Source organism: Aricia agestis, chromosome 2 (genome assembly GCF_905147365.1).
Source record: "Aricia agestis chromosome 2, ilAriAges1.1, whole genome shotgun sequence".
NCBI lineage: Eukaryota > Metazoa > Arthropoda > Insecta > Lepidoptera > Lycaenidae > Aricia > Aricia agestis.
The window spans coordinates 19,924,686-19,982,904 of record NC_056407.1 but is presented as its reverse complement, the minus strand read 5'-3'; the positions used below and the strand labels follow the sequence as shown (position 1 = coordinate 19,982,904).

The window sequence follows — 58,219 nt, the reverse complement described above, 5'->3', positions numbered from 1 at the left end:
CTTCGTGCGCGAGTCCAACTCGCACTTGGCCGATTATTTTGGTTCCTTTCGAACTGTCATGGAACGTCAGCCTGATACCGCTGAAGACCACCTAAATATTATTGCAAATTTGAAAATGTGTACCTAGGACCTAGGTACACATTTTTGACAAGTATTGTAGAACATGTTTTTTGACAGAGTTACTTTTTAACCCCCGACAAAAAAGAGGGGTGTTATAAGTTTGACGTGTCTGTCTGTCTATCTGTCTGTGGCATCGTAGCATCCAAACGGGTGGACCGATTTTGATCTAGTTTTTTTTTGTTTGAAAGCTGACTTAATTGAGAGTGTTCTTAGCTATAGTTCATCATCATCAGCCTGCTCTGTGCTGAAAAATCGCGGTTCATCTGGTTCGTGAAGGGCCGATTAGCAACTTGCAGTGGTTTGGTGGGCTTTATTACATTCTAGTTCGTGATATTTATGAATATTTACACATTAATGGAAAGTTGACCTGTGAGTGCTGCAGAATCACCTGGTAATCAATAGGATACCCAACTCCTCAACAACTTAGAGCAATGGTTTCGTGTTTGGGCTCATTTTAATTGCGACAACTAGTAACACGTAGATAACCAATAAATTTTTGCATACTGTTGCTGCAGCATCACCTTTTTTTTTTTTTTTTTTGTCGGGAAATGCTATTACGCATCCCCGGTAGCGTTGGGGAAGGACCACCGGGGTATGTGGGACTTGCTACGGCCGAAGAGATGGTAAATGGCCGCAGCCGTACCCACTAAAACCCGACCGTGTTCCTACTTCCGCGCAGGACGGAGACGCGAGGGCCTATTACAGCTGCAGCATCACCTGGATTCTATAGAAGCCGAGCTCCATATGAACCCAAAGTGGAGCTTTCATGTTTGGACTCTTATTAACGGCCTCATCGAAAAGGACATTCCTAGATGGTATTGGGATATAATATGAAGATGTTGATAGAAATTATTCTGCACTATAACCAACACAAGTTTAAAAAGCATGAAATAAAATTAAATTAAGTAATTTAAAAATATACCAGATACCAGTACTGTTGTCGTATATATTGCATTTTATTTTAAGTAACGTTGCCGAAATTCTTTTTAAATAATCGCTTTCTAATAAAGAATTTTACGCAATCGAGAAAAATCCCAGGACTGCAAGCAAATTACACTAGAGGACACGAAATCACTGCTTTATTATTTCTAAGTTAAGAAATAGGTCACGAGCAATTTTCCAAAGCTCTCCTAAAGCTGGGAAAATATAAAATTACATTATAAGGAACTTCGTTCCAAAAAAGAGCGTGACTGCTAAGATTAAAGTGAATGTTTAATGTCTTGTGTCGTCAGGCACGGTCCGAAGGGGGGTCACAGGGGACATGACCCCCCCCAAAATCTAAGGTAAAATTGAAAAATCTTAAAATCTAGCTAAATAATAAAAGGAAATTTATAGCTATCCCCTAACCACTTTGTCCGACCTTAGACAGCTGCTATGAACCCAGAACCGACCGAGGGCGCAGATAAAAAAAATAGTATAGGGACTACTGAGTGACCCCCTCCCCCAAATTTCAGGCTGGCGACCGCGCCTGTAATGTCGTCCACTACTACGTTCGTGTTTTCAGAGCTACTGAGAGCATCAGGCATCTTTTATAACTTGTACTAGCTGTTGCCCGCGACTTCGTCCGCGTGGACTTCAGTTTATAGCGCGCGATGTCAACAAAATTGGTGTCAAAAGCTTTTATAAAAAAACCCTGGTACCCCTTAAATCAATACAGCTGTGCAGTGTGCACACAATAAGTATTTCATTTTTTTATATTAAACTTTATATTTTATGTCAAATTTTAAAGCTTATTTAGCCCTCCAATTACACAACTTTACCCATAAACTATTTATCATTGATAGATTTAAGGTTACGTCACTGCACAGATAAAGTACTGTGTTATTTAATATCGTGGAATAGATATAACAATCGAAAATAATTGAAACTTAAATGTAAGATGATACCACGTCTTATAGAAAGACTTTTGAGCAAGCGTCAGCGCGATGTAGAAGACGCACGGCGCCATATATTATGAATTGTTGGAACTAACTTAATTTGAACAAATTTACGCATTTTCACCCCCTTACAACCCTTTTTTCCAGTAAAAAAGTAACCTATGTCCTTTCTCAGGCTTTAGACTATCTATATACAAAATTTCATTACAATCGGTTCGGAAATTTGGCGTTGGCGTGAAAGCGAGACTGACAGACATACAGACAGACAGAGATACTTTTGGCGTTTGGCGTGAAAGCGAGACTGACAGACAGACAGACAGAGATACTTTCGCATTTATAATATTAGTATAGATTATGTGCACACTGCACAGCTGTTTTTGGGTATTTTGATTAATTAAGGGCCGCGCTACACCGGAATGGCAGCGGTGAGGCGAGCACTTTCAGCGCTGCTATTCCGGTGTAGCGCGGCCCTAAGAGGGGTACCACTTACCAGGGGTTTAAAAAGTTTTTAAATTTGACACAAATTTTGTTGACACCGCGCGCTATAAACTAAAGTCCACGCAGACGAAGTCGCGGGCAACAGCTAGTTATGAATAAAAACAATATTATATAGTAAAGTACGGTAGGTATGATTAGTTCTGTTACAATAATAAATTAAAAAATAAAACGCCATCTGTTTTCATATATTAGAATTAAAATGTTGATTGCATTGATATATTTTCTGGATGGAATATAGGCCAACACGGTACACTCGAACTCCTTTATTTTAGAGCGCCCTCTGTTGTCAACTTGTCACATATATTAGAAATGCAGTAGGAGTTCTATAAGATAAGATAGATTGATTATTATTATACCAAGTGATTATATTATTAAACATAATATTCTAACGTATTAAAAACTATAAACAAAAACATACTAACTAATAAGTATGATTAGTTCTATGTTACAATAAAGTAAAAAATAAAACGCCATCTGTTGAATCGTATTAGAACTAAAATGTTCATTTCATCGATATATTTCTGGATTTTTTATAATATTATACATAAATTAATACATTTAAGATTTTTGAAATATTATTTTAATACACATCCAAGACCCAGGAACATTGAAAACTTTTTGTTCCGCCTGCGGGACTCGAACCCAGGACCCCCGGGATGAGCGCTGCCCACGCGCAATGCGAATTAATTTTCATCGATATTTTTATGGAAATAAGATATTTTCCCACATCAAAATGTAGCCTATGTCCTTTCTCAGACTCTAGAATAACTGTGTACAAAATTTCTTTGCAATCGGTTCAGTAGTTTTGGCGTGAAAGCGAGACAGACAGACAGACAGATAGACAGACAGACAGACAGACAGAGATACATTCGCATTTATAATATTAGTATGGATTACCGTTAGGTAGACAATAGATATTAATTATTATTCGTTTCATTCTAAAAATAAAAGCTGTAAAAGTCTTTTAAACTTTAAAGAAATATATTTTACAAATTATAATTATTATTGCTTAATTATAATTGGAAGTCAGATTTTTGTTATACTTAAATACCTTTGATACGCATTTCAAAGTTTTGGAAGACATAGAGTCATATGGTTAAGATACGATTATATTATGACTAAAGGGTTTACACGAAACTAATGAAAAATAAAATATAAAAAACGTAGGTATTACAATTTATTTATTTATGTATTTACAATCCGTCGTTGTGAGCATGCCGAGTGTCGTTATAAGCGTAAACATCAGTATCCCGAGCCCCTTGGCCCGTTGGGACCGCCACTGGGGTAGCCGTCATCACCACCGAAGCCACTGCCCCTGTTCCCTCCTCGTGGTCCTCCTCGACCGGACTGGGGACCGCCGCGCGGGTACCCCTGGTCTCCACCGTCGAAGCCGCCCGAGCCAAAACCGCCATCTTGGCCAAAGCCTCGCCCGCCACCTCTGCCGCCTGGACCGCCGGATGGGTAGCCCTGACCGTCGCCTCCCTGACCCGGGAACCCGGAGCCCTGGTTGAACCCGGGCTGCTGGAACCTGCCGCTGGGTCCGCCGCTGGGTCCGCCGCTGGGGTAGCCGTCGGCACCGGCTCCGGCGAACGCCTCGGCGTCAGCGTTGGCCCCAGCACCGGGGAAGCCGCGGTTCCTGCCACCGCCTGATCCTCCTGAAATTTTGTATTAATCTATACTAATATTATAAATGCGAAAGTATCTCTGTCTGTCTGTCTGTCTGTCTGTCTGTCTGTCTGTCTGTCTCGCTTTCACGCCAAAACTACTGAACCGATTGCAATGAAATTTTGTACACAGTTATTCTAGAGTCTGAGAAAGGACATAGGCTACATTTTGATGTGGGAAAATATCTTATTTCCATGAAAATATCGATGAAAATTTATTCGCATTGCGCAGGCCAGCGCTCATCCCGGGGGTCCTGGGTTCGAGTCCCGCAGGCGGAACAAGTTTTCAATGTTCCTGGGTCTTGGATGTGTATTAAAATAATATTTCAAAAATCTTAAATATATTTTATGTATAATATTATAAAAAATCCAGAAATATATCGATGCAATTTAGTTCTAATACGATTCAACAGATGGCGTTTTATTTTATTTTAGTTCTAATACGATTCAACAGATGGCGTTTTTTTTTTTTACTTAAATATATTTTATGTATCTATACTTCTATACTAATCCATACTAATATTATAAATGCGAAAGTATCTCTGTCTGTCTGTCTGTCTGTCTGTCTCACTTTCACGCCAAAAACTAATATTATAAATGCGAAAGTATCTCTGTCTGTCTGTCTGTCTGTCTGTCTGTCTCGCTTTCACGCCAAAACTACTGAACCGATTGCAATGAAATTTTGTACACAGTTATTCTAGAGTCTGAGAAAGGACATAGGCTACATTTTGATGTGGGAAAATATCTTATTTCCATGAAAATATCGATGAAAATTACTTCGCATTGCGCGTGGCCAGCGCTCATCCCGGGGGTCCTGGGTTCGAGTCCCGCAGGCGGAACAAAAAGTTTTCAATGTTCCTGGGTCTTGGATGTGTATTAAAATAATATTTCAAAAATCTTAAATATATTTTATGTATAATATTATAAAAAATCCAGAAATATATCGACGCGATGCAATGAACATTTTAGTTCTAATACGATTCAACAGATGGCGCTTTTTTTTACTTCGTTGGAACATAGAACTAATCATACTTATTAGTTATTATGTTTTTGTTTATAGTTTTTAATACGTTAGAATATTATGTTTAATAATATTATCACTTGCTATAATAATCAATCTATCTTATCTTATAGAACTCCTACTGCATTTCTAAGGAGTTCGAGTGTGTTGTGTTGGCCTATATTCCATCCAGAAAATATATCAATGCAAACAACATTTTAATTCTAATATATGAAAACAGATGGCGCTTTATTTTTTACTTCATTATAACAGAACTAATCATACCTACTTTATTATATATTATTGTTTTTATTCATAACTAGCTGTTGCCCGCGACTTCGTCCGCGTGGACTTTAGTTTATAGCGCGCGGTGTCAACACAATTTGTGTCAAATTTAAAAACTTTTTAAAACCCTGGTAAGTGTTACCCCTCTTAGGGCCGCGCTACACCGGAATGGCAGCGCTGAAAGTGCTCGCCTCGCCGCTGCCATTCCGGTGTAGCGCGGCCCTTAATTAATCAAAATACCCAAAAACAGCTGTGCAGTGTGCACATAATCTGTACTAATATTATGAATGCGAAAGTATCTCTGTCTGTCTGTCTGTCTGTCAGTCTCGCTTTCACGCCAAACGCCAAAACTACCGAACCGATTGTAATGAAATTTTGTATACTGATAGTCTAAAGCCTGAGAAAGGACATAGGCTACTTTTTTACTGGAAAAAAGGGTTGTAAGGGTCGTAAATTTGTTCAAAAAATTCATAATAGATGGCGCCGTGCGTCTTCTACATCGCGCTGACGCTTGCTCAAAAGTCTTTCTATAAGAGGTGGTATCATCTTACATTTAAGTCTCGATTTTTTTCGATTGTTATATCTATTCTACGGTATTAAATAACTCAGTACTTTATCTGTGCAGGCAGTGACGTAACCTTAAGACCAAATTTCACCAACGACTGTTAAAGTTAATGCTCGAATTAGTATCACGTTAGCTGTTTTGTTTTTCATATGAATGAAAGAGAAGACAGGATATTTTAACAAGCTGTTAACACTAACAGACGTTGGTGAAATTGGGGCTAAACCTATCAATGATAAATAGTTTATGGGTAAAGTTGTGTAATTGGGGGGCTAAATAAGCTTTAAAATTTGGCATAATATATAAAGTTTAACATACAAAAATGAAGTACTTATTGTTTGCACACTGCACAGCTGTATTGATTTAAGGCGTACCAGGGTTTTTTTATAAAAGCTTTTGACACCAATTTTGTTGACATCGCGCGCTATAAACTGAAGTCCACGCGGACGAAGTCGCGGGCAACAGCTAGTTATCTATAATATAAAAATGAGTCGCTGAATGTGTTGCTAGGCGCAAAACTAGAGAACAGTTGGACCGATTTCGCTAATTCTTTTTTTTAAATATTCCTTGAAGTATGAGAATGGTTCTTACGGAGAGAAAAATTCTAAAAAAAAAATCCTGAAAAAGTCTAAAAACAGCACTTTTCTATACTCCCATACAAAAGATTTGTGATAATACTTAAAAGTCGAAAATATATAAAAATGGATTTTCAATTATGTTAGTAACGCTAAAACTCGAAAACGGCTGAACGGCTTGGGCTAATTTTAGTCTTAAAATATTCGTAGAAGTCCAGGGAAGGTTTTAAAGTGACAAGAAGTTCACCGGGATAGCTAGTGTGTTATAAATACTTGCTTAAGTTAGTAGAAGTAAAGATGTTTATATGCTACCGACAAAAACACACGAGCAAACTCATGCCAATTTTTGTTAAAAAACTTTCCAGAGTAAGTTAAAATCATAGAGGTTTTTCCAAACTAGAAAGAATTATTATTATTTGATATTCATTGTCAGCTGATATCCTTCTAATTTAGAACTGTTTGTCCAGAAGCCTGATGAGTATTGACTCTGACTGACCAAATAGAATTGAAGAAAATATAACAATCAGGCTATTTATGTAAATTACTTCAAAAACCAATAAGTTTTGGGCATTAATACTGTGGTAAAATATTCTACCCATTTATATTTTAAGTAAATTGGACTGCGAAGTTCATTAAGATCAATCGTTTCATTACCAGAAGTTAAAGGAAAAAGTTTATGCTGGAATTGTAATAACTAATAATATTACAGAATTTATTTTTGTTTGCTACGAGTAAACTTCACTTACTTTCGATCAATAGTTACTATTACCATCGTTTGATATAAATGTTAAAAGAAACCCAAATAAAATATTGAAACACTATGTGAACGTATGAAGTGAGATTTTTTTTTATTCAGAAGTTTATAATTACCACGTCCTCCGAAACCGTTGCCAGAGCCCGAACCGCCAGCGCCTCCTGAAAATAATTAGAATAGATGTAAAATCGATGATGAACGAAACAGTTTCACCTACCTTTCCTATATTTACACTTCGGCCAACCAAAACTTTAGAATTATAATAATCAGGCCAACGATTGCACTTTAAACGTGCGCGGTCATAAAGCGCGGTAACTCGTGTAACAAACCCTCGTAGCGGATCTGTGGCTTGTAGCCATCTCGGTCGGCCTCGTACTCAACGACCTGCGTCCTGCCGTCGGGCAAGAGCACGTTATACTCCCCCGTGGCCACGTCGCCGTCCCGCTGCTCCGAGTGACCGAAATGCGTGCCGGCCTCGTCGTCGTCTACTTGGTAACTAAACTCGTATTTGGCCGGTTCCTGTAAACAGGATGAGCCAGTTAGATGAAGTTATTGTGATGCAAAACCGGAACCAGAACCAGACAATTTCTACATTTTAAGTAGGTTGAAGTTACTCACGTTAGATTCTCCTACCCCTGATCCACGATAATTTGAATCTCCACTATTTGGATCATTACCGAAGTCAGGGGTGCCGTAAGACGACGATGGTCTTCGGGAACCTTGGTTCGATCCACCGCGCCCCGGTCCACGTGAGGAACCGAAATCGTCGGACGGAGTTCCGTAGGACGAATCTGGCTGCGAAGATCCGCGCCCGCCGAAGGGACTGTTGCCGCCGCGTCCGCCGCCCTGCTGGTTGGGCGTGCCGTAGGATGTCGATAAGGGACCGCGGCCGGAGTCGAATCCGTCCTGCTGTCCGAAGCCACCTTCGTTCGGGGTTCCGTACTGTGAGCTAGGCGAGCCCAGGCCCTGATTGCCTCCCAGGCCTTGACTTCCGCCCCGGCCCCGCTGAGATCCGCCTCGTCCCGAACCGCGCCCCGGTGGACCGTACTCTGAGGACAGAGCCCCTGAGGGACCTAACCCTTGGCCGAAGCCTTCTCCGGGTTGATTGCCAAGGCCCGAGCCTCCCGGCCCGAAACCACCACCACCACCGGCGTTGGGAGATCCATACTGATCCGAGGGTCTACCGCGTCCGCCGGAGCCCGAGGGAGGTAGGTAGCTGCTGACCGGCGGTTCACAGTTGATCGCGGTCCACACGATGGCCGTCAAACAGATCACGAGCTGGAAGAAAGTCACTTTAAAATTTCATTTCTCTGAACGAACGTATCGTCCTTGACAAATCCCACTCACTAAATTCATCGTAGGGGTCGGTGCATACAATCGGACGTATGTTATGTTTATGTAAAGCAGTAGCTTGGAGTCCCGGACTGGGAATAAATCGTCGTCGTCTGCGGGCGGTATATATACCCGGGTGGACCTCGGCGCGTGATGCCAATACAAGAGGACGGTCACGCGTCTCGCATCGTGAAAGCTTCGTGGTCTCGTGCATTAGATTTAAAGACGTACGTATTGAGTTCATAATGTTTCTTCACCGCGTTCGGTGAATCCTTGATACAATTGTCACAATCAATCCTCTTGATCTAGTTGTCAAAATCGAGTGAAGGTCCTGCTGCAAAATAATTACCGAGTATCGTGCCGAAAGCCCTACAAGTAACGGGTACCAAAATTGATAATGAGATCCTTTTCATTAACGGCCGTTCTCAATATTTGATCTATCTCTGGTTTTGCCCTACTAGAGATAGGAATAGCTCACAATTGAAATAAAATATATGTCTCTAATGTCAATTGTGAGCTATTCCTATCTCTTACTAGAGATAGGCATAGCTCACATTACATACACACATCACATCTAACCTAACCTAACCAGAGATAGATCAAATATTGGGAACAGGCCTAATACAACTTTAAGAGGAAAGTAACACCGAAAACCTCTTGAGACTTAATAAGTTAATATAGTTTTAATAAGAATCATTAAAACCGGCCAATTGCGAGTGGAACTCGCATACATTAATGATGTATGCGATATATTGATAATATAATAAAGAATGTAATGTTTGGTCGTGAAATACGAGGTAGAATCTCCAAATATGAATCGAGGTCACGCAGGAATCTCAAACAATATAACGCTCTCAACTTTTGATATATGTCGAGTTACTTGTTACTCCCACTTCCCTCACTCCCTCACTTCCCCACGGTTGAGTTTGAGGATGATTTCGGATACTTTTTAACTTTTATTACTTTTCGAAGCCGCACATTTTGTTTTTTTATTAATATATATTGAGTAGGACTGTTTAGTTAAGAGAGTTAAAGTTTGTTGACTAATAAGATTATAAGACACATAATATGTCACAGACACATAAAATATTACTAAAGTAATTATGTAATTGATACCTTTTTATTTAAGACTTATCATTATCAACCTAGATTTGATACATATATTTTGAAGCCTGCTCTAATTTAGGACTTACGTATACACAAATACGAACCTTAGATTCTTGGAATACTGTTTATATTGTAGTGTTTAAGCTTCTGAAGATGGGCAAATGTTCGTATAAAATGTATCGTGTGACGTGTCAGATTTTCGTGATGCGCAGCTCGTGAGTGTTGCAAGTTCGTTAGCTGCAGGCTGCAGCATGACTGGCCCAGTCTCCTCACTTATTAATTACATACATCATCAGAACCTTATTAGCTCGATCTGGATTTCATCAGTTTTGACGATTTGGTAAGCGTTATTATAGCTAAGTCTTTTCTTCCTAGGAAAGTGAGGAGTCCCATTTTATAATAACTAGCTATTTGACCGAGCTTTGCTCGATATTCGATAAAACACGAATAAAACGACATTTTCTAAAAATGATTCCTAGCTAGACCGATTTATCGCCCCCGAAACCCCCTATACTGAAACTAAACTTATGAAAATCGTTGGAGCCGATTCCGAAATTCCAATTATATATACATATATAATTATTATATACTTACAGGAATTGCTTGTTTAAAGATATAAGATAACTAGCTGTTGCCCGCGACTTCGTCCGCGTGAACTTTAGGTTATAGTTGTTCCCGTACATCGATTGAGTCGTTTACGCGCAAATCGAAAAGTATATTATGTGGGAAGTGGCAACCGCACATCTTTTCGGGACAAAAAACATTCCTTGTCCCAGATTAAAATTAGTATCTCCAACCTCCATGACAAATTTCATCAAAATAGATTAAATAGTTTAGGTGAGAATCATAAAAGTTTATTGTTCAGTAACCGTACATTTTTCCGGGATAAAATGTATCCTATGTTCTTTTTCGGGACTCAAAGTATCGTTATACCAAATTTCCTACACATAAAAAAAAACCTTCACGTCTAGGTCTACTTCTTATCTGTGCCAATAACAACAGAAAAATTGCTCCAGTAGTTCGTGAGATAAGTCTTAGCGTCATAAAATATAGCCTATAGCCTTTCTGGATAAATGGGCTATCTAACACTGAAATAAATTATCAAATCGGACCAGTAGTTCCTGAGATTAGCGCGTTCAAATAAGCCCTTTCAAATAATTTCCCCCGTTTTTTCCACATTTTTCTCTATTTCCTCGCTCCTATTAGTCTTAGCGTCATAAAATATAGCCTATAGCCTTTTTGGATAAATGGGCTATCTAACACTGAAATAAATTATCAAATCGGACCAGTAGTTCCTGAGATTAGCGCGTTCAAATAAGCCCTTTCAAATTATTTCCCCCGTTTTTTCCACATATTCCTCTATTTCTTCGCTCTTATTAGTCTTAGCGTAATAAAATGTAACCTATAGCCTTTTCGATAACTTTGCTATCTAACAATGAAAAAATTTTCAAATCGGACCAGTAGTTCCTGGGATTAGCGTATTCAAATAAGCCCTTTCAAATAATTTTCCACGTTTTTTCCACATTTTCGCCCTATTTCTTTGCTCCTTTTAGATTTAGCGTAATAAAATATAGCCTATAGGCTTTCTCAATAACTGAGCTATCTAAAAAAAATTTTCAAATCGGACCAGTAGTTTCTAAGATAAACGCGTTCAAATAAGCCCTTTCAAATAATTTCCCCCCCGTTTTTCCACATTTTTCTCTATTTCTCTCAAAAATTTTTTTTTTAAATAAAAGTCGTAGCGGGATCTACAATCGATAAGCCAAAAATATTTTTTTTTACAATTTTCATATTCTGTCTGTTTGTACTTATGTCCAGGCTAAACTCAAAAAGTACTGCATGGATTTACTGCAAATTTTGCATGAATATTACTAAGGGTCAACATATACCTAAGTAGGCTACATATTATCACGCTATCACCTACTTTTGGTGCTGTGGAGCCTTCATACAGACGACGTCGCGGGCACCAGTTAGTAGTATTTATAAGCTAGATATTATAGCGCCTAGAAGAATAGTATTGCATTCTAATAATTATGAATGAATATTTTGTGATGGTAATTTTGACAGGCGGATAATAATATCGGCTTCCTATTTTGTTTATTTTATTTCTGAGTTGTTTTCTTTATCTAAAGCAAAACAAACGCAAATTATTATTATCACTCAAATCTTAATTAAGGTGCAGAAACTTCCTGTAATACAAGTCCTTCAGGTACATAGCACAGTGCCAGACTGACGTGGTGTGAAGCGTGCATAGAAACTTCCTAAGGAAAGTTAAAGTAATTTTTATTCTAGATTGTATTTAAGATAACGTAAATCATTTTTAGCCTATATGTTTCGCTAGGCTTCGCCCGCGTAATTTAGGAATTTCACGGACCATATATTTTTCTGTAAAAAAAATAACCTATGTCCCGTCACGTGATCTATTTTTCATGTGTGCCAAATAACATAAAAATTGCTCCAGTACTTCTTAAGATAATAAGCAATTTCATATAATTTTCCCCGTTTTTTCCACATTTTCTTCCGTTTCTTCGCTTCCAATTGATAGCCTTCCTCGGTAAATGGGCTATCTAACACTGAAATAATTTTTCAAATCCGACCAGTAGTTCCTGAGACTAGCGTGTCAAACAAACAAACAAACTCTTCAGCTTTATAATATTAAGTATAGATAATAATAATAATATAAGTAATATAAGTAAATAAAGCAATTTTGCTATTTGGTATGGAGATACTTTGAGTCCCTGGAAAGGATAAAGGACACTTTTCATCCCGGAAAAATGTACGGTTTCCGCACGAAAAACAAATTATGGTACGACGGAGTTACGGGCGTCATTTATATTATCTTATCAAGCATTTTTATTACTCAATCCCACCAAAAAACATTTCTTGTAAAATGTTGCCGAAACGATCACGTCATAAGGTTTACCCTGTGAAAAAAATATGAGATCTTATGAGTTTTGTAGAGTTAAGCTTCTGATTTACATGGCCTAACTCTTCTAACCAGCGATACCGTCGCGGAGGTGATGCGAATATTTAGTTTCTGATCTGAAGTTAGCAACGAAATAGCCGAGCCATAAAAGTTTACCGATATGCAGAATTTGTTTAAGTTATGGTCAGTAGATTTAGGCCGTGTAGAATGTAAATTCAAATGCTTGGATCTACATGAGATCTCATATCTTTTTCACCGGGTAAACCTGATGTGGTCGTCTTAGCAACATTTTACATTTTACAAGAAATGTTTTTGGTGGCATTTCAGTTCTTTTTGTAAGTTCATTCTTATAAGTACTTATTTAAAGGTTTTTTAGTTACTGTCTACAGTCCCGTGTAAACTTTTATGTCCTAATTCATAAAATTGGCGAAAGTCTCATATAAACCTCCAGCCCCCAATTTTAGGGGATGGAGGGCGAAAATTATAAGTTTTAAATGATTTTTTTTTAAATTGTATACTAAACTTAGATTACATACTTACCAAATTTCAGCATTCTAGCACTTCAGGAAGTAGCCAAACATTTTGATGATTTACAGTGTGACTGTATGAGTGAGTCATTGACGAAATCGGTTCATTTTAGATATCAATAAAATCTAAAGTATTAGGAATTTAATTTAGACTTTGTATGGTTAATGAGTCTATTATTGGCATCATATCCTGAGAATATTAACTCTCTGGTACATCGGAAACCAACTCTATGAAGGTTAAAAAAACGACGAAATACTTCGAGGAAAGTTAGGTAGACCCTTGCGCTTTGCTTGGCTCGTCTCGGCGGGTGAACTGCCGTGCACCCAGACTTCTTTTTTGTCTTTTTTGCAACAGTAACAGTTGCACTACTATTTATATCAAATCTGATAACACCTGAGCTACATTTATGAAAAGCAAAAGAGACACGAGAATATTTAAAAATATTTTATTACTTTCGTTTTACAGTTTTCTTAATTAACTTGAAAATATACTAATTTGAAATTTTTATACAACTAACTGGTAACAATAAGGATAATCACATGGTACCTTTTGGGTCTACGAAGGGCGAATGTATACAGGACATTATTTACAAAGCAAATGGTCAATTCAGCTATGTAAATCTTACAGTAATAACCACAGCCCACAGGTGACCACAGATGACGTTGGGATCGCATCGAACAAATTGATAGGCAGACAAGACAACCTACAATCCTATTTTTAAATTTCACAAAAACAATTAACATTATAATATCACAGCTTAAATATTCGAACATAACAAATAAGTTCTAATTTTGTTTTAAATCACTTGGAAAGTTTTCTACATCACTTTAAATAATTATATTGTTTTCCTAAATTATTAAACAATTATTACATCAATGTAAAAACAATTACTACTTACAATATTTTTTTCGATTTAGATACAATCACTTGAGTTTGACTCTTCAAAAGACCTAAACAATCGTAATGGACATATTACATTTATCACAATAAGCTTAAATGCAACTTAAATGTCTTAATTAACATTCATTACACACTTATAAACAAAAATACTGAAGATTCGCTAAAACTTATTTACTACCGCCTCGTGGTTAGTTCAGTCATCAGTGCCCTATAATTTTGACGATGACGTTTAATTACTATAGGCCAAAAGGTTCTTAGAACAACATTAAAATTTGTCATAATTGGTGCTAATTTACACAATACAATAGCAAGTAACAGTATCACTGAATTCTGGATCCAGTGGCTGCAGGAAAACTTATAATCCAATCCAGCTTCCAGTATAACTGTCCTCAATGTAAATCAACACGTCCCAATTTCAAAATTTAGTCTGCACGTCTTGTAAGTTAATGTTCTCCTTCTTCTTTTTCCCACGGAAGGCACGCTCTATTTCTGCCAGCGACTTGCCCTTGGTTTCGGGTACCATGGTCAGTACGAACACGAAGGCGACAGCACAGAAGCATGCGTACATCCAGAACGTTCCAGCGGACGTCAACAAATGCTGGAATTATATAACAATTGCTTGAACAAATAGTCAATAAAAATAAGCTTTTTTGTGTGTACAATGTGATGTCAACAAGGAAAATCAACCGGAAGCCATTTCAAATGATTACAAAAGGACGATCCTATCTATACCTGTTAAATTGACATTTACAATATCACTATCACCCATCGAGATCGGCAAAGGGTATTTTGTCTATGTGTTATGGATTACTCTAGCACTCTACCTGCAGGTGTCGTATTTTACAATCTACAAATTCCTATCTAGACTTCTAGAAGAGTAGAACCTTTTTAACTGACTTCAAAAAAAAGAGGTTATTAATTCGACCCGTATGTATATAAACATTAATTATACTCCGTAATGTCTGGATAATTTTTGAGAGCCTACTAACCTCCAGGGAGTGGTACGACTTGATGACGGTGAACATAGACAGCAGGTTGACAGCGCTGGCCATGGCCGACAGCTGCGAGCGGTAGTGTGTGGGGAACAGCTCGCCCAGCAGCAGGAACGGCAGCCCGCCGAAGCCGAGGGAGAAGCCCAGCATGAACACCACCAGACTCGCGATGGGCAGGTATCTGGAAGTATAAGTTGGACATGAAAATTAATAGAAGCGTCAAGTACTGTAATCAATGTAAATCAGCACGTTCCAATTTTAAAATTTAGTCTGCACGTCTTGTAAGTTGATGTTCTCATTCTTCTTCTTCCCGCGGAAGGTGTGCCCTATTTCTGCCAGCGACTTGCCCTAGGTAGGTAGTAACCACCACACACACGTACATAGTACCACAGTAATGGTAGTCTATGGAGGGTAGCCAAAATGATTGAGTAGAAGTCATCTATATCACAGAGTATATATAATATAGACTGATAACTCTGTCGTTTTGAGCCTATAGTCAGTATTTCCATTTCTCTTTTCTATTCTGAGACATCAATAGGGATAATTTCTACGGAGATCATGATCCTGCTGGTAGAATATATTACAGCTCTCCATCAACAGAAATGTACGGTTCCCGTTGGCGTTTGTTGAATACGAAGTCGCGGTATTAAACTGCTTTTGATGAGTTTACATTTTTATGTAAATGTAAATGTAATCTTTACCGTTATTAGCACCTAGGTATAAACGACTTGTACAAATAACTACCAATTACCGACTAATGATAGTTCATAGCAGCTTCCGTTAGAAGTAAACCACAAACCGTACAGGTACACATAGCTTCCTTGCAATCCAAAAAATAAGTAACCGAAGATTAACTAAAAACTGGCTTTGGTACCGACCATCAGGCATTCAATACACAGTATTAGATTATCAGCTCTATCCATACTAATAAATAATATTATAAATGCGAAAGTGTGTCTTTCTGTCTGTCTGTTACCTCTTCACGCTTAATCCGCAGAACCGATTTTGCTGAAATTTGGCATCAAGATACTTTCAGCCCCGGGAATAGACCATTCCAGCGCGCCTTGTAACTTATCTACTTCATCACCGGCTAATATTATATCTGGCTACACATAAAATGCACAGAATATTTTAAAGTTCAAATCTGTTATCCGGCCCTAAAGCCTCCATTTATGCAAAAAACGGCAATTTTTGGAACGAAGTTCCTTATCGCGCGTTGCGAAAGGGGTCTAGATGAAAAAGTTGTAATGACATGACACAAAAGTGTCGATATATTACAACTAGAGCGAAAATGCTATAGTTGTAAACCGTGCGGTAGCGCGTGTTTGTCTCTCTGTCTCTCTCTCTCTGTCTCTTTTTTTAGGGTTCCGTAGCCAAATGGCAAAAATCGGAACCCTTATAGATTCGTCATGTCTGTCTGTCTGTCTGTCTGTCCGTCCGTATGTCACAGCCACACCTCCGAAACTATAAGAGCTATACTATTGAAAATTGGTAAGTAGATGTAGTCTGTAAACCGCATTAAGATTTTGATACAAAAATGGAAAAATTATTAAAAATTTTAGGGGTCCCCATAGGTACAATTGAAACAAAAAAAATTTTTTTCATCTAACCTATACGTGTGGGGTATTTATGGATAGGTCTATAAAAATTATATTGAGGTTTCTCATGTCATTTTTTTCTAACCTGAATAGTTTGCGAGAGAGACTCTTCCAAAGTGGTAAAATGTGTGTCCCTCCCCCTCTAACTTCTAAAGTAGGGGCATGATAAGTCTGAAAATATTATATGATGTACACAATATAAAAACTACCAACGAAAATTGGTTTAAACGATATCTAGCTAGTAGTTTTTTTTTATACGTCATAAATGGTAAACCATTACTGCTGCGGAACCCTTCATGAGCGAGTCCAACTCGCACTTGGCCGCTTTTTTATAACTTCGTTCCATCCGGGTGTCCCTTGACACCTCACAAGTTTTTTTTATTATTAGTTTTTGTGTTCATCTACTTACGTCTTCAATTATTTTCCCACATCTCCAGAATTCTAGCGCTCATTAGCCTTACCCCAATAGCGACTCGTGCTCGAATTCGAAGTAGAAGGCCGCGCCCATCGACAGCATGGACAGGCACATGGTGGCGCCCGACAGCAGTAGCAGCGGCCGGCGACCGGACCGGTCCACCAGCATGGTGCTGACGCCGTTGCTCAGGAGTTGGACTACACCCACCACTACGGTGGCGGTCATGGCGTCGAGGGTGCTGCCTGTGGAGTAAGGTTGCGATTTCAGGTACATAGTATTAACATTAGAAGTATGTAGAGCAGGAGTTTCTAACTTTTTCTTCATCTAGGACTACTTTTATATTTTTCTTCTTTATGAAAGGAACCACGAAGGAACTAAAAACTCAATTGGAAGTTACATTAAAATAAACTTTGGTATTTTAGAATTAATGCATGATTTCTGAGATTTCATCGTATTTTAAAGGTCAGTTATCCTAGGACTGATATTGTTACTCAGAACTATTATTTAAAATCATTCGCAGACGATATTTTGGCGCCTGCGGACCACTAACCCACGCACCACTGCTTGGGAACCAGTGATGCAGAGCAAAACATCCTCGCACTATGTTTGGCAGTGTATGCTATGTCATTTAGAAGTGAATTTGCAAAATTATCGCATGAACAAAGGGTTGTCGAGAAGTTGTTTACAGGTATTTAAGGACCCAGTTAAAGAAACTACTGTGAGTTTCTTACGCCTGTTCTTCTCGCCAGGTTAGTTCCCGAACAGGTAGGTTCTCAGGTAGACATTCTGAAAATATTTCATTCATATTTACTCAGAAATAAAAAAAAAAAAATATTTATTATTTACTAGCAAGTAGCATCATCACTTCGTCTTTGTAAAAGTTTGGAGTCTACAAACTAGATAAAAGCTGAGCTTTATGAGGGCTCGCGTAGTCACACCTTGACTGACTGCAGTTGTCTGAAGATAAGGCACGGTCTACATAATATAAAAAAACGTTGACTGACTGATGATAACATATCTACAGTCTATCAAGAAAGTGAAGAAATTAAAAAGTGGCAACATCGTAGTGTCCATGTCATCCCTTTCAAATCAATCTAAGAAAAAAGGGATGACACTACGATGTTGCCACTTTTTAATTTCTTCACTTTTTTGACAGACTATGCACAATATAAATAAAAATTAATATATTAAAGCACAAATCAATAGGCGTGATAGTTTTTCTGTGAAGTGTACCACAAAATGTAAAGGTTTTGGGATTATAATTTATTTTATTCTGGGTTAAGCTAATGTAAGCTCTTATATTTGTGTTATGTTATTAGATTATACTACACACTTACGTTGAGAACACACAAAGAATTAAGTAGCCTCACAATGTAATCAGAAAAGCATACTACAGCTAGCTAAGCTGTCTACGTACATTCAACTTTTCCGCCGCGTTGGAGGGCTCGCATGAGCGGCTAATTAGGTAAGCTTAACGCAGCACTTGATGTGAGACAAACGGCAGGCCCAGCCACGGCACAGCCTACATACTTCACAGTTATATTAATTCCTTAGTCTTGTATAGTAGCCCTTATGTGGTTACCTCAATGGTGCCACCAAAGGTAAAATAAGTATGAAAACACGTGTGGCTTAGCATTGACGTCATACCAACTTTGACCTGTTTTATTATGCTTATTTAACGACCATTTATTAATACCGTTGTGAGTTTCCAATATAGGTATTAAGTATTAGGTAATATTGATAAAAATATATAATGATAAAATTTTAATAAATACGAGTATGTAAATATGAATATAAACAGTCTGGCTAATGTAAATAGCAACGCTAATTTCTAGATAAACTTGATAAAATATTTCATAACCCAACATAATATTTTGTCGAAGTTACAACTTACAGGTAACAGAGTACTTGCTAGTATCTTCGCAATATGGGACTGCATATCTTCTATTATAATATTATATCTTGAACATTTAAGAAAGGCAAGGTTTTATATGGAACAATAAATGAAATCAAGAGTCTCTTAATAAGAAAATTTAGTAACGCATTTACATGGCTTCAATACGCGATGAAGCGTAATTTTTGCTATATTAAAGACAGCAGTAACATAAGGGGGGCGAGGCTGGGCGACCGTCCAGGGTGCCGGATAAAAAGGGGCACCAGGAGAAAACAAAAAGGGGTGCCGTAGGCTCTCCCTTTTTAAGCTCTATCTTACCCTGGGCACCGAAGAAATCTCGCTCAAGGCGCTGGTAGAGCTAAAACTGGCTCTGAATATAGAAATACTTACCAGCGTCCAGCACTCTGGAACATCTCGACGGTGAAGCAGAACAGCAGCGCGAAGCCCACCACCAGTGACCAGCGGCCGCATCACCGCCGACGGGAAGGACACGGCGCGTACGGTGCTGATAAATGTGCGATCAGGTTGTAGCATTGTTATTGCTATAATATAGATTTACCAGCACTCTGGAAGATCTCGACGGTGAAGAAGATAACGGCGTCGATGCCGCTGAACTGCTGGAAGAACAGCAGCGCGAAGCCCACCACCAGCGGCCGCATCACCGCCGACGAGAAGAACACCTCGCGTGTGAACAGACTCTTGGGCTCCTCTGTCTTCTCACTTTTTCTGTAAAAAAATCGACATTTTCGTTAAATTAACACTTCTATGTCTGATCACCACCCTCCTTACTCTTAAAGGGATGGCATATGTATAGGTGGCAGTCACATCTGTGATGTGCCCTTACATGCATAGTTGCTTGCCACGCGCACAAAATTACTTGTGTTTACATTAACTATGTATTAGCACTCCCAATCTCAACCACTCACTCGTCATCATCTCTCTCGACGCGCACGGCGTGCTCGGAGAGATGTAACCACGTGACCTCGGCCTCGCTATCCAGGCCGCGGCTGGCCAGCCACACCGGCGACTCCGGCAGCGGGAACAGGATCACGAATAGCGCTCCTACGAGATAAAATTGTGATTGCTCATTACGATGATGATTACATCCATACTAATATTATAAATGCGAATGTTTGTCTGTCTCTCTGTCTGTCTGTCTGTTACCTCTTCACGCCTAAACCAATGAACCGTTTTTGTTGCCGCCTGACCGCTGAAATTTGGTTTGGGAATACTTTGAGTCCCGGATACTAGAAAAATGTACGGTTCCCGCACGATAAATTTTGGCGCAACGGATTTGCGGACGTCATCTAGTTTGAATTATAAAATGGAAAGTTCGTCTGTCTGTGTATCTGTAAATTCATCCAGCTTAAACCAATTAACCTCATGAAATTAGCTTTATATTAAGTATACAGGGCGTAACAAAACTAACTGATAATACTTAGGCTGCGTACTGCGTACATGTTCCTCGTAGAGAGTTCACTGTGAAAGTAGCAGCGCTGAAAGACCAAAAATTTGTTCACCTTTGTATTGGAAAACTCGTGACGCTCGGGCCCTTGCCCATACAAGAGTGAAAAGAAAATTTGGTCTTTCAGCGCTGCTACTTTTCCAGTGAACTTTCTACAAGGAACACGTACACACGCTAAAGTATTATCGCTTAGTTTTGTTACACACTGTTACATATTCTTTCATATTGTTTTACTATGTACCGCAACTCGCATACAACGTAGCAGATTTTTTTAGTAAGCACTAGTAAAAAAATCTGTTATAAACATGAACTTAATAATAATGATCTATTACTGATACAGTTAAACGTAGAAAATATATATTTTATTATAGCTATTAATTGTATACAGGTACAGCTTATTCACATAGAAAATACCATCTGTTTATTTAGGGAATAGTGATATTTGCACATTTGCACAATCTGCAATGGGGATTGTCCATTTTTTTTTAATTTTGCTCATTACAAAAACATTTCGAGGAATAAGGTCAGGGATCATTTTTCTGTACATAAAGGAAAAAAATACCCATTAGTTACTTATATTTTTGAACAAATACGTTTAACCTTTGTTTGACCTTCAATGGCGTTAAATTAGCAATAAATTCGACCTACGTTACGTTTCCAACTTTTGGTGAGCTTCTGGTATCAGCTTACACATAATGAGAACTTGCATTTGACGAACCAGCCATTATAAATAAGATTGAAAGGAAATTTAAAACATATGCAGAGGTCGATTGGCGGCCGATGATGACGTCAGAGCGAAACTTTAAAAATTTATTGAGAAAAAACTAGCCAATGAATTTCAAAATTATTTAATTTATATTCTTAAAATACTCTATTTTAACGAAAAAAAATATAAAAAGTACATATGATTTTTTTTGGACAATGCCCATTAGCATGTCTAACTTTCACGTTATGGATAACGAGAGATGTAATCCTCGCCTTTGTAACCCGAACGACGACCCGAACGTAACTTCGAGGGGGTGGGCTTGGGAGGCAATTCTGCATTTGATATTATGGAACATCAGTGACAAAAGCTAGTGTTGCGAACTAATCATCAACTAATCAGTTGCGAACTAATATGATTGTAAAGGCGAAAGTTTGTGAGTGTCTGTCTTTGTTACTTCTTGACGCTCAAACCGATGAATAATTTTTTCTGAAATTTGGTATGGAGATACTTAGAGTCCCGGGAAAAGACATAGGATACTTATTGTCCCGGAAAAATTACATTGAATTGACATAATCCGACCAAAAGACGTAAAAATGTCTGGAAACTGAAATGAATCAAATTCTTCGATGGTACATACCGCAGAAGGACGCGGAGAGGAAGGCGAGGTATCTCCAGTAGAGCCAGCTGCCGGCGACGTACGAGATGAGGATGCCGAGAGACATGGACAACGTCGGCAGCGACCCCAGCCGCCCGCGGATCTCGGGGTCGCAGCACTCGCTCACCTGTAACAGACCGTAGCTGAAGACAGTATACAGATTACAGTGACACTAGTTTGGATCTTATTACCGAAAGATGCAATTAAGGGTGAAGCCAAACGAGCGTAATTTTGTGAATCGTGAGTATTTTGCGATTCTTCGGTTGGCAGAAACTCTGCTGCATTCAGTTTCATAGAAAATTTCTACTTCATTCACACGAGCGTAATTTACGCGACCGAAATTCTGCGACTCACGACTCACAAAATAACGATCGTTTGGCCTCACCCTAAATATTATTTAAATATAAAATCTTTACCGTGGTTACTGCTTAATAAATAAAGAATGTGAACAAAGCGACAAAATGATACATAAATAATTTATTTATCTAGCAACTATAAACGGAACTGTGGCACATATATAATATTAAAGAGAACATAACAATTTAAGAATAAGAATAAGAAAAAAAATATTTTGCACATCACACAACACAATATAAATTACAAAGGACGAAAGGACCAGGATACAGTACAATACTTAATTACATTATATTGTGTGATCTCACAAAAATGGACCCCAGAGCAGCATTTGTTATTGGTGCGTTCCCTTTTCTTAATTTAAAAGATTATACACAGATCAACTTACATAGACCTGAACGGGCGCCAGCACGAAGCCCACACAAAGCCCAGTCATGAAACGTCCTATCAGCACCACGGGGAAGTTGGGCGCGAAGCCCAGCACCAGCCACGCCGCTCCCCACAGCGGCGCCGCCAGCTGCAGCGCCCGCCGCCGCCCAGCTCGCTGCATCAGTGGACCAGAGCACATGCTGCCGAGGAAAGCGCCCAGGGGAGGGATCGCACCTGAACAACAACAATGATAATATTATAGTTAAGCCCTGTTCAGGATAGTCTTATTTATAATAGGACATAGTACAACAATGATACAATTATAACCTCATGAGGTTAATTCTATGACATCTAATGTGATGCCACCGAGCACATACTGCCAAGGAACGCGCCCGGAGAAGAGATGGCACCGGGGCAGAATGTTATAGATATGACCTTGAAAGGGCTAAAGGGAGAGAACAGGAGCGGCATCCTTACTGCAAGTATTTAAGGGCGAGAAAGCACCTAAGTACCAGCGAATAGAATACCTAATAAGCTGATCTTCTTTGAGTCTTGCTGGTTTACGGGCTCTGTGCGCCAGAGCACATGCTGCCGAGAAACGCGCCCAGGGGTGGGATGGCACCTAGACAGAATGGTACAGTTGTCCAGGCTACGGTTAGAGAATAGGAATGGCTTATGGCACCTTTACATAATTTTATTGCATTCATAAGGTTATTGTGTCATCCACTGCTCAAGATCGAGAAAGCACAAAATTGAAATACACAGACCTATAAATTTTTATAATTTTTAAATGTATATTTATTATTATTATATTTTGGCCCAACAGTGGAAGTCCATTTCTGATATATTTTATTGTTACATACCTCATACATACAACACATACATACATAATAATATAATAATAATAATATCTATGGACGCTTCACACCGCGTCAGTCTGGCCCCGTGGTAAGTACCTGATGGACTTGTGTTACAGGTACCAGACAACGGAAATATATATTTAATACTTTTATATTATATGATAATAATATATATAATATGTACTTAAATACCTATAGCTTATTCACACGTAAACGGTTCAATTGTTGGGGCCTCGTAAACCGGTATAATTGTACAGGAAAATGACTATGCTCGCTTTTGTCATTTTACAAAAGATATGCTAATATGCCGAAATGTGCAATTCATCACATTTACTACAACGTCAACATCTTAAAACTGCTATTAAGTTTTGTCCTGATTCCTTGTTATTAATATTATGCATGTCCTGGCTTACCTTGACTGCTTTTAAAGGTTTCGTACAGATTACGAAATATTTTGATATTCCTTATATAAAATCTTAGTGTCGGTAAATATGTTTATTTTAAAAGGCAAAGCTGATTGACCAAAAGATCAACACACGGTCCAAACTATTTACGCTAGAAACTTGAAATTCTGCCGTCAAATTACGTAGCTAACTAGCTAGTAGCTATTTATTAATAATATCAGTGCTACAAGTTCTTCTTATGATGTAGGAATCTGCTAAGATAAGGTTTTTTTTTAATTTGACCTTCACGGGAGTAAAAGAGGGGATCAAATATTCCAGGCGTTAAAGTTGCGGGCAAAAGCTAGTATATTTTTATTTAGAGCCCGCAGAATATTACAACTTAAATACTAATTGATATATTCGTCGACATAATAAATAAAATCCGAGACTAAGCTACCTCTTATGAATATTATGTAACTCAAGGTCACATTTTGAAAGGTGATTCCACAGTGTGTTTTGAGTCAGCTGTAAAGGAACCGGTTCCATCCGGTATTTGACAAAAAATAGTAGTTCAAACTTTCCGACACACCTACCAAGGTAGAAAATACCTATGGCATTACTGTGCACCTACTCAATTGAAATGTTAAGTAACAACTGTATCAACAGATAACATAGCAATAATATAATAGAGTATACTGTATTTAATTCGTGTTGTTAAAAACGCAACAAGTTTACAAAACAGTAATTAACTGAAAGGGGACAGTTGCTTAAAATCCTTCCCATTGTATTTCCGCGTCGGACAATAGCCAGCAGCCAGCAGATAATGAGAGCAGTTTTCGTAAACTTCCTCTTGTGAATTCATGATCAATAAAAAACCTTAGGCCGTTATTGTACACCTCTGTAGTCAGAATCTATCTATAATCTAGCTTGATATTATTAGGAGGAAGATTTGTTTGTTTGTAAGGTTCACATCCAATACTGGATCCATAATTGTCATAAAATTCGCTTGGATAGTCGGCCATATTGGATTTAGAGTGATGTCACATACCATATCGTGCATTGTCATCCAAATTAAACGCGTATGCAAAATTTCAGCTCAATCGGTTAAATATATCTACCTATTCAAAATTGAGTTCCAAAATTCAACCGCAACATACATACACACGTCATACAGAGCAAGTTAAATATTAACAAAAAATTAAAACCGACTTCCAGGGTAAAAACAATAATAATTTATAATGAACAAAAAAGTATTAAATAATAATTCTTTCTCTTTGAAGTGCCTTAGGCATAATTCTCCTAAATCTCAACTATTTCTGTACACAATCTTCATTATTTTGAAGACTGTACCAGCTTAATACTGAGTTCTATGACAAAATATTTTAAATATTTAAAACTGGTACCGACTTCAAAATAATGAAGATATTGTGTACAGAAATAGTTGAAGTTTAGGAGAATTATGCCTAGGGAACTTTAAAGAGTAAGGATTATTATTTAATACTTTTTTGTTCATTATAAATTATAATTGTTTTTACCCTGGAAGTCGGTTTTAATTTTTTGTTAAAAATAATCAACTTGTCAACTTGTTGTCAACAGACTTCAATCATAAATAAAAGAGTATAATTCGTATGTATAGGTTTGTCACTCAAAAATATGTCATTTCTCATGTGTGTGTGTTGTAGTGTGTGTAATGTTTTATTTGTTAAAAAAATGTATGATAGAAGCATAATTTCAAAATAATATTAGTTCGATGCACTCCTTCACCATATAAACTATAACTGTGCAAAATTTCATTCACCTAGGTTTCCCTATTTTTCGTAAAAAGGGTTACAAAGTTTTTCGTTCACGTATTAATATTATGATGATAATAGTATTACAGGAAGTAAGGATGGCGGTTCACTGTGACGACTGACGGTGATGGTGAACAAACAGCCTTATCGGTCGCGTGGCAACCGACTTGTGTGACCCGGCGCAGTGACAACAGTGGCAAAGTGAGGTCGTCCATTGTGGCATTTGTCACTGTTACAGAGGTCAAGGTTAACCGACTCCCGTAATGGCGGATCATCAGGCTTTACGTCACATAATGGTCACATATGAAAGAAACTAGCGCGACTGATTGGTACGTGAATCACTTCGAAGTCATATAATACTAGACGTTCCGCGCGGCTTTGCCCGCGTAAATTAGATATTTCACAGACAAATTATTCCACAAAAAATAGTCTATGATCCTTCGCGTAGTCTACTTCTTATCTGTGCCAAATAATAGAATGAATGCTCCAGTAGTTCGTGAGATAAGCTATTTCAAATATTTAATCACTAGCGCTAGGTCTTAAAGCCCTAGGTCCAAGACACTAAGCACTATCACTGTCCTAGGTCGTAGCCAAGCCGTAGGTTTTACTGGTATCACTCTTGATCACTTGTTTTCACTCCGAAGTCGCCTTGAAGATCGCTCAAACTGAACTGATTGACTGGCCCGGCTCCCTGCGACTATTTATATGGGCCGAGGTGAGTCCTAGACTGTCCCAGAGAGTTCCTGACTCGCGTAAACATGGGTTGAACGTTTCTAGAAAATACGCGCATGTAATCGTACACCTAACGCCATCTAGAATCGAGTAGGCGATTTATGTTGTCTGTGTTCCCCGGGTGATTCCACTGGTTGACGCTAGATGGCACTATCTGTCCGTGACACTATTTTCTGAAAAATTACTTACAGCTAGAATTGTATTTTTTTTCACCTTACTCCAATTTTATAACTTCAAAGTAATTTATGTATTGATCAGTTCACTGGCAATTCTGCCAAAGAATTAAAAAACCTTCGTGACCCGGAGGGCGTCATGTAGTTTATGGTATGTAAATAAAATCGCGTAAATTAATATTATCATTGGTGATAGCTTGGTCAATGGTCATTGAGAAATGACCCCGAAAACGACAAAGACAAGAGAGTACAACACACTGGGTGCAGAGTGACGCGATAGCCTCCAGCAGGATAATTTTAATTAATTGATTACTATTATTTATCGTTTAGTACAATAATTATTATTGAGGACAATTTGCCTTTGCAACTATCTCGCTTATAGATACGCCATAATATTATTACTCATTAAAAAGTAAAGAAAATATTAGGTGATATAATCACACATTCAGTTTTATTTTAGCCTCATATTCTTCACCATATTCCATTAAAAGTAATAATTTGTTATATTTGCATTAAATATTTTATTATATTACTGCAATGATATCATATTATAATATCATTACATAATTGATATTTTGTGGGCTGTGGCTAGAGCCTATTAGCAAGTCAGAGACTTTAAGACCTAAGAAGACAATAATTACTACTTAACTAATAATAAGCATGCGTTACGACAAGTTTGTAAAACCATGAAACTTTTTGTAGTTTATTTGCAAATATAGAACGTAGAATGAAATAGATAACTAATAAGATTACCCTCAAACTGGGTTACGACTTACGAGTAGCCCAGTTTGAGATTCTGAGAGGTTAGAAATTTTTTCGGAGTGTTTTTTTGCCTTTAAAGTTTAAAAACCTACATTGGACTTAAGTCAGAACTACTAGTAATTTTATACTACCGTCCTAAATTGAGTAATTTTCAACAAACGTGACGTAGCTGGCATTGTGTGCATTTTATGAGTAATGTAATTCCCCGCCAGTTGATTATTATATAATTAATTTTAACATAATATATAAATAGAGAGTGTAATACAAGTAATATTCTATTATTTTAATCAAATCCTGCAACAAATTGTTTAATCGTAATTTAAAAAAGAAGTCTATGGTGTAAAATTTTAAATGATTCTATAAAATTCAAAGGACAATGCCCAAAAAAAATCCATAGTCGATTAAAATAATTTATGTACAGCAAAGTAGAGCATAAATAGTAGATTGAAAATATGCAATTCATTTTTTTCTAAACTATGGTTTAGAAAAAACCGAAACCGATAATTTAAAAAAATAAATCTGAGATACACAGTGTGGTATCTACTTCGAATCAACTAGTTATTTCCTTTGTTTTTGTGATCTTTCACGTGAAAGCGATGTTGATAGACAATAATGTACTTACAATTAAATAGAAAAAAATCGGCCAAGTGCGAGTCGGACTCGCGCACGAAGGGTTCCATACCGTTAAAGAGCGAAAGTAGGGAAAAATTGTTTTTTGTATGGGAGCCCCCCTTTATTATTTATTTTAATTTAATTTTGCGATTAAATATTAAAGTACACACATAATTGAGGATTTCGTAAAAAAACATATATGTCTACATAATATAGCCATTATAGATTAGGAGCCAAAAAGGGCAAAAAATCACGTTTGTTGTATGAGAGCCTCCCTTGAATCTTAATTTTATGTAGTTTTTAGTATCTGTTGTTACAGCGGCATCAGATATACACAATCTGTGAAGATTTCAGAAGGCTAGCTATAGCGGTTCTTGAGTAAGAGCCTGGAGACAGACAGACGGACAGACATCGAAGTCTCAGTAATAGTGTCCCGTTTTTACCCTTTGGGTACGGAAACCTAAAAAAGTATGTCAAATAAACTAAATCACAAGTGGCTTCACTCTACATCCACTATCGATTGTATCACGGGGAGTGCTCTAAGAAATTGTTCGGAATCATACCACCTGCAACTTTTCGCCATGCTCCACGCGAAAAATACACCATCCTCATCACTTTGATGAGTGGCAGTCTTCCACCGTGCGTTTTTTGCGTAACTTTCTGCTGCGCACTGTACAACTCTGAAATAAACTGTCACTATATTTTCAATACGACCTGCAAACCTTCAAAGGCCGGCAACGTACTTGCAGCTCTTCTAATGTTGCGAGTGTCCATGGGCGACAGTATAGTTGCTTTCCATCAGGTGACCCGTTTGCTCGTTTGCCCCCTTATTTTATAAAAAAACGATCATATAACCGATATCGTGTACTTAATAATCCTAAAAAAACAGTACATATTGTATACAGATTATTTTCTATACCAAACTAACATTCTATACTGTCAGATATAAAAGTGATAAATATTTAAACATTAAATCTACATTAAATTCATTAATACATAATTACAACAATGTACATCTGTATTAAAAATGTTTTTACTGCGTACTAATCGCCACACTATCGTTTGTAGCATCGCGTCGTCCTGAATATCATATAGATTCCTAAAAGAAAAGTCAATTAGTTACGATCGTTTTTAAAGTACTCGGTGATTGTTTAATCCAAAAATGACATTGTATTTGGGATACAGTATAAGTAGTCTACTATGCCACATATAAATGGTTTCAATCGATTACGGGTTTTTGGTCCATACATTTTTGGGCATTCCCCTTACAATTCGGAACACTCACCGATCCATGACTTCTGCTCGCTGTGCTGTATGAGGTGAGGGTCGTGCGCCTGTATAGAGGGCAGAGCTGACGCGGAGTAGCCCCGCACCAGACCGATGATCAGGAACGCCAGGGACGCCCCGAATGTCAGGTATAGCTGGAATTGAGGATCACGTTAGTGGGTTCCAGGGGTTAAGCAGTCGGAACAATATATTTTAATGGAGAGTATTCATGGCTTCGTCTTCTTTTTTTTTTTTTTGAAATAAGGGGGCAAACGAGCAAACAGGTCACCTGATGGAAAGCAACTTCCGTCGCCCAAGGACACTCGCAGCATCAGAAGAGCTGCAGGTGCTTTGCCGGCCTTTTAAGAGGGAATAGGGTAATAGGGGAGGGTAGGGATGGGAATTGAATAGGGGAGGGTAGGGAAGGGAATAGGGTAGGGGATTGGGCCTCCGGTAAACTCACTCACTCGGCGAAACACAGCGCTAGCGCTGTTTCACGCCGGTTTTCTGAGAGAACGTGGTATTTCTCCGGTCAAGCCGGCCCATTCGTGCCGAAGCATGGCTCTCCCACGTATATCTTCGAATAAAAGCTAGAATGCTTTCCGCACTCAGGTTCTTTGTGCATTAGAGTTGAAATTCTGTATAGGAATCAAAGGCGCGCATCGCAAGGGAAAAGAGAAGTAGGAGACGATCAATGATCATGCAAGATGACACCTAACTAGGTTCAGAGCATAATCCGCCAAGTATCTAAAAGAATATAAAAAATATGCTCTCCAAATCAACTCTACATAATATAATCTAATAGGTGTCAAAATTTTCTTTTATAAAGTTTTTTTGAGTTTGACTTTGCAACCACAGAATCTTAGGTAAAGCGCATCCTTTTGTTGACTGTACACTGTACAGATGAATTCATGACGTTAAAGGATCGAGGTAAGAACTAGAACAATTGGACTGGGTGTCGCGAAATTACTTCCTCAATCTAGATATATTTAGCTTTAGGATCCAGACTCTAGACTTCTAGAACGGCTGCAAAGTTTGGAGACATTTTGTCTGTTCATTTGTCGCTAATGAAAAATCAAAGCGCAGGGAAGTGCGCAGGCTTAGTTCCAGCAGGCCGCACGCATGCCGTGCACTATTTACACGAACCGTTTCGACGCTTTTTTTAACCCCCCTGTATCTCAGTGCCTATTGCGAGTGCAAAGATAAAATTATACCTTCGTAATTGTATACTAGTACTCAAGCAGTATACCCAATTTCATAGATATAGGTTCATGAAATATGTCCCTGTAAAATAGCTAATTTTGGCACTCACTCACTCACTCACTGACCTCTAGGCCACATCCAATAATTGTCCTAGCATTATGAAAATTGGCACACAGGTCATGTGTTATATGTGGATTAACAAAAAAAGAAAGAGAAATAATAGAGAATAAGAAATTTAAGAAATCGGTCAAGCGTGAGTCGGCTCATCTACAAACTTGAGATAAAGCTAGAACCTCCATTCCTCTTACTAAACCAAACCCTGTAAGCTACGAGTACGAATGCAGAAGTGGCCCAAAGATATTATCTATACTTACTTAATATTATAAAGAGGAAGAGTTTGTTTGTTTGAACGCGCTAATCTCAGGAACTACTGGTCCAATTTGAAAAATTCTTTCAGTGTTAGATAGCCCATTTATCGAGGAAGGCTATATTTTATCACGCTAAAACTAATAGGAGCTAAGAAATAGAAGAAATTGTGGAAAAAACGGGGGGAATTATTTGAAAGGGCTTATCTCACGAACTACAGAAGCAATTTTTCTATTATTTGGCACAGATAAGAAGTAGAGCACTTGAAGTATCATAGGCTATTTTCTGTGGACTAATTTGTCTGTAAAACATCTAATTTACGCGGGCAAAGCCGCGCGGAATGTCTAGTTATTTTTATAAGATTGCACGAAGGTGTTAGAGAGTAGACATTTCAGTGAAAACCAGTTACTCCAATGGACCACCCCAGGACTCTCGCAATTTCAAAGAAGTGTCACTTTTGATTCCTCTGGTGTTATGCATGTCCACTGTCCAGCATAGCGTTTCGCTTACAGCACCAGCGCCAATTTTCGTTGATTTTCTGTACAGCCGATCGATTCGTGAAGAAACAAGGCTCTTTCACGTAATAACAACATGACCGTATCTTACTACACCACCAACTTTGTTTGGGCACTGGCCTTTAAAACTGGGCCGCCAATATTGTATAGATGTATCAAAGTTATATAATAGGTTTGGCCTTAGCAACCTTTGGGATAAGTGGCCTCACGCCGGGCGCGTGACCGCAGGAAGCGGCCCATCACAGTAAATCTCATGGTCACGTGTACAGTTGCACAAATCTCAGCTAATCGGTTTAAGGTGGCTTTCGGATCTTTGCCGCGAGCGACCGCGACCGACGTAAATTCAAACGAAATGCCACTTTATGACAAAAGCTATAGGTTTCATTTTATTCCACCACTAGCTTTTACGCTGCCGCCGGCGGCAGCATGGGTCGCAAACTACGTCGCAAATGTCAGTAGAAAATGATACCTATATTATAATATTATATTATATCATAAAGTAGCATTTTATTTGAATTTTTACCGGTCGCGGTCGCTCGCGACAAAGATCCGAAAGCCACCTTGATGAATGGATGAACCGTCATCCATACTGATATTATGATGCGAATGTGTATCTATCTTTCCGTTACCTCTTTACGCCCAAACCACTGAACCGATATTGCTGAAATTTGGTATGACAGATATACTTTGAATCCCAGGAAAGGATATAGGATCCTTTTTATCCCGGAAAACTAAGGGTCCCCGCAGATATACAATTTCAAGTTGGCCGACTATCGTACAAACCACAGATATAGATCAAGATAGAAGCGCCATGTCGCTACAATTTGTATGAACACGAGCGACATGGCGCTTCTATCTTGATCTATTTCTGTGGTTTGTACGATAGTCGGCCAACTTAAAATTGTAAGTCTGCGGGGACCCTTACGGTTCTCGTGTGATCAATAAATTTTGACGCAACGAAGTTACGTGCGTCTTCTGAGTAATTCTCCGAGGCCCCTCAAAATGTGGTCACACGTTCTTTACTACTACCCTAATAAACATACCGCATTAGGACCAAACACACGTTATTCCTCATTTATTTAAGTATCTGATTTCAATAAAAACGTCTATAATTATTTATAGTTTTTGTTTAATGGTTAATTAAATGTCGAAATCGGGGGCAAAATCGGTGTTCTCCGCGTGTCACACTCTGTTCGCGCTTACGGAAAGCTTTAATAACTTTTGTATTCTATTCATTAGTATAGACTGTGATACATCAAAATTATCTAGATTAATTGGGCTACCTAATTCCTAAAATAAAAAAATGTTACACCTTAAGTTAAAAAATCACTCATCTACTCTGTAATATGTGATTGAGACTCACTTTAAGAGATTCTTCTTCTTCATTGCCTTTTAAATCCTCGACGATGGAGGAATCTGCAGAATGTGTAATAATAATTATTGTATTTTGTGACCATAAACTACAGTATATTATAAGTCTATGGTTGTGACATAGGTTGTGGTATCTTTCTCAAACGGATAAACTAGTTTTGATAAGATTTTCTTCTTTGAGTTTAACGTAATCTAGAAGCTACAATTCAACGTCACCTCGTTCACTGCTTGATTTCGAGGGCTATCTTATTTTTCTTTACTATGATTAATAAAAAACTAGGCAACTAGACTGTATAAATCATCCACAATGGATGCAAAGATGCATTGTGGATGATTTATACAGAATTTTCAGAGCGAAGTAACCACTCTTCAAATACTGTAGTGCCTGGGACAAGATTTTAAATATCCGAATGGTTGCCCAAGATGTTTAATAAGCTAAACATGGGAGAGCCATGCTTCGGCACAAATGGGTCGGCTCGACCGGAGAAATACCACGTACTCACAGAAAACCGGCGTGAAACAGCGCTTGCGCTGTTTCGCCGAGTGAGTGAGTTTACCGGAGGCCCAATCCCCTACCCTATTCCCTTCCCTACCCTCCCCTGTTCCCTTCCCATCCCTACCCTCCCCTATTAAACTATTCCCTCTTAAAATGCCGGCAACGCACCTGCAGCTCTTCTGATGCTGCGAGTGTCCATGGGCGACGGAAGTTGCTTTTCATCAGGTGACCCGTTTGCTCGTTTGCCCTCTTATATCATAAAAAAAAGCTCATTATCTATTTCAGTAATCGCTCTAATCAGAAACAATTTGTCGTTTGAAATGAATATTATATTGTTTCTACATCAGTGCTCGTAACTGAGATGTGATTAATTGATAACATTTTGATTGCAGGACATCATTTTCAGAACATTAATTATTACGATCTTAACAAAGAACCAACTCGTGACTCGAGCTTGCGACATTTTTAATGTTTTTGTTATCACAAATCGTATTTTAAGATTAAACATTTTAAACTTAATGAGTTTGCAAATTGAAGAGGGTTGGCAAAGTAACGATTTGTACCTGTTGAATGGATTGTGTAGTTTACAAGCCCAGGAAACTACTAGTAACCAGGAGGTAGGTATACTCATAGGCAGACCTACATTATTTAGTCACGTTATGTAAAACACTGCTGAGTGCTGACGGATCACGACAAACCAATAGGATTGACATAACCTGACCAAATGACGAAGGTCCATCAACTGCCTAGAAATCAATTTTTTCGATGGTAGAGAAGTTGATTCCTAGGCGATGGTGGACCTAAGTAATTTGATAAAGTAAAGTCAAACCCATCCGACCGATCACAGATAAGGGCCAGGCCATAACATTGCGTTGCGACGTCGTATTGCAAAAACAACATCGCACAGAAATGCGATGCGATGTCGCAACGCAAAAATTTCATATAGTACAGGGAAAAGGTGGTAATGTGGCCCCTGCATATATATTGGCCCCTTCAATATTTTAATGTTTTAACAACGCTATCCAGTATAATTTTGGTGGAACAGGATGCTCGTGGCATGCTACTAATTTAACACCATACAAATCCAACAGAGGCTGTCAAGTTCGATTGTCATTTGATCGAGTTTAAACTTGCGACCGGTAAAACTTTTAAGTGTGTGTGATTTTATTTCGATAGTTGTAGAGCCATGGGTACAGTATCAAATTTTTGACAAATGGGCTAGGAGGCTCCAAATGTGACTATTACATTTGTGATTTTTGCCGTTAAGTTTCACTTGTGCAATACATTTAATGTGACATCCCCGGGAGGTCACATTACCATCACTTGATCTCAAAATACCAAATGTGATTGATTAAGAATAATTAAAACTGACTCATATATTTTTTAAATAATGCTTGATAAACAAAGTGGGGGGCCACATTCCTTCTTTACACTTTCTCCTATAATATAGCACTCTTTACATCGGAAATTTTCACGATGCGTTCTGCGGCGTCGCAGATTTATACGATGCGACGCCGCAACGCAGTGTTGTGGCCTGGCCTTAACATTGAATTGACATAAGCCGACCAAATGACGTAGGTCCGTCTACTGCCTAGGAATATATTTTTTTTAATTAAATAAGGGGGCAAACGAGCAAACGGGTCACCTGATGCTAAGCAACTACCGTCGCCCATGGACACTCGCAACATCAGAAGAGCTGCAGGTGCGTTGCCGGTCTTTTAAGAGGGAATACGCTTTTTTCTTGAAGGTTTGCAGGTCGTATCGGTCCGGAAATACTGCTGGTGACAGTTCGTTCCAGAGTTTTACAGTGCGCGGCAGAAAGTTACGCGAAAAACGCACTGTGGAAGACTGCCACTCATCAAGGTGATGAGGATGGTATGTTTTTCGCGTGGGACGATGGCGAAAAGTTGCAGGAGGTGTGATTCCGAACAATTCCTCAGGGCACTCCCCGTGATACAACCGATAGAGGATGCAGAGTGAAGCTACATCTCGGCTTAATTCCAAGGGATCCAAGCTGTTTGAAACACTATGGCAGTCAACAATTATTTTGGCGCCCCTGCCCAGAGATTAGAACAATATTCCATATGAGGCCGAACCTGCGCCTTGTAGAGTTGTAGGCGTTGGTCCGGACTGAAGTACTGTCTCGCTCTGTTAAGAACGCCAAGCTTCTTCGAGGCTAATTTGGCCTTACCCTCTAGATGATATCGGAACTGGACTTCGCTCGATATGTTGCCTCAATGGTACTCCGTAAAGATTGTCGGTGACCGTATTTTTTACGATTTTGCCATTTATTTACAATTTTCCTCATCCCAGAAAGGACATCTAGGATACTTTTAATTTTTATCCCGGATTTTTTTTAATGAAGTAAGGGGACAAACGAGCAAACGGGTCACCTGATGGAAAGTTACTTCCGTCGCAACGCAAATGGACACTCGCAACATCAGAAGAGCTGGAGGTGCGTTGCCGGTCTTTTAAGAGGGAATAGGGGAGAGTGAAGATGGGAATAGGGAAGGGTAGGGAAGGGAATAGGGTAGGGATTGGGCCTCCGGTAAACTCACTCACTCGGCGAAACACAGCTCAAGCTGTTTCGCGCCGGTTTTCTGTGAACCCGTGGTATTTCTCCGGTCGAGCCGGCCCATTCGTGCCAAAACATGGCTCTACCACGTAAGAACGAACGAACGGTTTGAAATGAACGGTTCGCGTGCGATCAACGAATTTTTGCGCAACGGAGTTGCGGCGGTCATCTGTACTCCACTCGGGCTAACTTGTCGCTAGCGGTCATTCACTCCCTGTCAAAAACTTGTCATTTTCCATATAAAACCACGATAAACAATATCTGACACTTCATTGTCAATTTTTTGTATGGAATTGTTTATATGGAAAATGACAAGTTTTTGACAGGGAGTCAATGACCGCTAGCGGCAAGTTAGCCCGAGTGGAGTATAGTAAAAAAAATAATGTAAAAAATATATAGATAAAGAAGAAGAATGTTACTTAATTATGAATAGTATGTATCGTTTTTTTTCGAAAGGGTCTAAGCCACTGGTCTGGTTAAGACCATGGTAGTTTAGTAGTGTCTGTTGCTAGTTGGTTTGGAGATAAACAATGAGGGGGACTGGCCCCCTCCCCTAAAGTCACACGTGTGACATTCTAATCGGGCAATGTTGGGGAGAGCTACGAAAATAAGCTATTTTTATCTGACGTGGTTAAAATTTATTATAAATATTATCTGTATTCTCACTTCTTATATTGTAAACTTTAAATATCTATAACCATTTAAAGGTTCTTAATCAGGTACTTTGTTATACGAATGCAATTAAATACATATATTTTGTTATTTCACTCTACGGTCATAATCAAATTGCTGACTACCGCTAATAATAATTATTTTGTACAGAAAATTCACTGATAATAAAAAACTTTTTACAAATATCTGTAGTAAAAGAAAAATCAGTATTTACAAATATTTTTCTTCCATATTTATAAACTTCTAACGTTAATTGTCAAAAAGTCATGCCTTCCTATTATTATTAACACAAATAACGAGAGACATAATTAACATTATATTTAATCGACATTTAACTTTTACATAATATTTCATTAGTGTGAAATTGATACAGTAAGGTAAGGCGCGTCCGGCGTCCCTTATAGGAAAAAATAAAGCGCTACATACGCTACGCCGTTGCCGTTGCTACGACATCATTAACAGTGGGTTGTTCCTGGATGATTCCTGGATATTTATTGAGATCAAGTTAAATTTGTTTTCTATATCATTGTATTTATTGTTTTATATGAGTACTGAGTAGGTAAAAATATTTGTTAATGTTCACGGCATTATAGTAAAATTATAATGGGTTCATTTCGCAGTCTCTTCAGTTTGCAAACAGAAAAGTTAATCGAGTCTTGTCTTTTTTAAGCGTTCACGTATAAAGTAACTAGATGTTGCCCGCGACTTCGTCCGCGTGGACTTTAGTTTATAGTTGTTCCCGTACTTCGATTGAAGCGTTTACGCGCAAATCAGAAAAGTATATTGTGTGAGAACCGCACATTTTTTCGGGACAAAAACATTCCTTGTCCCAGATTCAAATTAGTATCTCAAATCTCCATGCCAAATTTCATCAAAATAGTTTAGGGCTTAGGCGATAATAATTAAAGTTTATTGTGCGGGAACCGTACATTTTCCGGGACAAAATTAGTATTTCTTGTCCTTTCCCGAGACTCAAAGTATCTCCATACCAAATTCCATCAAAATAGATCGAATAGTTTACGCGCAAATCATAAAAGTATATTGTGCAATAACCGTACATCTTTCCGGGACAAATGTATCCTATGTTCTTTTTCGGGACTCAAAGTATCTTTGTACCAAATTTCAGCAAAATGGGTCCAGCTGTTTACGCGTGATGTCGTGACTCGTGACCACGCGAAATATAACGTTCCGCGCGGCTTCGCCCATGTAAATTAGATATTTCACAGACGAATTAGTCTACAAAAAATAGCCTATAATCCTTCACGTGGTCTACTTCTTATCTGTGGCAAATAACAGAAACATTGCTCTTAGTAGTTCGTGAGATATGCCCTTTCAAATAATTTCCCCCGCTTTTTCCACACTTTCCTCTATTCCTTCGCTTTTATTAGTCTTAGCGTGATAAAATATAGCCTATGGCCTTTCTCGATAAATGGGCTATCTAACACTGAAATAATTTTTAAAATCAGACCAGTAGTTCCTGAGATTAGCACGGTCAAACAAGTCCTTTCAAATAATCTCTCCCCGTTCTTTTCCACACTTTCCTCTATTTCTTCGCTCCTATTAGTCTTAGCGTGATAAAATATAGCCTACAGCCTTCCTCGATAAATGGGCTATCTAACACTGAAATAATTTTTCAAATCAGACTAGTAGTTCCTGAGATTAGCGCGTTCAAACAAACAAACAAACAAACAAACAAACTAACTAACAAACTCTTCCGCTTTATAATATTAGTATAGATATAGATAACGAATCTTTGGAATTTAAAGTGCGCGGGAGCTTAATATCTCAAAAAATGACATAGCATTTTATTTTGAGGTAATTTTAGTAACATTTTAAAATCTTTTATTTAACTTGCTCTGTATGTATGTAAGAATGTATGTTTGGGTGAAATTTTGGAACTCAATTTTGAAATAGATATATTTAACCGATGAGCTGAAATTTTGCATGCACGTTTGGATGACAATGCATGATATGGTATGTGACATCACTCTAAATCCAATATGGCCGACCATCCAAGATGGCGAAATAGTTATTTTCTATGCAGTCCTACAATATGGATATTAAATGAAAGGGCTAATGTCATTCTACATCCAATATGGCGACTCTTCCAAGATAAGTGAGTAGTTATTTTTAATGCACTTCTGCAATATGGGCACAATAGACATATAATTCTGTCTACTCTGATATGGGTATCAAATAATCTGAGGGCTCATTGAGAGTAACTCAGAAACGAATTTAATGTCATTCTACATCCAATATGGCGACTCATCTAAGATAGAGGTATAGTTATTTTTAATGCACTTCTGCAATATGGGTATCAAACTAAAGGGCTCACTGAGAGTTACTCGGAAACGAATTTAATTTAACTATCAAGTTATAATCCTCAATATATTATACAATTTGCATGATAATAAAAGCTTGTCGCGAGACTTAATAATATGTGAGTACTTACTTGATAAATTTATTAAAATAAAAAATATACTATATAAAATATACTATACTATATTTCAATTTACTCACTTAAATTGGTACTAGTTTATTTACAAATAGCGCGACAAGCTATTATCATGCAAATTGTATAATATATTGAGGATAATAACTTGATAGTTAACATTTTTAAGGATGAACTTATTTTCCTTCTTTTTAGACTATTTAAATAAAAGCTTTTCAAAAAGTTTTTTAAATATATTTTATTTAATTACGCTCGTAAACCGTCACATTTAGAACACTATCGATATAGCAGGTGAGTAACAGTATAAGTAATAAAAAACATAAAGAAAAAAACGGTTAAGTATATAAAATAAAAATAAAAACCGGAACTTACTTGTCTCACGAAAGCCGGTGATAATTTAGTCATTTTTAATCACAGAAACAGATACTTACAAAAAAATAAACTTTAAAATTAAGATATTTTTTTTAATTTAATTTACACATCGCGATGTCAGGTGAATGAGATGAGAGCAGCGCGTCTGAACCGGCGCGCTGTACTGAGAGACACAACCTGTCATGTCTCAACTGTCGGTCATGACAGACCCTCAGTCATGTGCGACCTAGTTTAGTGCGCTGAAGAGATAAGTCAACAGTTCAACACCACTGACCACCACAATAGACGTAAAAGCCACCCAAACTTTTAGTGTAAACAAAATAATTCACGAATTATTGTAACATACATTATGTCAATATTATAATGATTATAACAGGGTTTAGCTTTAAACAGATCACAGCTAATATTGAGTTGACATGATCCGACCTATTAACGTAGGTTCGTCAAAGGTTAAAAACCATTTATAATAGTGTATGTTACCTGCCAAGCGGGAGTCGGGAACTCGAGACATCATCACAAAACTGTTTGCACGTCTCACTCATATAAAACTCACTTATATAAAACCAATGGGGCTGTCAAAATTATTCCAAACAAGTAATTTCGTAGCCAAATAAAAACCCTATTACTCACAATATAATAAGAATCAGTACCTTCATTTTTGACTTCACCGTAGATGGTTAAAAACCTTACTTCACAATAATAATTATTATTATCTATCATTAACGTGTTTTTGTTATGTATGTTTCCTAATCAATGTGTGCACTACAATCGCCGGAAGTCATTTACTAATGTTGACTATTTGTTAGGATTTAGGAAAGCGCAATCGTACCTAACTGATGACTTGCTGATTCTGCTCACTTATTTTTCGATAATTCTGTTCCTTATCAGTATAAAAATAGCCTATACAGAGCCTCTAGTCTACTATAAAGAACAGCACATGCGTACAAAAAAAGTGCAGCCCACCTCTATCTTGATTCAAACGATACTCCAAAAATAAATATAATTATTGAATTGGAATATAATACATTTTGTTATCATAATAATATGTCGGCACGTTTGTTCAAACTAAACATTAACCGTGTCAACCGTTTCACGTTTAACGTTATTGAAGAATTTTTACGTTTAACAATTCTTCAATAATTTTAGGTTATGTCGTATACTGCACTGTATAATATACCACTTATAAAACTGTAGAGCACCCACCAGAACAGATTCACCAACTAAATTACATCCAAATAAATAATTATTATACATTGTGTTTTATAAATATCGTTAATGTGTATTTAATTATGGGCGATAAAATATTCAAATTATTATAATATTATACAGAAGTTATTCAACTCGTTTTCGCCGGTCGATTTGAATGATAAACAATTAATTATCGTCATTTCAATAATATGCATAGTTACACCGATTTTGTGAAAAATCGACCAATATTTTTTATAATGCTTATTTTCACTATAATATTCTATCGCATTGTTGTGAAAATCTATATAGCTATTATACAAGATTTTTGATGATTTTGATTTTGATTTTGATATGTAACATTATTAATTATTCAACAAATGCACTTATCAATATAAAAATCGGCCAAGTGCGAGTTGGACTCGCGCACGAAGGGTTTCGTACCACAGTAGAGCAAAATTAGGCTGAAAATTGTGTTTTTTGTGTGGGAGCCCCCTTAATTATTTCATTTACTTAAATTTTATCATAAATTATTAAAGTACAAATAAAACTGAGTATTTTGGGAATATTTTAATTGCCTATATATTGCCGTTATTGATATCGAGCAAATAAGTCATGTTTGTTGTATGGGAGCTGCCTTTAAATATTAAATATTTCATTTATTTTATTTTTAGTATTTGTTGTTATAGCGGCAACAGATATACACAATTTGTGAAAATTCCAGAAGTCTAGCTATAGCGGTTCTTGAGTTACAGTCTGGAGACACACAGACAGACAGACGGACAGAGTCTTAGTCTTAGTAATAGGGTCCCGTTTCTACCCTTTGGGTACGGAACCCTAAAAATAGCCAGTAGCTGATTCTCAGACCTACTGAATATGCATAATATGCATATTCAGTAGCTAATAATTATAGGTAATAATATCAGTAAAACCGTTTCGGAGGAGTACGGTAACTAACATTGTGACACGAGAAATTATATTATATAAGACTAGGTGTTCCGCGCGGCGCGTAATTTAGGAATGTCACGGAAACCGTAAATTTTTCCGCAAAAAAAGAAACCTATGTACTTTCACGTGGTCTGTTCTTCATGTGTGCCAAATAACATAAAAATATAGCCTGTAGCCTTTCTAGATAAATATGCTATCTAACACTGAACGAATTTTTCAAATCGGACCAGTAGTTCCTGAGATTAGCGCGTTCAAATAAACAATTTCAAATAATTTCCCCCGTTTTTCACACTTCCCTCTATTTCCTCGCTCCTATTAGTCTTTGCGTGATAAAATGTAGCCTGTAGCCTTCCTCGATAAATGAGCTGTCTAACACTGAAAGAATTTTTCAAATCGGACCAGTAGTTCCTGAGATTAGCGCGTTCAAACAAACAAAGTAACAAACTCTTCCGCTTTATAATATTATAAGTAATAGATAAGGTGGCAAACGAGCAAACGGGTGGCCGGATGGAAAGCAACTACCGTCGCCCATTAACACTCACATCAGAAAAGCTGCAGGTGCGTTACCAGCCTTAATACGCTCCCTTCTTGAGGGAATACGCTCTCTTCTTGAATGTTTGCAGGTCGTATTGGTCCGGAAATACTACTTGTGAGTGGTAACAGTTCGTTCCAGAGTTTTACAGTGCGCGGCAAAAAAAAATTTACGTGGGAGAGCCATGCTTCGGCACGAATGGGTCGGCTCGACCGGAGAAATACCACGTTCTCACAGAAAACCGGCGTGAAACAGCGCTTGCGCTGTGTTTCGCCGAGTGAGTGAGTTTACCGGAGGCCCAATCCCCTACCCTATTCCCTTCCCTATCCTTTGCTATTCCCTTCCCTTCCCTACCCTCCCTTATTACCCTAATTCCTCTTAAAAGGCCGGCAACGCACCTGCAGCTCTTCTCATGCTGCGAGTGTCCATGGGCGACGGAAGTTGCTTTCCATTAGGTGACCCGTTTGCTCGTTTGCCCCCTTATTTTCATTAAAAAAAAAAACGCGAAAAACGCACGGTGGAAGACTGCCATTCATCAAGGTGATGACTGATGAGGATCGTATATTTTTCGCGTGTAACGATGGCGAAAAGTTGCAGGAGGTGTGATTCCGAACAATTCCTCAGGGCACTCCCCATGATACAACCGATAGAGGATGCAGAGTGAAGCTACATCTCGGCTTAATTCCAAGGGGTCCAGCCTGTTGAAACACTATGGCAGTCAACAATTCGAGCGGCCCTTCGTTCGATACGATCCTGAAGGAGAGGGAAACTGATATTTTGGCGCCTCTGCCCAGAGATGAGAACAGTATTCCATATGAGGACGAACCCTCTGGCAGCATTGAAGGAAAGTTTGAAAAAAAGCCAGTTTGAAATACCTTCAACGATCATGTTTGGTGGCATCAGAAATCGATAAACGTCTAATTGTTACGTTATCAGATAAGCACGTCTCAGCCCCTTGAGATGATCACGATATCGCAGGTCTTGTGATTTACCATTATCGTAATTATCGCTTCGTTATCGGTTAGTCGTGTCGATATATGTACTAAATAGAAAATAAATAGTAACGACATTTCTTTAGATTATCTCAAAATTCGCGACATCATCTTTGTTTTTGCAATTCCACGTGAAAGATGTAAAATGGCCTAAGGGCCGGACACATAAACACGATACGACGTCGTGTCGTACCACGATGCGGCGTCGTTTCACGATGCGACGTCGCGTCGTGGGAATCTACGACGAGCATCGTAAAAAACTACGTCGCGACATCATAACGTGCCACGATACACGCGACGTCGCATCGTGGTACGACACGACATCGTATCGTGTTTATGTGTCCCGGGCCCCGGCTCTAATACCCAGGAAAGGATCATGGGCATTTTGGTATAAGTCTCAACAGAGATAAAATATATACCATTAGATAGTTCTTAGTGAGTAGGTAAAAAGATATATGGCGCCCAGCCCCTAGCAACTGTACTTTTTGAAATAATTTACAGTCAACGTACAAGGCCGGCGTTACCGACGTAGTTTTGTCGTCTATGTGGTAAGATTTATATGCGCTTAGAAAGGTTACGAATGTCTTGTCTTAGTCAGTACACCGATTTACGCTCACAGTAGAATTTTAACCCCTCCCTCATAAGTCATACTGCACACCCTTGGACGGCGGACCAGGTAACGATGACAGAACAGAAAATTTAAATAGAATATAAGTGTGTAGACATAAGACTGTATAAGTGTATAAATTGTATTAAGAACATAAATCCCTCAACTTAAAATCAGGGACAAGAGCATTATAAAAAAATGTGATGTGTAGGGGAGGTACCATAAAAAAATATATATTTTAAAGATCTTATACACCATTTTGTCGGCATCATTAATATGTGCATTCGTGCCGAATTACAGCTTTGTAGGTCCTATAATCTCTAAGAAAAACCGCGGACGGACGGACGGACGGATGGACGGACAGACGGACGGATGGACGGACAGACGGACGGACGGATAGACGGACAGACGGACAGACGGATGGACGGACGGACAGACCGAAACTATAATATAAGGGTTCCTTGTTGACTACGGAACCCTAAAAATAATCATGCTTTAATGTAACGTGATGTTATCAGCATGAAATGTATGGTCGCTGATGTCACTTTTAACATGGCTTTTTTTTATGAAATAAGGGGGCAAACGAGCAAACGGGTCACCTGATGGAAAGCAACTTCCGTCGCCCATGGACACTCGCAGCATCAGAAGAGCTGCAGGTGCGTTGCCGGCCTTTTAAGAGGGAATAGGGTAATAGGGGAGGGTAGGGAAGGGAATAGGGAAGGGATTAGGGTAGGGGATTGGGCCTCCGGTAAACTCACTCACTCGGCGAAACACAGCGCGAGCGCTGTTTCACGCCGGTTTTCTGTGAGAACGCGGTATTTCTCCGGTCGAGCCGGCCCATTCGTGCCGAAGCATGGCTCTCCCACGTATTAAACGCTTTACACAAAAAGTACTTGAATGAATCTTGACAAGCGCCCTATTGGTCATTAATATATGGTATACCTATAATATAATATAAGGTATACCTTCCTAAAAATATACAATCCATTCCTGTTGAGCAATATACCAGAGCCCCTACAGAGCCCATACATTTTTGCCCGTCATTATTTTGGCCATGGTTGTAGGATGAGTTCAGTTATCAGTGCCAGTTACTTTGGAAATGATTCATTTTAAAGATTTCTGTTCAGCCATAGAAATTTAGATCGAAGGTACAAAAGTACAAAAGTAGGCCCTGGCATTCCTAGAATTCTAGATCGTATATTGTAAGCAAAAATTGGCGCTGTTCTATTGACGTGTGAAATCAACTACTTTTTTTATGGGAAATTTCTAGACTGGCGGACGTGACAATCAATTTTAATTCCCTAAAATATGATAAGGTCAGTTCATGTAGAATGTTACTTGATAAAGGCTATGCGAAAAACACATAAGAAACACGTTGTTATATTGGGGCGTCATCTCCTCTTACACATAATATCAAGCTCTCAAGCTCAATGCGACAAGCCGTTCAGAATCTGGAGCTTGTCAAAGAAATGTGCTTATCACATAGTACATACATATACTCGAAAAACATAACAATCTGACGCAGTTGGATTTTTGTTTACTGTCCCAAGAATTTCATTTTACTTGCTATAAGTACCAAAATATATAAAGTTCAATATTTTGTATAGGAGCTTTGAAGCATGATACGACATGGTCGGAGAGTAGAGAGTAAGAGTCGGTACGTTGTTCGACATAAGTACATAGCCACTGCCTGCTACTATGCGGTATCTTCCGTGCGTTATTGGTCAACTGGAAGTGCAACATTTATAGTTTTACTCAACCAGAATTATATAAAACTCTGTTTTTTTTTGGTTCCGTGCCCAAAGGGTAAAAGATAAGTCTCAGTAATACTAAGACTTCCCTGTCTGTCCGTCATCTCCAGGTTGTATTACTTTTTATTTGGTCGGTGGCCTGAGCTAATATTTTTTTAAATACCAGTCTACAGTCCTTTAGCGTATTGTATTGTATCGACAGAAATACTTAGATTTTTGCAGCTTAAAAACAACAAAAACGAAATATCTTGGCAGTTATCACAACAATGAGAATGCTATCCTAAGCTATGTGATCGGTACATTAGCGCTGTAAATAGCAATTTATAAGCTTTTTAATAAAGTATAGCAGCTTATTAGTTCTGTAAACAGTTTTGTAATGTTGCATGGTATACTTTGTTAGATCAAACTCGGTAACTGGAAGACCAAACACGGCGAAGCATGTGACAAATCCTGAACTAAACACTAATAGGTGTTGATAATAATATAATAAATATTATTATATTATTATATACACGGGTAATTTGACGCATTTAGGTTACTGAAAAACTACATTGTTTTTTGTATTTTAAATGCAAACTTTAATATAGGTGCGTTGCGAATGTTGAGATGTGAATAAAGATGGAATCTGTTGCAGCTATAATTAAGTTGCATCTTAGTTTGTATTTTTTTCAATTCCATCGGTACTCTCAGTTTCAATGTTTCTACCCGACTGCACCAGCAGAGTTATGTTTTTCAAGTCTTTGTACATGTAATATGTGCGGGTGAAGCATCAGGCTTAACTTGTAATTCCTACCAACTTTATTGAACAGTTATCATTATACATTTTTGAGTTCGATTTTTCTGACTCATACAAATGTTTAGGTAACCACAAACAGGACTGCAAAGTAGATTGTAAATCCTTATCGGTATCTAGATTTATCTTTTAGTATGTTGGTACTATTTTTAGGGTTCCGTAGTCGACAAGGAACCCTTATAGTTTCGGTCTGTCCGTCTGTCTGTCCGTCTGTCTGTCCGGCTGTCTGTCCGTCTGTCTGTCCGTCTGTCTGTCCGTCTGTCTGTCTCAGAGACTATAAGGCCTACAAAACTACTATATTGTATGTACTAAATGTGCATACAATGTACTATCAGAGAAGTTGATTCCTATGCAAATCGGGGACCTAAGTAGTTTGGTTGCGTTACGTCAAACCCAGCTGACGGATCACAATTAACATTGAATTGACATATTCGACCAAATAACGTTGGTCTGTCAATTGCATAGGAATCAACTTCCTCGATGGTACATCATGACGCCGACAAAATGGTACCTATATAAAATATTTTTTAAAAAATATTTATGGTAGGTACCTCCCATAGGTACCTACATATTAGGCGGGGGTGATTAATTTTTTCCGCGTTGGATAGATTTTTTAAAAGTATTATGAGTATGTATTCAGAGACCATTTTCCGATTTAGAGATCCATTTGTGAAATATGAAGTTTTAAAGTAAAAAAAATCGTTAGAGTCCAGTGTCCCTCCCTTCTACACCAACTAAACGGTTGTTTCTGGAAATGTGAAAAAATTCAAGGGGGTAGGAAATATGCTGAATTTAAAAGGAAATTCGAAAACTATCATGGCGAAGACTTCATACTCGTAACCTATTGAGTGATAGTCCATCAACTAAAAAAATTGTATTTGGAAAAGTATAAAGGAAATTTTCATTCAAATTCCTTTTAAAGTTTTAACGTAACTGAGATGATGTTGTGAGTAGTGTAAAACACGTTATAAATGTACATTCATTATCTATACTTACAAAAATTATCAAAAACTAGTGGTACCTACTACGGAACCCTTATTGCGCGTGGCCCAATACACACTTGGCCGGTTTTTTTGTTTTTTCTTAATACAGCACTAGCTTAACTTTAAATCCTAGCTTTGCTTCGTTTCACAGAAGCATTCAAAGCAAATTACTAAGCCTGTAATTTTTCGTATTCTCCAATCCTAAACCAAAGCAGATATCACAAAGCTCTGCGTTGTTCGCCGAAGGCCGCGCAGTGAATAGTCACATGACGATTGAACCTCCACCTTTACAATACGCAAGGTTTGCTAATCACAAAGGCCGATTTAACAATTATTGAACACACATTTGCTGAAGATCGTCGAAAATACTTGCATCTTATTTGCTTGGTTACTCAATAAATGTGTAAGAAATAATAAAGGATTCATAGGATACCTTAATTGCCCAGACTTTGTTACACCGAATTTTTTTATCACGCAGGACTGGTACATTTTTCTGAAATTAGAGCAATCCTATAATTATTATGTCCTTTCATGTGACCCAAATACCCAATGGATCTGCAGCCTGCAGGACCAGGGTGCAACAAAACAAAGTGATACTACTAGAAGGCGTGTACCTGTTTAATCTTATTAGGTAGTAGGTACCGTACTAGATTATATCAAAATCGATATACTTAAACGTGATTATTAATAACTTAATTTTGCCAGTTTAGGCCTATTATTATTGAGACTTGAGAGACCATATTATGCCGATAGGAAATGACAGATTTGTATAGGTCTATCAGGATCTGATGGCAAAAAGTGAGAAAAGAAATTGACTCTAATAAGTAGCAATACCGGGGTAATTGGAATAAAACATTTTGATCCTTTTTTTTCCATAAATAGCGGCTGATTATGTGTGTGAAATATGCAAATATAAAAATTTATCCAATGATCACGGATATTTTTTGAAAATCTTCCATCCAAATTTGCCATCAGATTCTGGTAGACCTATAATTATAGTTATCCTAACGATAGTTAGGATGACTATAATTATAGGATTACAGACTTTCTTTTAAGATATTACAGACTTTCTCTTCCAGGTTATTTTGCCTAAAAGTACGAAGTTTTTTTAATAAAATAAAGGGTTGAGCAGCTGTGGCAATTCTAGTGGATCGCAGTTGCGTTGTCTTCGGGAAAGTAATATACTCACCGAGGGCGTTAGCGCACCGCCTGGCACCAACGTGGACTTACAAACTTTTTATTGGAAAAAACTTCCATGCTGTATGTTCGATGTTCTGTTATTCCTTGAAACTTTCACTTTATTTTTTTATAAAATAAGGGGGCAAACGAGCAAACGGGTCACTTGATGCAAAGCAACAGCCCGCCCATGGACACTCGCAACATTAGAGGAGCTGCAGATGCGTTGCCGGCCTTTTAAAGTGACGCCTTGATAATTTGGCTGTAACGATATCGATTTTTCTCAGCAATGACTAAAGCTAAGAAATTAAAGTTCATTGTCATTTGTCAGTATTCATCATATCTTTGTCTTTGAATAACCCATAGCATAACACGATTGGTCAACTTTTATAACACAGAATAATCAATCGAAAAGACCTCTGTAAAAAAAGTGATTCCTATTTTGCCAACAGGGGAGAGTTATATGTCTTATGAGGCCTTAGTCATATGTCTACTTCAATATTTAAGAATAACATTAAAATAAAATAAAAAATAAAGGTGGGTTCCAATACAAAAACACAATTTTTCGCCTATTTTTCCTCTATAACGGTACGGAACCCTTCGTGCGCGAGTCCGACTCGCACTTGGCCGATTATATACTTTAACGCGGCGTCACCTTAAGAGGGATACGCGAATACGCTCTCTTCTTAAAGGTTTGTAGGTTGTATTGGTCCGGAAATACTGCTAGTGACAGTTCATTCCAGAGTTAAATACAGTGCGCGGCAGAAAGTTAGGTACGGTACGCGAATAACGCACAGTGGAAGACTGCCACTCATCAAGGGAATGACTGATGAGGATGGTATGTTTTTCACGTGGAACGATAGCGAATGCCTACGGTTTGTGAATTGTACTTTCCAATGGATATGAATCATGACTGTTATACTTACTGCCGCACTCAGAGTGGAACATTAATTAGTTAAATGTAATTACTTATTTCAAAATTTTGACATAAGCCCCATACATTATCTGTCAAACTCTTCATTAAATTGAAGGTTAATCATTATTAAATGTCTCTGAGTAAGGCGGTTAGTGATATAAGTACCTAGAATTTTTCTTGTTTAAAAACCTATGTGACCGAGTCAAATGTTTTTAGCTAGATACTTTTAAGAATCAAATAGCATCTTCAGATTTCATTATATCATTAGTGAGTGATGAGTCATTACTAATTTTTCTGTCTTATAATTTATTGATTACTGCTTATAGTCTAATCAAGTGATTTAATTCATTGAATCATTGGGCCTCAATAATTTATGCTGCTTGCATGCATGCTTCCCAAATCCTAATTCCTATAACATTGGTATAGGTATCATATGGGTATCATAGCCAACGAGGATAATAATATTATTAGGTAAATAATCCTTAAAGTAAGAACAGACAACTCACTTCTTTAACCCTTTAGTTACCACAATGATAACTTCAGAATTACGACAATGAACCTTACGAGCTTCCACCGCCCGCAACGTTCATATCAGTACCGGCAAACGAAAGAATGACCGCTGACTTTATAGATTTTTTCTTTTAAACTCAAATTTCAACAAGATATTTTTGGCACCATTCTTATCCCTGTGAATACCCTTACGACATACACTGCAGTACAAGTAACGATGTGGGGATTTGGAAACTTGTAATTTTTGTTGTATTTCACTCTCGTAACACTTGCTACAATTTTTCGTTGTAAACGCCTCATTCATTATATACAATTATAAATTCGGACGTTGTTTTATTATTTTCAAAATATCGTTGTGTCTAAACTTCCTGTGGCCCTTGAACGTAGGTACCCTTATTCATAAAATCGAAACCTGCACCGTAAACCACCAGCGTGTCTGGTTCTTTTCCAAAATAGTCATCCACGATTTTGTGATTTATCTTTTGATCGTTGATGTACTTGTCGAATCTCAATCTTTGCAATCTCCTCTGTTCGTACACTTTTTGTTTTTCGTCGAACCACTTCAATCGAAAATCGGTGTACTCTTGAACTTTTGAATTTTTACAACTAATTCCGAAACCCAACTCCTTTTCCATCTATTCCCTATCGTTTCTAATTTTCAAATCGACATCTTTTATAAACTTTTATAAATTTCCTCTCTCTGTGATGTTCACGAGTTTCGTACACGACTCTTTGCTTTTTCAAAGTTTTGTATTCAAAACCACCACCATCACCACTCCTATTGCACGTAACTATAGGTGTCTTGGCACCCGGATCGACTGCAATAATTTTTTTATAATTTTTGTACATTTGATTTTCGTTTTCATTCAAAGTCTCCTCTCTCTTTACACGTTTAGCTTTACATTTATCCTCTTTACTAAACAATCTATTCATAGACAACGAAACGCAAACACCGTCCGTACTGAAACTCCAACCAAATGATTTTTTCGGTACAGAAAAGTATCGTCTCCAACATAGACTTAATATATAGCATTATAGGTTTATGATCTCCAATATTGCTTTGGATCATTTTCGGAAAATTGAAACCAAGTAGATGGCGTGTTCTCCTTGTCCACTCTACGCATTAATTCATGCAAACATCTAGAATCGTAGGTGATGTGTTTCAAACCGTGTTTGTAAATGGGGAAAACGTTAAATGATTTTGTGTCATTTTCGTACAATTCATGTTGAATTTTCACAAAGGAATGTACTTCCAAAAGTTTTGTTTGATTTCTTTTTCTGTAATTTTATTCAATTTGAACCAATTTCCAATTTCATCATTGTCGCCGTGTACATTTTTATAGAATGCATTAAATGTGGATAGTGAATTTGTGATTTCGTCATTTCGACGTTTGAATGCGTGCACAGTTACATTAGTCTCTAATCGTCTTGTACTGATTTGCGATCCACATTAAATTGAAACTTCTCAAAGTTCCATTATAAGTTATATTTTTATTTAGAAGTTTATACTTTTCAATAATATCGAGTGGATCGGGCAATTTGTGATTTTTACCTTTGAGTGTATAAGTAAACTTAAAGAACAAATACATGTTCAAAGTGCCACCCAAACACAAATCTTGTATGATGAACTTATCCATAGTAAAAGTAAGTCACATTCTATCTCTAAATCATGTAACATTGACATTTCTACTGTTGATTTAACCGGTGATGATTCATTGCCACTGTGTGAAATGAATAGTAGGAAAAAATTAAAGAAATATATTAGAATCAGAAAGTGCATCAAGAATTATTGTAAACTGTCACTGAAAAATAAAAAATGTTTAAATAATTTATCAAAGGTTGTTAAAGAAAACCAAATTTTGAATAATAATTTGCTAAATTGTAAAATTGACTTAGAGCAAATTAAGTGTAGCTATGAGGCCGATGTATGCAACCTACAAGCAGAGATTTCAATACTTCTAGACTCTTTAGACAATTTGAAAAAGAAATATGAGTTGTCACAGCAAGAAATGCAGGGGCATATATCAGCAATGAATGATCTGCTCGAAGTGACTCATTACAATGAGGAGCGGGTTTATTCTTTATTGAGAATCAACGGTTCCTCAGATAAAGCTGATCATTCCGTTTTAAATAATATTGCAGATATATGCTCCAGTCAGAAGGTACATACGGAATGCCCAACAAACATTACTTTAGTCAGTGACGAGTTAGGTAAGGATTTAGGTGTATATTTGAATAGAATGTGTATTGGACAATCTTTTTCTAATTTTTGTATGCCCGGAGCTTCTTACACTGAAATTTTAAAAAGGGCTTTAACTATGACATATTGTCCGAATACTACATTAATACTTTTAGTTGGGAGGAGAGGAAAATTAAACAAAAAACAGATGACTGAATATTTGGACAAATTATTTAATATAAAAAATGTTACAAAAGTCATATTGTTTACTTTTCCCTACATTCAAATGTTGCCAAAGAGATATAATAAAGAAAACATTTCCAGGTATCAGCTGAATAGCCTAATGTATACAGCTGTAAATAATAATTGTATTATTTTAAATGACTCGCATACACAATGTCAGGTTGTAGATATTAATAATTTAGATTTGAAATTATCTACTATGAAAAGAGATAAGTACTTCTTATCTCATTTTTATAAAAGACGTATAGCCAAGTTGCTATTTAACTTTTTGTTTATAAAATCAGCCAAGTATTTGGCTTCCTCGACTACTGCTTTTATTGAGCAGAATATTAGTCATATTTTGAACGAATTGGAATATGTTCCAAATATTTCTTTAAATTAGATAATAAGACAATGGAGGAAATCTCTTGCAGAAATAAATTACCTTTAAATAGTCAAAATCCTACCAATTTAATAGATTCAAATATAGTAAGTGAAAATAATTGTAATTTAATTAATCTGGTGCATCAGAATTTACAAGGTATGGTAGGTAAAGAACTTGAAATTGAGTTATTTTTGAAGGAATTTAACATTGATATTATGAGTTCCGGTTCCGGTATAAAACAGAGTAGACGCATTGTTGGACGCTCCAGTGAAATTAATATAAAAGTGTGCAAAAACGGAACAATTTAGTGCAAAGTGACAATCAAAAGTTAGACAATACGTGTGTGCTTGATAATACAATTCGGGAAAACAACAATCTAACACCAATCAGAAGATATCGCATGAATTGTGTTCACGGCGAAGACAAAGGGAAGCCATTTTGCAAGTAATTGTGATAGCGATAATCAAAAACCAAGTGCGACAACACAAAGAAAACAGCAGCAATATTGACAGGGTTGACAACGTAACAAAAATAGAACCAACTGTATTGTCTATAAATCGGACGAAGTTTAAAAATACCATAGAGAAACATAAGTCCATAAACAAAACATACCTGACCATAAACTACTATCTGTCAAAAACCTGTCAAGTACACCACGACAATGTCAACTGAACTTTCACCTGAAATGTCATTGTTCTTTGCAAAAATGACTGAGCAACTTAGCTTGCAAACGGCTCAATTAACCGAAAATATAACTTCAGCCGTTCTGCAGAAGCTCGATGAAAGGATAAAACCGATCCAAGAGGAAAACGAACGGCTACAATTGGAGGTGGAGAAACTGAATACCAAATTGTTAAACATGGAAGTCAACAGCAAGAGAAAAAACATAATAATTCACGGCCTCCCGGAGTCCGAAAATGAAAATAACGAAGTCTTGAGCTCCTTAGTGATATCTACATTAAATGAAATTGATGTGAAAATTGAGTCAGGCGAAATAGATAGACTGCTACGTCTGGGGAAAAAAGATGTAAATATAAGAAAAGCTCGACCAATCCTTCTTGCTACAACTACACTGCAAAGAAAGATACAAATAATGAAAAACAAAAAGAAAATGAAATCAACCTACTACATTACTCACGATTTACCAAAAGCAGTGTTACAAAAGAAGAAGGAATCCAAGATTCAAAATGCAAATAGAAATGAAAACGAGAAAAGAAAGAGAATGGACACCCCTAGCCCCAAAAACCAGAACTTGGCAACTTCGAAATTTCCTAAAACAACAAAAACCAACTTCCAAAAAGATGCAAACCAAATAGATGCCTTTCAATATATGCGAGAAAGATCTTATTCCTTCTCCGAAAAAAACACACACCGGAACTAAGAAAAGAAAAATTATAGGAGCAGTTGGAGAAAATTTTTCTAAACATCCTAACAACAAGAGCAAACCAAAACAGACAAATAACCATGTCACTAAAAACATTGCTAAGCCTAAGAGAAAACAACCACTGCCCCTAACTCTTTTTCAGTGTCCTCCGGGCCGGCTAGTCACCGGAACTTCGGTGGAGGATGTAGACTACAGCCCCCCAGTAACAAAGCGTGAACAAAGTTTAATTGCCACGAGCCTCAATGTAAGGACCCTTATGTCAGATGCACGGATAACAGAACTCGAGTATGCTATGGAAAAAATAAAATGGGATGTGTTAGGCATCTGCGAAACTAGAAGAAAAAATGAAGAAATATTAGAGTATCCTGGATATATCCTTTACCATACAAATAGTAATCATGGCCTATACGGAGTTGGCTTTTTGGTAAAAAAACAATTGAAAAACAACATTATATCCTTTAAAAGCTATTCTGACAGAGTAGCATCTCTAGAACTAGCATTACAAGATCAAGATCCCTTGTCTTTAATCCAATGCTATGCACCCACTGAAAAATGTAAAGAAGAAGAATTAAAAGAATTTTATAAAACACGAGCTTTTGCCCGCGGCTTCGCTCGCGTTAAGAAGTATTATTATATGCAAACTTTCATCCCCTATTTTAACCCCTCGGAGGTAGAATTATTGATCAAAATCCTTTCTTAGCGGATGCCTACGTTATAACATCTACCTGCATGCCAAGTTTCAGCCCGATCCGTCTAGTGGTTTGGGCTGTGCGTTGATAGATCATTATGTCAATCAGTCAGTCACCTTTGAGTTTTATATATACAAAATGTATAAGTTATTTATATACACTTCAGAACTCTTCGAAAACTAATTATATTAAATATTTTAATTAGCAACTTCACTTGAATAACACAATTATAACACAAAATAACGAAATACTTTTTCAAATTGATCGTAGCACTATCTGTCGGGACAAACTAAAATTAAAATAGAATAATATTGAATGCGATGATAGCGCCATCCGTCGAATCTGATGTAAAACATTCCAAAATCAAAAACTCCTTACAAATAAAAATTAATTAAAAAAACATCTGAATTCACAAAATTATTTATACACACTTCAAAACTCTTTAAAAAATAATTACATTTAATATTTTAATCAGCACATGAATTGAATAACAATTTTTTTTTCAAATTAATCGTAGCACCATCTGTCAGGACAAACTAAAATTGAAATAGAATAATATTGAATGCGATGATAGCGCCGTCCGCCGGATCTAATGTAAAACATTCCAAAATCAATAACTCCTTATAAATAAGAAATTAATTGAAAAAACATTTTCCAGTAGACCAAACTGTAAATCTAAACCATTCTCGAATCTCCACGAACACACACAAAAAATTTCATCAAAATTGGTCCAGTCGTTTAGGAGGAGTTCAGTCACATACACACGCACACAAGAAATATATATATTAAGATTAGAAATGGCAACGGAAACAATACATACAAAAAACCTAATAATTATGGGTGACTTCAATGCCCAGATCGGAGAGTCACAAAAAGGAGAAGAATTAGCTTTTGGAAAGTACTCACATGGAAAAAGATCAAGACACGGACAAAGGTTAGTAGAATTTGCTTTAGAAAAAAACCTAAAATTTACAAATAGCCTATTTAAAATAAGAAAAGGCCGAAAGTGGACGTGGTGTTCACCAAATGGCTTACACCATACCGAAATAGATTACATACTCACCTCACAAAACTTGAAAATACAAAATTTTGACATAATCAAAAATTTAAATTTTAATACGGACCACAGATTAATTAGATGCAAAATATTTACTAGAAAGAAAATTAAGAGAATGTATATAAAACCAACCACACAATTTACTACTTTTTTTACGTCTGTGCAATTTACCAGGAATTTACCAACTCTGACTTGAGAAAGTGGGATCCGATGGGAAGAACAACTTACCACTGCCATAGAAACATCATCTGAAGTTCAAATACAATATGATAATTTTGAGAAGGTAATAACTAAATTATTTTCACAGATACCGAAGGATCAGAAAATCAAAACAGATGCCGATGATAATAACCTAAAAACACTTCTGGATGAAAGACGAAAACTATACAAAGAAAATAGAACAAGAATGGTCAAAAGTAGAATAACAACGCTGAGCAAAATGATAAATAGAAACATTACAGATAGGAAAAGAGCACACAGAAAGAAAACTCTAGAAAATTATATTCAAAAAACAGGAGCTGTGAAAAAAGCCTATAAAGATCTACGACAAACAACAAAGTGGACACCACATCTCACCAGCCGTACCGGGAATGAGATAACTAACCGGCAAGACATAATAGAAGAAGCAACTCAATTCTACAGAAAGCTTTACTCTACGGAAGCAAGTTCTACATTCAAAAAATATATTTCAGAAAACAGGAAACCTGAAACCAAGACCTTACCTTCCATATTGCTAGCGGAGATAGAACAAGCCATCAAATCTCAAAAAAACGACAAAGCACCTGGAGAAGACCTCATAACTAATGAACTATTAAAATCTCTGTCAGAATCTCTACAAAGACCATTGCAATCAATGTTTAACAACATTCTGGAAAAGAGAAATACTCCAAATCAATGGTCAAAATCTACAATGACATTACTTTATAAGAAGGGAGATAGAGCTAACCTAGACAATTATAGACCAATTAGTCTGATGAGCAATGTTTACAAGGTTTTTTCAAAGATCATTCTTGGGAGACTCACAAAGAACTTAGATGAGAATCAGCCACGAGAACAGGCAGGATTTAGAAAAAACTATTCAACAATAGACCATATACATGTTGTTACTCAACTAATAGAAAAATGTAATGAATTTGGAAGGACCTTGTACATTTGTTTGGTAGACTTTACGAAGGCGTTTGATTCACTGGAACACAATGCCATATGGGAAGCCCTAAGAAGCCAAAATGTAGATGAAGAGTATATAGAGATTTTATATAGCATATATTGCAAGATATGGTCCAAAATAAGATTGGAAAGAGTAGGAGAAGAGTTCCCAATAAACAAAGGAGTGAGACAAGGAGATCCCCTCTCACCTAAAATATTTTCGGCTGTACTGGAAATGGTATTTAGAAACATTAATTGGACAAATCAAGGAATAAAAATTGATGGAGAATTCCTTAGCCATTTACGCTTTGCTGACGATATTGCCATATTTGCTGAAGACAGTAAACAACTAGAAAACATGATAAAAGACCTAGAAAGGGAGAGCAAGAAAGTGGGCTTGTCATTAAATGCTTCTAAAACAAAAATTTTAACTAACAGTAGACAACAACCTATAAGAGTGAACGATCAAGATATAGAATATGTGAAAGAGTATATTTATCTAGGACAGTCAATTTCCTTTAAAGACCAGACAGAGAAAGAAACTGATAGACGAATAGCAATTGCTTGGAAAAAATTCTGGAGTTTAAAAGAAATCATGAAAAATAGAGAGGTGAGCATAGATGTTAAAAGTAAACTATTTAATATTGTCATTCTACCGTGCTTAACTTACGGCTGTCAAACTTGGTCCTTACGGAGGAAAGATGAAGACAAGGTAGCAATCCATCAACGCAAAATGGAAAGGAGCATGCTGGGCATAAAGATAATAGATAAAATCAGAAATGAAACTATAAGGAGCAAGACTAAGGTCGCAGATGTTTTACAGAAAATTAGAATGCTTAAATGGAATTGGGCAGGACATGTAATCAGAATGGACAATGGAAAATGGACTAATAAAATAACAGAATGGCAACCGAGGGAAGGACAGAGAAAAAGAGGGAGACCAAGAAAAAGATGGGAGGATATATTCAAGGAAAAATGTGGATTAAATTGGAGAAGGAAAGCGAGAGACAGAGATACCTGGAGAAGACTGGGGGAGGCCTACGCCAAAGAGGCGACTTCCACATCTTAGGTTTAAGGAATTACTAATAAGATATTGCTAAACTAATATTACTATTATTATTAAAATTATAATTGAAAAATCTTTAAAATTAACAAGTTAAAATGTTTAAAGCAATTGTTGTGATACCAATAATAATGATTTAAGAAAATATATATTAATGTGTAATTCTAATAAAATTATTAATGTAGCAACATTCTAATATAATTATAATAATTAATAATGTAGCAATATTCCTGTATGGTGGTAGAATAAAGGCTATTTTTATTTTATTTTATTTATTTTATATTATGTGTATATCTGAACATTGGTTTAGATCACATGAACTCATTTTCAACTTCAATGATCACCAGATAGCAAGTTCGTTCAGTAGAGAAAATGCCATTAGAGGCGGCTCTTTAATATTAATCAGAAACAATTTTAAATTTAAGGAACGTAAGGATATTGTGAGTCTCTCTACTGAACGAATAATAGAAGTGGCCTGCATAGAGCTGAACCATCTAATAATTGTAGGCGTATACAGGCCTCCAT

At 37.3% G+C, this 58,219-nt stretch overlaps 2 protein-coding genes and 1 long non-coding RNA gene across 4 annotated transcripts; 1 reads left to right on the top strand and 2 right to left on the bottom strand.

The window, feature by feature from the left end:
- Positions 1 to 3,680: 3,680 nt before the first annotated feature.
- LOC121739584 (glycine-rich cell wall structural protein 1.8-like) lies at positions 3,681 to 9,023 on the bottom strand. Of its 2 annotated transcripts, XM_042132075.1 has the most exons (5): positions 8,683 to 9,023; positions 7,954 to 8,613; positions 7,665 to 7,854; positions 7,452 to 7,496; positions 3,681 to 4,150 (listed from the first exon to the last, which is right to left on the bottom strand). In XM_042132075.1, exons 1-5 carry the CDS (start codon positions 8,689 to 8,691, stop codon positions 3,738 to 3,740), a joined length of 1,317 nt encoding a protein of 438 aa, XP_041988009.1. In that variant the 5' UTR covers positions 8,692 to 9,023; the 3' UTR covers positions 3,681 to 3,737. The 2 variants fall into 2 exon arrangements, with proteins under 2 accessions (XP_041988009.1, XP_041988010.1); XM_042132076.1 differs by lacking the exon at positions 7,665 to 7,854 and having other exon boundaries at positions 8,013 to 8,613.
- Positions 9,024 to 13,670: 4,647 nt separating this feature from the next.
- Positions 13,671 to 39,338, bottom strand: LOC121739598 (facilitated trehalose transporter Tret1-like). Its single transcript, XM_042132090.1, has 9 exons — positions 39,177 to 39,338; positions 29,174 to 29,309; positions 22,596 to 22,810; positions 21,836 to 21,980; positions 19,954 to 20,089; positions 19,587 to 19,753; positions 17,180 to 17,375; positions 15,118 to 15,301; positions 13,671 to 14,726 (listed from the first exon to the last, which is right to left on the bottom strand). Exons 1-9 carry the CDS (start codon positions 39,207 to 39,209, stop codon positions 14,544 to 14,546), a joined length of 1,395 nt encoding a protein of 464 aa, XP_041988024.1. The 5' UTR covers positions 39,210 to 39,338; the 3' UTR covers positions 13,671 to 14,543.
- LOC121739599 lies at positions 26,660 to 50,017 on the top strand. The gene is made up of 4 exons (XR_006037475.1): positions 26,660 to 26,669; positions 29,984 to 29,992; positions 37,323 to 37,329; positions 49,691 to 50,017. It is a non-coding gene; the product is annotated as an uncharacterized LOC121739599 (long non-coding RNA).
- The last annotated feature ends 8,202 nt before the right edge of the window (positions 50,018 to 58,219 follow it).

Coding starts and splice junctions, on each gene's coding strand:
- LOC121739584 (XM_042132075.1), bottom strand. Junction 7,497..7,664: donor GCCACAGATCCGCTACGAGG/GTTTGTTACACG, acceptor AATTATTTTCAG/GAGGCGCTGGCGGTTCGGGC. Junction 4,151..7,451: donor CAACGGTTTCGGAGGACGTG/GTAATTATAAAC, acceptor ACAAAATTTCAG/GAGGATCAGGCGGTGGCAGG.
- LOC121739598 (XM_042132090.1), bottom strand. CDS start 39,209: ATGACTAAATTATCACCGGCTTTCGTGAGACAA. Junction 21,981..22,595: donor TGGCGCCCGTTCAGGTCTAT/GTAAGTTGATCT, acceptor GGTCTGTTACAG/GTGAGCGAGTGCTGCGACCC. Junction 17,376..19,586: donor CGAGATCTTCCAGAGTGCTG/GTAAATCTATAT, acceptor CTTACTCCACAG/GCAGCACCCTCGACGCCATG.